This window comes from Brassica napus, unplaced genomic scaffold (genome assembly GCF_020379485.1).
Source record: "Brassica napus cultivar Da-Ae unplaced genomic scaffold, Da-Ae ScsIHWf_1603;HRSCAF=2216, whole genome shotgun sequence".
In the NCBI taxonomy this organism is placed as follows: Eukaryota; Viridiplantae; Streptophyta; class Magnoliopsida; order Brassicales; family Brassicaceae; genus Brassica; species Brassica napus.
Window position 1 is genome coordinate 1 of NW_026015019.1, and position 72,089 is coordinate 72,089.

The 72,089-nt window shown below is 42.9% G+C and overlaps 1 protein-coding gene across 1 annotated transcript; it reads left to right on the plus strand.

Moving 5' to 3' along the window:
- Window positions 1-6,853: 6,853 nt before the first annotated feature.
- Window positions 6,854-26,699, plus strand: LOC125597981. Its single transcript, XM_048772395.1, has 6 exons — window positions 6,854-7,093; window positions 10,174-10,394; window positions 10,689-11,316; window positions 11,836-11,937; window positions 12,007-12,611; window positions 26,654-26,699. The coding sequence occupies exons 1-6, from the start codon at window positions 6,854-6,856 to the stop codon at window positions 26,697-26,699; spliced, it is 1,842 nt and encodes a 613-aa protein (XP_048628352.1).
- Window positions 26,700-72,089: the final 45,390 nt, after the last annotated feature.

Genomic DNA, 72,089 nt, shown 5'->3' on the forward strand with positions numbered 1-72,089 from the left:
AGGCCAAGCACCATCGGATCAAGAGCTACTCATGGAGAGAGGGAGCAGGATCAGGGGTTTGGATTGCTGCTTACACTAGAATCCTCCCGTTCAATGATGTGATCAAGCACATGTTTGAGGATGCCGAGTCTTCCATCTATGGAGGAAGTGTTGTGCGCAGATTCAGAAGGAAGAGGGGTCACTTGGTATGTTGGAGGGAAGGAGACATGGCTCTGTCCAACAAGGCTGAAGCAATCCAAGCACACAAGGCTGCTTACCGTGGAGAGGAAAGAAGTTCCAGTGGAAACCTGTGACCATTGCAAGAAGCCGGGACACAAGAGGATCAGTGCTGGATCCTACACCCCCATTTGAAGCCGGCCAAGTTCAACAAGGAGAGAGAGGGAAGAGCTTCACCTTTCTGCAGAGACAAGTGAAGCCGGCGCATCAGGAGCTGGTTCATCCTGGTCTTGCGGGTGAAGTGAAGGAAGAGCCTTAACCTCTCACCATCAAGGAGCTGTGAAGAACATGGATCATGAGGTGATCAAGAAAGTCAGACATTGATGCCTTGATCAAAGCCCTTAAAGAGTCTGGTAACACCCTTTGGAAACACCCTTGGTTATTCCTATACTGCTCATGTGCTGCCTAGACTTGTGATAGCTTGCTAGGAAGCTTTGATAGGATGAGAACTGAACCGGATAGATATACAACCTTTGCTGCTGATAGGATGTCTAGAATGAAACCACATTGCTTGATCTCATTGATAACTTGAAACTGTAAAAGAACAACCTAGGATCATATTGCTCAAGGAATAAAACCATTGATTATTGATTCAGGTGCTTCACACCATATGATAGTGATGATAGCCTTATAAAGAACATAGAACCGGCTCATGGACATGTAATGATTGCAAATGGTGATAGAATTCCTATTAGAGGTGTAGGAGATTTAAAACTGTTTAATAAGGATTCTAAAGCTTTGTACATGCCTGAGTTTGCTTCTAATCTTTTATCTGTTAAGAGGTGTACCAATGATCTTCAATGCAATGTTATTTTCAGTCCTAATGATGTGAAATTTCAGGATATTGAAAGCAGTAAGTTGATTGGGCAAGGAGTAACCAAAGGAGACCTTTATTTACTTGAAGACCTTTCTTTCATTTCGTTCTAGTTGCTTGTTGAGTTCCGTTTTAAGTAGAGGTGCATTGTGGCATTCTAGGCTAGGACATCCACATGTTAGAGCCTTAAGCTTAATGTTACCAGTGTCATGTTTAAAAATAATGAGTGTGAAGCATGTATTTTGGGAAAGCATTGTAAGACTGTGTTCAAGAGATCTACTACTATCTATGATAAATGCTTTGATCTTGTTCATTCTGATGTATGGACTGCTCCATGCTTATCTAGAGACAATTACAAATACTTTGTCACATTCATAGATGAGATCCAAATACACCTGGATAACACTAATTAAAACAAAGGATAGGGTTCTTGATGCATTTTAAAAACTTTCAATCATATGTTTCTAACCAGTATAATGCCAAGATTAAGATTTTCAGGTCTGATAATGGTGGAGAGTATACTGGCCATGCATTCAAGAACCATCTAGCTCAACATGGGATACTTCATCAAACGAGTTGCCCTTATACACCTCAACAAAATGGAGTGGCTGAGAGGAAGAACAGACATCTTATGGAAGTGGCTAGATCAATGATGTTCCAGATGAGAGTACCAAAGAGATTCTGGAGTGATGCTGTGATCACGGCTTGCTACCTAATCAATAGGATACCAACCAAGATTCTGGAAGATAGAGCCCCTTATGTGTGAGATTTGTAGAGTTTCTCTTCTCTGGTTGTGTTTGTGTGTGTATAAACTCCAATGGAGAAAGATGAGAGCTTGCTCTAGGTGATTTAGAAAGAGAGATTGATGAGAGTGTTTACTTAAATCAGAAACAAGAGACTTTGAGAGATTAGAAGATTAAAGTATAAGAAAGGGAGAGATTAAAGAGAATCTGATTCAAGAACACTTTTTCATTTCCATGAAGTGGAGAGGGGAAATCCCCCTAACTCCCTTAAGGCTCCAAATCGCCATTTACATGCTTATTTATAAGCTCAATAGGTTTACACAATCTGAAACCTAAATCTAATGGATAATATTAACTTGAGTGAATGGATGGTGTAGATGAGATGGTCTTCTTGTAATATCTGAAGAGTTGTGAGGATAAGGTTGGCTGTTCACTTTAATTCAAACCAAGCAAGCTGGCTCCTTGCTTGTGATTGGCTCTCCTTAGGCCTCCTCCTAATCTTCCCCATGCATCTGTCCAGGTTCATGGTCGTGGCTCCCTCTCTTTACAGCAAGAGACAGCCTGTCCAAGACCAGAACTAGCCAATCACACACAAGGAAGCTCCCATTGGTTGTTTGCTTCCACAAAGCATCTTCTTGATGCCTTCTTGATGCCTTCTTGATTCCAAACGACCAGGGCCTTCTCCCAACACCCTAAGATTGCACAAAGCCTCCTTGACATGTTTCTGATCACGCCCTAAGCTTGCACATCTTGTCCCGGACTTTGCACCAATCTCAAAACATCTCAAATGGGCGAGTTGTGATCTCTCGGGTCGTACCGGTCCGTACAGATCCGTACATGGCCGTACAGCCTCGCCCTATCTTTGCACACTCGCCCATTTGCTCCTCAACACTCTTTTAAGTCTCTCCTAGACTTTGACCTTGCTTAGAACATCCATCAGATCACTTCTGGACACCTTTAGACTCCTCATCACTCTTGATAGGCAATCTCTAAAGCTCTTGCCCTATCTTTGTACAAGATCCATCTCAACTCAACACCTCTAGCTCCTTCATTCCTTCTTCTTCAAGTTAACACTCCCCCTCAAGCTTGACTTTAGCTGATCCTAAGTCAAGCTTGGAACCTTGAAGAACTTCCTCATTAAAAACCTCACCAAGGAAAACCCTTTGGGACAAACCCTTGATGAGGGAAAAAGAGTAAGTCTCCAAGGCCTAGGGATTGGCCAGTGAGTCTTTGTGCCTTACCAACAATGTAAGGAACACAAAGACTCTGGATCATGGCCCTCATGTGATGCAAGATAGAACCCACTCCTCTTGCTCATCATCAACACTTCTTGTACTTTCTTTAGACAGATCTTGGTCTCTCCCCCCTTTCTCACAACCTTCTTGTTGTGTATCAAGTGCTCGGACTACCAGATCTTCCTTGATAGATACAAGTTGAGTCTTGGCTGCTTCTTCTTCATGAGTCACCACCATGTTACTGAAACCTTCATGACCGGATGCTTCAGACTGTAGTACCAATCACCTCACTCTAGAGGCCGCATTGGTGATTGCTTTCTTCATCCTTCATTCTGCTTCATAACTGATCTGCTCCTCTTCTTGAATAACCACCAAGTACTCTCAGATCATGTAAGCTTCAACACTCCCCCCCTCAAGCTTGAGACTCTCACAGGAACAAGCTTGGATGGATAGCTTCATGATCTGTACCATTACTCCATTGCAGCACCTTCTGAACTCGCCATCTTCATGGATTGCTTGTGGAAGCTTCAGCTACCTCTTCAGCCACCTTACACTAGAAGCCGCACTGATAGAGTCTCCATCTTCTCACAGCCAAGAGTGCTCTGAACACTCTCTTGCCTAGACACGCCACTGCCTAGACCCGGATGGCTCCTTCTTCTTCAGTTGCTTGCAATGGACCTTCTGAACCTTCTTGAACAGACTGATAGCTCACTAAACTCCCCTCCTCAAGCTTGGATTGAGTATAGGTCCAAGCTTGCAAGTGAGCTTCAGTGAGACTACACACCAGTGGCGCATCACCACTCTTGTATCCACTCTCCATTGCACACACAATGGGCAAACGTCTCCTACTTTCAACTCGGATGGATGGTGAACCAAGAACACATCTTGTGAACCTGAAACATCACTCAAACTCCAGCAAAGATGAGACACAATAGTATTGGGATCACTCCTTGATTAATCATCAAGTTTCATTCCCAATATCACAAGCATTGCAAATAGATTAAACAAGTCATTTTCAGTTCTAATCTTTGCAAGCAAACTCTCTAAGCACAAGCATTTTCTTTTTCTAGATTTATGCAATCTACTTAGGCATTTTAAAGCTTCTTTACTCAGCAATTTAGACATGAATCTAATGCTTCAATGTAAGACAGCCACAAGACTATATGCAACAGCTTTAAATCAGTTTCAATACATGTATGCAAGCAGATTCAATCATCATCACAACAAGCATCACTATGAACTGGAGCTAAGCATATTATTTCAATCTCAATCACCAAAACAAGTCTCTTTAAGCATCCTGGGATAGATTCTAAATTCATTTCATTTCATTTAGCAATCTTTAACAATCCTCAGGTTTTCAATCACATCACAACACACAACCAGATCTTATCACAAGCTCATTCTCACTTAAGTTTAAAGAATCGCTTACTATCAAGGAACCAGGTTGGTCCTTGTATCACTCTCGGATGGTAAGCTCATGACTTTGAGGATATGTGAGTCTGGATCATTACCCATCTCCTTCTCCTTCAGTTCATGACTTCCTCCTTGTTTCTCATACTCAAAACCCCTCCTTTTCTCAAGCCCTCTACTCGCCATCTTCTGGATAGCTTTCTCTTCACACCAGATGAGGACAGCCTTTGGACAAGGCGCCATGGACAAGGTTCGCGAGGCCCTCTCCACACACCTTTGCTTCCAACAAGAGTCTTCATCAGGTACAGGTTGAACTGGCTGAGAGATAAGGAGTAACACGCCATGCTTCAGTCTTCTTCTTCTTGAAGTAACCAGAACCGCAAGTACATGTCTTCTAGGCTTTGATTTGAGCTGAGGTGAGAGCAAGTGATTTGCGGAAGCTACAGCTCAGGTTCTGATGAACCTGGCTCTGATACCATGTGAGATTTGTAGAGTTCTCTTCTCTGGTTGTGTTTTGTGTGTGTATAAACTCCAATGGAGAAAGATGAGAGCTTGCTCTAGGTGATTTAGAAAGAGAGATTGATGAGAGTGTTTTACTTAAATCAGAAACAAGAGACTTTGAGAGATTAGAAGATTAAAGTATAAGAAAGGGAGAGATTAAAGAGAATCTGATTCAAGAACACTTTTCATTTCCATGAAGTGGAGAGGGGAAATCCCCCTAACTCCCTTAAGGCTCCAAATCGCCATTTACATGCTTATTTATAAGCTCAATAGGTTTACACAATCTGAAACCTAAATCTAATGGATAATATTAACTTGAGTGAATGGATGGTGTAGATGAGATGGTCTTCTTGTAATATCTGAAGAGTTGTGAGGATAAGGTTGGCTGTTCACTTTAATTCAAACCAAGGCAAGCTGGCTCCTTGCTTGTGATTGGCTCTCCTTAGGCTCCTCCTAATCTCCCATGCATCTGTCCAGGTTCATGGTCGTGGCTCCCTTCTCTTTACAGCAAGAGACAGCCTGTCCAAGACGAACTAGCCAATCCAATCACACACAAGGAAGCTCCCATTGGTTGTTTGCCTCCACAAAGCATCTTCTTGATGCCTTCTTGATGCCTTCTTGATTCCAAACGACCAGGGCCTTCTCCCAACACCCCTAAGATTGCACAAAGCCCCTCTTGACATGTTCTATCACGATCACGCTGCTTGCACATCTTGTCCCCGGACTTTGCACAATCTCAAAACATCTCAAATGGGCGAGTTGTGATCTCTCGGGTCGTACCGGTCCGTACAGATCCGTACATGGCCGTACAGCCTCGCCCTATCTTTGCACACTCGCCCCATTTGCTCCTCAACACTCTTTTAAGTCTCTCCTAGACTTTGACCTTGCTTAGAACATCCATCAGATCACTCTGGACACCTTTAGACTCCTCATCACTCTTGATAGGCAATCTCTAAAGCTCTTGCCCTATCTTTGTACAAGATCCATCTCAACTCAACACCTCTAGCTCCTTCATTCCTTTCTTCAAGTTAACACTCCCCCTCAAGCTTGACTTTAGCTGATCCTAAGTCAAGCTTGGAACCTTGAAGAACTTCCTCATTAAAAACCTCACCAAGGAAAACCCTTTGGGACAAAACCTTGATGAGGGAAAAAGAGTAAAGTCTCCAAGGCCTAGGGATTGGCCAGTGAGTCTTTGTGCCTTACAACAATGTAAGGAACACAAAGACTCTGGATCATGGCCCTCATGTGATGCAAGATAGAACCCACTCCTCTTGCTCATCATCAACACTTCTTGTACTCTTCTTTTAGACAGATCTTGGTCTCTCCCCTTTCTCTCACAACTTCTTGTTGTGTATCAAGTGCTCGGACTACCAGATCTTCCTTGATAGATACAAGTTTGAGTCTTGGCTGCTTCTTCTTCTTCATGAGTCACCACCATGTTACTGAAACCTTCATGACCGGATGCTTCAGACTGTAGTACCAATCACCTCACTCTAGAGGCCGCATTGGTGATTGCTTCTTCATCCTTCATTCTGCTTCATAACTGATCTGCTCCTCTTCTTGAATAACCACCAAGTACTCTCAGATCATGTAAGCTTCAACATTATGAAGTTCTCAACAACAGCAAGCCAGTCCTAGATCACCTAAGAGTGTTTGGGTGTGTAAGCTATGTTCTTGTCCCGGGAGAGATGAGAAACAAGCTGGAAGCAAAGAGTATCAAAGCAATGCTATGATGATAGGATACTCAACCACACAGAAGGGATACAAGTGCTTTGTTTCCTGAGACAAGGAGAGTCCTTGTATCTAGAGATGTCAAGTTCTTTGAAGAAAAGAGCTACTATGAAGATAAAGATTGGAAAGAGCTGGAGGATCTTTCACAACCTTCCGATAGAGCTACAAGCTTGAGACAGATACTAGAAGGTCTTGGAATTGGAATGTCCCAGGAGTCGACAGAGGATCAGTCATCTGAAGGACAAGAAGCTGAAGAACCATCTCACCTTGATCATGAGGGAGGGAATGGAATTGAGCCGGATGAGAATCAAGATGTTGCGGATCATCCGGATCATCCTGATCAAAGTGGAGCTGAACCAAGTAATGAAGAGCTTAATGAGTTACCAGAACAAGGAGGAGTGGAAGCAACTGAAGTAGAAGCACCAGAGCAAGCACCAGTTGAGGTACCATTGAGGAGAAGCACACGGCTGAAGAGAGATGCTTCCAACTGGGTAAACACGAGAGTGTACTACAATGCCCAGGCTGTGGAGCATCCTTCTCAAGCTGTGTGTTCATTTGCCTGTTATCCAAAGGAGCATTGCGCATTCATGATGAGCCTAGATGAAAGTAGTGTACCAAGATCATATGAAGAGGCAATGCTACATCAAGATTGGAAGGAATCTGTTGGAGATGAGGCAAATGCCATGATAAAGAATGACACTTGGTTTGAAAGTGAGTTGCCAAAAGGAAAGAAGGCAGTAACCAGCAAGTGGATATTCACCATTAAGTATCTACCCGATGGAACCATTGACAGAAAGAAGACAGACTGGTGGCCAGAGGATACACTCAAACATATGGGGAAGACTACATTGATACCTTTGCCCCTGTTGCCAAGCTACATACAATAAGAATTGTATTGTCTATTGCTGTGAACCTTGAGTGGGAGCTTTGGCAGATGGATGTGAAGAATGCATTTCTTCAGGGAGAACTAGAAGATGAAGTGTACATGCATCCACCACCGGGTCTTGAACATCTTGTGAAACCAGGGAATGTATTGAGACTCAAGAAGGCAATCTATGGGTTGAAGCAATCACCTAGAGCATGGTACAACAAGCTGAGTACTACTCTGAATGGCCGTGGGTTCAAGAAGTCAGAGTTGGATCACACCCTCTTCACCCTCACTACACCTTCAGGTATCATCTGTCTACTTGTATACGTTGATGATATTATCATAACAGGTAGTGATAAGGCTGGTATAAAAGCCACAAAGGAGTATTTGAAATCTGTATTTGAAATCAAAGACTTAGGGGAAATGAAATACTTCCTTGGAATTGAGTTGTGTAGATCTAAGGAAGGATTGTTCATTTCCCAAAGGAAGTATACACTTGATCTTTTGAAAGATGCAGGTATACAAGGAGACAAGACAGCAAAGATGCCTCTTGAAGATGGATACAAGGTTCCACGTGAGGGGGAGGTTGAAGATAGCAAGGTTTTTCATGATCCAAAGCTGTACAGGAAGCTAGTAGGGAAGCTCATCTACCTTACAATCACACGACCAGACATATGCTTTGCGGTGAACCAAATAAGCCAGCATATGCAAGTCCCAAAGGATCATCACTGGCGCATGGTGGAGAGACTTCTCCTGTATCTGAATGGGACGTCAAGCCTTGGAGTGTGGATGGGATGCAACAAGAGCACTGAAGTGGTGGGATACTGTGATGCGGATTGGGCTGGAGATAGAGCAGACAGGAGATCAACCACCGGCTATTGTACATTCATTGGAGGCAACTTGGTGACTTGGAAGAGTAAGAAGCAGAAGGTGGTGTCTTGTTCAAGCGCTGAAGCTGAGTATAGAGCAATGCTGAAGCTTACCAATGAGTTGGTATGGATCAAAGGAATCTTGAAGCATTTGGAGATAGAGCAGGGAACTCCAATGACTATGCATTGTGATAATCAAGCGGCTATACACATTGCGACCAACTCAGTCTTCCATGAGAGAACCAAGCACATTGAAGTTGATTGTCACAAGGTGAGGCAGATGATTGTCTTGGGAGTGATCTTGCCATGCTACACAAGGAGTGAGGATCAACTTGCGGATGTATTCACCAAGGCTGCAAGACAAAAGACTATGGAGTCCATTCATACCAGATTGGGGCTCATAGATCTTTCCCCAAGGAGCTGATCCCCTTTGCCATGAGGTCTTTACTCTTTTTCCCTCATCAAGGTTTTGTCCCAATGGGTTTTCCTTGGTGAGGTTTTTAATGAGGAAGATCTCATGGTGGTTCCAAGCTTAACTAAGTTACTAAGTTAAGCTTGAGGGGGAGTGTTAAAATAAGTGGTTCAGTATATGGGGAGATGGCTTAAGGAGTTGAGGATGTGAGAATGTGGAGGCAAAGGGAAGGAAGGTTAGGGATCGACCAGGCCGTACAAGAGGCCGTACCGGCCGTACTGTCCGTACTGTCCGGGTCGATCCATAACTCGACCAAGCGGGAAGTTACCCGGGTGAAAGGTTTAAACGGCCATGTTGACATGAAGACATTCAGAGCATAAACAAGAAGTAGAGATCAAGAGAAGCATGCTTGATGAGGAGTTAAGTGGCGCATCCGTACAAGGGTGTACGGATATCTCTCCCTTAACCTAGCTTGGATATCAAGGCAAGTACTGGTAAGGCATTGACATGAGATCGCGTGTAAGAGCATCCTAAGTCCCTAGAGTTGTTTAATATAAAGAAGGTGACCGTTGGGAGCTAAGGAACAAAGCAAGATCACATGTGAGGTTAAGGAAGAGAGAGATTGGCGAGAGGTCACTATCACCTCACCTGTCCGAGCTCAGCTTGTCCTATTTGTCTACATTGTTTATAGTTTCTTGTTTGTCTTAGTATAGCAACTTGTAGTCTATATTAAGGATGTAACCAGACCCAAAATGAATCAAGGAAATGAGTTCCTCTTCTCTTTAGTCTTATGCGATTCTCTCTCTCTCTCTCTCTCTCGATTCTCTTCACCTTCTTCATAATTCTCATAATGACTTAAACAAATCACATATTCTTTCATGGTATCAGAGCAACCTTACTCTTGAGACCTAAACCTTTTTCTTTCTTCCGCAAATTCTCTGAGTTCTAAATTCTATTTTTGGCAAAGTTCATCTTGTTCTTGATTCTTTGTTTCCAGAATTTGCCAAAAATAGCAAAAACCATCCGAAACCTTTTCTTTTCTTTTCTCTCTTGATGGATACCTCTGAGAACACAAAGATGGTGATGATACCAGTCACACTCAAGGGTCCTAACTACCTGACATGGGCAAGACTTGCCAAAACAGCTCTCGGAGGCAGAGGTCTTTGGGAAGTTGTTGAAGAAGGCCGCCCCACCAAGAAGACTGTCCTAGGAGAGGATGGCAAAGAGGTGGTGATTGCGGATGCTGGGGAGAAGAAGAAAGGTCAGGAGGACCTCATGGTGTTGTCTATCATCCAGAATAGCCTCGCTCCTTCTCTCCAAGAGGCTTATGCCTTTTGTGAGACCTCCAAAGAGTTGTGGGACACTCTTAAGAAGGTATATGCTAATAAATCCAACATAAGCAAGGTGTATGAAGTGAAAGGAGCCATCAACTCTCTCAGTCAAGAGGACACAGACTTTGATGCTCACTTTGGGAAGTTCCGGTCCCTATGGGCCGAGCTAGAGATGCTCAGGCCAGCCACTGTCGACCCAGATGTTCTCCATGAGAGGAGAGAACAGGATAAGGTCTTTGCCTTACTACTTACCCTTAACCCAGGGTATGATGACCTAATCAGGCACATACTGAGGAACAAGGAGCTTCCCTCTCTTGATGAAGTGTGTGCGGAGATCCAAAAGGAGCACGGCTCAGTGGGTCTCTTTAAGAGAAAGGGAGAGATGGTGATGGCCAATCAAGCTGAAGGAGCCGAGAACAAACCTGCCGGAGTAGCCAACAAAGGATACTATAAGCCTGAGGATAGGAAGGTGTGGGTGTGTGACCACTGCAAGAAGAAGGGTCATGGGAAGGACAAGTGCTGGATCCTTCACCCACATCTCAAACCGGCCAAATTCAGAACTGAAGGAAGGGCCAACTACTCGGGTGACATTGGAGAAACATCCAACCGCTCTCAAGCTGTTGAGGAGAAGAAGCAGGGCCATGATGATACCATCAAGAAGTCTGACATTGAGGCTCTCATCAAAGCTCTTAAGGAGTCCGGTAACACCCTTGGAACTTCTCTTAATGCTACTTATCACACGCCTAGAGGTCTCTTTACTTCTTATCAAGTAGCTCACCAAACTGAGAGAGTTAAGCCTTTAGTTATAGACTCAGGCGCCTCTCACCATATGATAAGTGATGTTAACTTGATTAGTAACATAGAACCTGTGATAGGCAATGTGATGATAGCTAATGGTGATAAAATTCCAATTAAGGGAGTAGGAACACTTAAGCTGTTTGATAAAGACTCTAAAGCTTTCTATATGCCTACTTTTGCCTCTAACCTTCTTTCTGTAAAAAGGGCTACTACTGATCTAAATTGTAATGTCATATTTAGTCCTAATGAAGTTGTGTTTCAGGATATTGAGACTCTTAAGTTGATTGGCAAAGGTGTGACAAAGGGAGATCTCTACCTTCTTGAAGACGCCAAGACTCCTTCTTATTTATCTTCAGCTTTTAGTTCAATTCCTGTCTTAGATCATGATGTATTGTGGCATGCTAGGCTAGGCCATCCTCATTCCCGTGCACTGAACTTGTTGTTACCTGATATTTCTTTTAAAAATGATGGCTGTGAAGCTTGTATCCTTGGTAAACATTGCAAGACCGTTTTCCCTAAGTCATCTACAATCTATGAAAATTGCTTTGATCTTATACACTCTGATGTTTGGACTGCACCATGCATATCTAGGGAGAATCATAAGTATTTTGTCACATTTATAGATCAGAAATCAAAATATACTTGGCTGACTATGATTCCAACTAAAGATAGAGTGCTAGATGCTTTCATTAATTTCCAAACTTACATAACTAATCAATTCAATGTTAAGATCAAAGTGTTCAGGTCAGACAATGGGGGGGAATACACAAGTCATGGTTTCAAAAATTACCTAGCCAAGCATGGAATACTTCATCAAACGAGCTGTCCATATACACCCCAACAAAATGGAGTGGCTGAGAGGAAAAACCGGCACCTTATGGGCGTGGCCAGATCCATGATGTTTCAGACCAATGTTCCTAAGCGGTTCTGGAGTGATGCAGTCATGACAGCATGTTATCTGATCAACCGCACTCCAACCAGAATCCTTGGTGACCTCACACCATATGAGGTACTGAACAAAAGAAAACCCTCTATTGATCATTTACGTGTATTTGGTTGCTTGTGTTATGTCTTGCAGCCAGATGGACAGAGAAACAAGCTTGAACCACGAAGCACCAAGGCAGTTTTTCTTGGCTATTCCACTACCCAAAAGGGGTATAAATGCTATGTTCCAGAGGCCAGGAAGGTCTTAGTCTCCAGAGATGTGAAGTTTGTGGAATCCAGAGGATACTTTGAGAAGAAAAGTTGGGATGAGCTCAAAGATCTCTCTCAACCTTCCTCGGACAGAGCAGACACACTAAGGCGGCTTATGCAGAACTTGGGAATCAGTTTGTTTCCATCTGCTGGCACTCAGGAGACTGGAGCTGTTCCGGAGATAGTGAGAGCTCCACAAGATTCTACCACAACCCCACATCCTCATCCTGATCCTGAATGGGGGAACAACAATGATCATGAAGCTGAGAGCAATGATCCTAATGTTCATGATCCGGATGAGCAGATGCAGCAAGAGGCTGACCAAACCACTGATGTAAACTCTGGAGGAGTCGAATCAAGTGGACAAGAAGATGTACAAGAGGTGCAGCAGCTTAGGAGAAGCACAAGACAAAGGAAACCGGTTTCAAACTGGAACAACACTAGAGTATACTTCAACGCAGAGGCAATAGCTCATCCACCCAGTGCCGTGTGCTCCCTTGCTTACTATCCAGAAGAACATCAAGCCTTTGTGGGTTCATTGGATCAGGAATGGATACCAAGAACATATGCAGTGTTGAGTTGAGTTGATTATATTGGTATGGAGAGAAGAGGAGTTGAAGAGGAGAAGAGATGGAGAAGCTTAGGGGGTTTGGGTGTGAATGGTACGGACGTCCGTACAAGGCCGTACATGGCCGTACCGTCCGTACCAAAGGCCTCGACCAAAACTTACCCAACTCGACCAAGTGAAACGGTAACAAGGGAGTGTTACCTTGGGGACTTAAGGAGAAGGGATTAGACCGTTGAGTGGATAAGGGAAGAGCGTGCCAGGCTGGAACAGGCTGTAAAGAGGCAAAGCGTGTGAGCCTTACCATCCAATCATCCGGAAAGCAACCTTGACTCTACATGCTTCAATAGTGCCCATTTCGCCTCTTGTAAACCCTAATGTCTTCTATATAAATATGTAACCTCACTCATTAATAAGATCAGTCAGTTCGAGTCTCTCTAATCTCTTAGACTATGGTTTTCTCTTAGACACTAAACGGCTCTTTCTAGTCTCTTAATCTTTCACAAACTTCTCTTAATCACTTCCTAAACACTCTCTTTACTCTAATCACTCTAAAGATCTCTTAATTTCATATGGTATCAGAGCCAGGTTCATTTGAATCTGGGGTTTGATCTTTAGAGAGTTACAAGCTGAACGTCTTTGAAGCTACACGCGAGTAGTCTTGAAGGTGTTGAAGCTGTGGTTCGTTCTAGTTGAAGCTGTGCTACGTTCTGTGGGTTTGCGTGATTCTAGACTCAAGGTTGGTGTGTACAAGATCCAAGATACAAGCTTTCAAGTCAAGCAAAGATGGAACAGGGGATGAACATGAGGATGAAGGTAGCGGTTACTTTCAAAGGTAGCAACTACCTTGTGTGGTCTCGGATGGTGAAGACTGCGGTGGGAAGTAAGGGTTTGTGGGGGCACATCACAACAGGGGAGGCTCCGAAACTCATTACTCAGGGAGGAGATCAAGAAGAGGTCTCCAATGAAGCGGCTGTGGAGAAATGGCAACAAGAAGACATGCTGGTGATGACGGTTCTACACGCATCCTTGGACCCAGCTATCTTGGATGCCTACAGCTACTGTGAATCAGCCAAGGAGCTGTGGGACACGCTGAAGAAGGTGTATGGGAACATTTCCAACCTCAGCCGTGTGTTTGAAGTGAAGCTAGCGATCAACCGTCTGGCACAAGAGGACATGGAGTTCACTAAGCACTTGGGGAGGTTCAGGTCCTTATGGTCAGAGCTGGAGATGCTGAGGCCGAGCACAACTGATCCAGATCAGTTGAATGAGAGGCGCGAGCAAGACAAGGTCTTTGGTCTGCTTCTCACACTGAACCCGGCCTACACCCAGCTCATCCAGCACATGTTAAGGTCAGACAAGCTTCCGGACCTTGAGGAGGTGTGTGCACAAATCCAAAGGGAGCAGGGATCTATGGGTTTGTTTGGAGGAAAGGGGGAGCTCTCTCTTGCCAATCAAGCAGCTCATGAGGATTCAACCGAGGCTCCACAAGCAAACAAGGCGGCTCACGGGAAGTACGAGGACAGGAAGTTCAATGGCAACTGTGATCATTGCAAGAAGCATGGTCATAAGAAGAGCCAATGCTGGATACTGCACCCACACCTCAAGCCGGCCAAGTTCATGAAGGAGTGTGAGGGAAGGGCAAATGTGACTGAAGGTTCAAGTGGAGCTGGCACCAGCAAGATCAGTGAAGTGGATGGGCTTGGAGGCAATGATGGGAATGGGAAGTCTCTGGTGGCTTACACAGGCGCTTCAAGCTCCCGCAGCAATGATGACTACATCAAGAGATCAGACCTTGATGCCCTCTTCAAAATGCTAAAGGAAAACGGTAACACTTACGGTTATTCCTTTGGAGCTTCTATGATTGCATATAAGGATGATCACTTGATTAGAGAACTAGTAGAACGGTTAGAAGCTAGGAATGGGTATAGACATGCTTACATTGCTAGAACTGATAAGATGCATCCATCACTTAGTAATCTATGCCATAATGCTAAACGAGTAAGTAAACCATTGATTGTTGATTCTGGTGCATCACATCATATGATAAGTGATGAAAACTTGATTAAGGATATAGAACCTACACATGGTCATGTGATGATAGCAAATGGGGATAAGATACCCATTAGAGGAATAGGAAAGCTTAAGCTGTTTAACAAAGAATCTAGAGCTTTTTACATGCCTGAATTCACATCAAACCTATTATCAGTGAAGAAATGTACTAATTGAGAGTTTTATAGGATTTATGTGAGAGTTTAAGGAAGATTTGTGAAGAGATTAGAGAAGAACTAGGTTGAACCGTGAGAGAGAGAGAGAGATTGACAAAGAGAATAATAGAGAACTCTTTTTTCCTTGAATGATTTGTTTATGGGAACAACCCATTTATAGAATTCATACAGCAAGATGTCGACATTAAGGAAACAATAAACAAAGAAGTTAAGACAGAGGAGAGATGGGCAAAGTGGTCCTGGATAGTGACAGGTCCTAACGGGTGGGAAGACTTTGAATCCTTAACCAGACCCGTGACCTGCACTCTCAACGGTTCCCCACTTCCCTTAGGCGATTCCAAACATTCTTCTTGCCTTCTTCTCTTCTACATCAGTCACTCTTATGTCTTGCACTCCAAGTTAGGGTTGTCTTGTACGGACAGACTTGTCTAGCAAGGTAAGTTGAGTGATTGCTTGATCCGGATGTAATTGTTCCCCTCTTGCTTCTTACTTCATTCTCCTCTCTTTATTGCTTCATGTCAACACTCCCCCTCAAGCTTGACAGTGGTGATTGTCAAGCTTGGAAACCATGAAGCATTCCCTCATTAAAACCTTTACTTGGAAAAACCACTTGGGATAAAAACCAAGCAAAGGAAAAAGAGTAGAATACTCCATGGTGAGGGGATTATTGACATGGGAGGTTTATGAGTCCAAGTCTTGGAAGAATGGACTCACAAACTTTGCTACTGGCCGCCTTGGTGAAGATGTCAGCCAGCTGATCCTCACTTCTTGTATAACATGGGAGAATCACTTGCTGCTCTACTGCTTGTCTTACCTTGTGGCAGTCCACTTCTATGTGTTTTGTCCTCTCATGGAAGACTGAGTTGGATGCAATGTGTATTGCGGCTTGGTTGTCACAATGCATGGTCATGGGAGTTTTGATCTCAATTCCCAAGTCGCCTAGAAGCCCTTTTATCCAGATAAGCTCACTGGTTAGCTTCCTCATTGATCTGTACTCTGCTTCTGCACTAGAGCAAGACACTACCTTCTGTTTCTTGCTCTTCCAAGTGACCAGATTTCCTCCAATGAATGTACAATAGCCGGTGGTTGATCTTCTGTCTATTCTGTCCCCAGCCCAATCTGCATCACAGTATCCTATCACCTCAGTGTTCTTGTTGCAAGCCATCCATACACCCTGACCTGGTGCCTCTCTCAAGTATCTTAGTATCCTCTCCACCATGTTCCAGTGATGAACCTTGGGAGTTTGCATATGTTGGCTTACTTGATTAACTGCAAAGCACACATCTGGCCGAGTGATGGTTAGATAGATCAGCTTCCCAACCATCCGTCTATATTGTTTGACATCTTCAAATGGAGTATCTTCATACTCCCCCTCTCGCAATACCTTGTAACCTTCTTCAAGTGGTGTCTTGGCTTGTCTTCCTCCAAGATCTCCTGCCTCCTTTAAGATGTCCAGGGTATACTTTCTTTGGGACATGAACAATCCTTCCTTTGATCTGCACATCTCAATGCCGAGGAAGTACTTCAGTTCTCCTAGGTCTTTGATATCAAATGCGGCTTTAAGAAAGGTCTTGGTTGAACTGATCCCCTCCTTGTCACAACCAGTGATGATGATATCATCCACATAGACTAGAATCACAACAATCCCTTGCTTGCTGGTGAGAGTGAAGAGTGTGTGATCCGCTTGAGACTTCACAAAGCCTCTCCCATTCAGTGTAGTGCTCAGCTTGTGATACCAAGCTCTTGGTGATTGTTTCAAACCATATATGGCTTTTCTGAGTCTGAGTACATTCCCTGGTTTCACCATCTCTTCCATTCCCGGCGGTGGTCTCATATATACCTCATCTTCTAGTTCACCTTGCAAGAAGGCATTCTTCACATCCATTTGCCAAAGATCCCACTCTTGATTTACTGCCAATGAAAGGATAATCCGGATTGTGTGAAGCTTGGCCACTGGTGCAAAGGTGTCTAGATAGTCTTCTCCATAAACTTGTGTGTATCCTCTTGCTACCAATCTGGTCTTTTTTCTTTCTGGCTTTCCATTTGCAAGATACTTGATAGTGTGTATGAGTCTGCTGGTCACGGCTTTCTTTCCTTTTGGAAGCTCTGTCTCATACCAGGTGTTGTTCCTCTCCATGGCTCCCATTTCATCATTCACTGATTCCCTCCATTCATCATCTTCCATAGCTTCTGCATATGTTCTTGGTATCCATTCCTGATCCAATGAGCCCACAAAGGCTTGATGTTCTTCTGGATAGTGAGCTAGGGAGCACACGCCACTGGGTGGGTGAGCTACTGCCTCTGCATTGAAGTAGACTCTGGTGTTGTTCCAGTTTGAAGCCGGCTTCTTGATCCTAGTACTTCTCCTAAGTACTGGCTGATCATTTTCATTCTGAGTGCCTTCTCCACCTTCCAAGTTCTGATTCTGATCCTCCACTTCCTCCTCTTGGTCATGGTGCTCTTCTTGATCATGAACTTCCTCAGATACAGGTGGTTCACCCTGATTTCCCCCCTCAGGATCAAGGGGAGCAGCTTCTTGGATCTCAACTTCATCTGTAGTTGTCTCGGTTTGCTCTTCAGACCGGCTTGATCCTCCCACATTATCTGATCCTGCTTGTCCCGGCTCTTCCATAGGTAAGCTGACCCCAAGTCTCCTCATGACTTGTCTGAGATTGGCTGCTCTATCTGATGCGGATTGAGACAAGTTCTCCAGCTCATTCCAATCCTTGTTGTTGTAGTACCCTCTGGTTTCTACAAACTTCACATCTCTAGATACCAAGACTCTCCTAGTCTCTGGTTCATAGCACTTATAGCCCTTCTGGTTTGGTGAATACCCAATGAACATAGCTCTTGTGCTCTTAGCCTCCAGTTTGTTCCTCAGTTCTCCTGGTTTCAAAACAAAACAAAGGCACCCAAACACACGCATATGATCAATAGATGGTTTAGCTTTGTTCAATACCTCAAATGGAGAGCAGTCTTGTAGAACTCTGGTAGGAATGCGGTTGATCAGGTAGCATGCAGTTAGGACCGCATCACCCCAAAAGCTCTTTGGGACACTAGTATGGAACATCATGCTCCTAGTGACCTCCATGAGATGCCTGTTCTTCCTCTCGGCCACACCATTTTGTTGGGGAGTGTATGGACAGCTGGTTTGATGAATCACACCTTGTTTGGCTAGATGAGCTTTGAATGCATTGCTGGTGTACTCTCCTCCATTATCTGATCTCAAAATCTTAACTTTGGCATTATAATGGTTAGAGACATATGTTTCAAAGTTTATAAATGCATCTAAGACCCTATCCTTTGATTGTAAGAGAGTGATCCATGTGTACTTGGATTTCTCATCAATAAAGGTCACAAAATACTTGTGATGTTCTCTAGAAAGACATGGAGCTGTCCATACATCCGAGTGGATTAAATCAAAGCAGTGTTCATAGATTGTACTAGACTTGGGAAATACAGTTTTGCAATGTTTTCCTAAGATACAAGCTTCACAATCTTGCTGGAATGAAATACTAGGCAACATGATGTTCAAGGCACGAGAATGAGGATGTCCTAATCTAGCATGCCACATTACATCTTTAGGGAAATTAAAACTTGAATTGAAAGCAACAGATAGATCGGATGCAAGCTTAGTGTCTTCTAGCAAGTACAGGTTTCCCTTGCTCACACCTTTGCCAAGCAACCTACATGAGTCAATATCCTGAAAGTAGACATCATCAGGCGTAAATATAACATTGCAATTCAAGTCATTGGTCACCCTTTTCACAGATAATAGATTAGAAGTGAAACTAGGCATGTAGAAAGCTTTGGATTCTTTCTCAAATAATTTAAGTTCCCCTATGCCTTTAATTGGAACCTTGTTACCATCAGCTATCATAACATTTCCTACTGCAGGAGTGATATTTTTAATCAAATTTAAATCACTAATCATGTGATGAGAGGCTCCTGAGTCTATGACTAAGGGTTTAACTCTATCAGATTCATGAGCAACTTGAAACGCCGTGAATAAACTCCTAGGCAATTGATATGATGCACTAAGGGAGGAACCAAGAGTTTTACCAGACTCCTTGAGAGCTTTGATGAGTGCCTCAATGTCAGATTTCTTGATGGACTCATCCTGGTTTCCCTTGCCCTCATGAGTGCGGTAGGCCGTGGAAGCTTCTCCTACATCACCTGAGTAGTTTGCCCGACCATCAGTCTTGAACTTAGCCGGTTTGAGGTGTGGGTGAAGTATCCAGCACTTGTCCTTGCCGTGACCCTTCCTCTTGCAATGATCACACACCCACACTTTCTTTTCCTCCGGCTTGTAGTACCCTTTGTTGGCTACTCCGGCAGGTTTGCTCTCGGCTCCTTCAGCTTGATTGGCCATCACTAGCTCTCCCTTTCTCTTAAAGAGACCCACTGAGCCGTGCTCCTTCTGAATCTCAGCACACACTTCATCTAGAGATGGAAGCTCCTTGTTCCTCAGTATGTGCCTAATAAGGTCATCATACCCTGGGTTGAGAGTGAGCAGCAAGGCAAAGACCTTATCTTGCTCCCTTCTTTCATGTAGAACATCCGGATCAACTGTTGCGGGTCTGAGCATCTCTAGCTCAGCCCATAGAGACCGGAACTTCCCAAAATGAGCATCAAAGTCTGTGTCCTCTTGACTTAGAGAATTGATTGCTCCTTTTACTTCATACACCTTGCTGATGTTGGATTTGTTGGCATACACCTTCTTGAGAGTATCCCACAGCTCCTTGGAAGTTTCACAGAATGCATAAGCCTCTTGGAGAGAAGGGGCGAGGCTATTCTGGATGATAGACAACACCATGAGGTCCTCCTGACCTTTCTTCTTATCCCCAGCATCCGCAACCACCACTTCTTTGCCATCCTCTCCTAGGACAGTCTTCTTGGTGGGGCGGCCTTCTTCAACAATCTCCCAAAGACCTCTGCCTCCGAGAGCTGTTTTGGCAAGTCTTGCCCATGTCAGGTAGTTAGGACCCTTGAGAGTAACTGGTATCATTACCATCTTTGGGTTCTCGGAGGTATCCATCAAGAGAGAAAGAGAAACGAAAGTTTTGGATGAACTTTGCTACTTTTGGCAAATTCTGGAAATGAGATTGAAGAACACCTCAAGAACAGGATGAACTTTGCCAAAAATAGAAATAAAACACAGAGAGTTCGCGGAAGAAAAAGAGATTTAGGTCTCAAGAGCACAGCAGCTCTGATACCATGAGAGTTTTATAGGATTTATGTGAGAGTTTAAGGAAGATTTGTGAAGAGATTAGAGAAGAACTAGGTTGAACCGTGAGAGAGAGAGAGAGATTGACAAAGAGAATAATAGAGAACTCTTTTTCCCTTGAATGATTTGTTTATGGGAACAACCCATTTATAGAATTCATACAGCAAGATGTCGACATTAAGGAAACAATAAACAAAGAAGTTAAGACAGAGGAGAGATGGGCAAAGTGGTCCTGGATAGTGACAGGTCCTAACGGGTGGGAAGACTTTGAATCCTTAACCAGACCCGTGACCTGCACTCTCAACGGTTCCCCACTTCCCTTAGGCGATTCCAAACATTCTTCTTGCCTTCTTCTCTTCTACATCAGTCACTCTTATGTCTTGCACTCCAAGTTAGGGTTGTCTTGTACGGACAGACTTGTCTAGCAAGGTAAGTTGAGTGATTGCTTGATCCGGATGTAATTGTTCCCCTCTTGCTTCTTACTTCATTCTCCTCTCTTTATTGCTTCATGTCAACACTAATGATTTACAATGCAATGTTATCTTTAGTCCTAATGATGTGAAGTTTCAGGATATTGAGAGCAGCAGATTGATTGGGAAAGGGGTGACTAAGGGAGATCTCTATATGCTTGAAGAACTCACTTCTGTTCCTGATTATAGTTGCTCGTTTACTTCTGCTTCTTTGTTGAATAAAAATGCATTGTGGCATGCTAGAGTAGGACACCCTCATGTTAAAGCTTTGAACTTAATGGTACCAGGTGTTGTGTTTGAGAACAAGGATTGTGAAGCTTGTATTTTAGGCAAGCATTGTAGAACTGTGTTTCAAAAGTCTACTACCGTTTATGATAATTGCTTTGATCTAATTCACTCTGATGTGTGGACTGCCCCTTGCTTATCTAGAGATAGTTATAAGTACTTTGTCACATTCATTGATGAAAAATCCAAATACACCTGGTTAACCTTAATTCAGACCAAAGATAGGGTACTTGATGCATTTAGGAACTTTCAAACTTATGTAACTAACCATTATCATGCTAAGATTAAAATTTTGAGATCAGATAATGGAGGGGAGTACACGAGTCATGCATTCAAGCAACACCTATCACAACATGGGATCCTACATCAAACAAGCTGTCCTTATACTCCACAGCAAAATGGAGTAGCTGAGAGGAAGAATAGGCATCTCATGGAAGTGGCAAGGTCACTTATGTTTCAGAGTAATGTTCCAAAGAGATTTTGGAGTGATGCGGTTGCCACTGCTTGTTACCTAATAAACAGAACCCCAACCAAAGTTCTGAATGAGAAGGCTCCATTTGAAGTTCTGAACAGGTACAAGCCAGCTCTTGATTATTTGCGAGTCTTTGGGTGCCTATGCTTTGTACTCAAACCAGGAGAGATGATCAACAAGCTAGAAGCAAGGAGTACTAAGGCTGTGTTCATAGGATACTCAACTACACAGAAAGGATACAAATGCTATGATCCTATAGCAAGGAGAGTTCTTGTATCTAGAGATGTGAAGTTCTTGGAAGATAGAGGATACTATGAAGAAAAGAATCAAGAAGACCTGAAGGATTTAACATCAGACAAGGCCACCACCTTGCGGATCATTCTTGAAGGTCTTGGAATCAGTACATCCCAGGATCCAAGGAATCACGCAACTACACCTCCTGAAGTTGGTTCACCATCCCACCTGATCATGAGGGAGGAGAGGAGCATGAGGAGCCTATGCAAGAGGCCAACCAAGATGAAGGAGGAGTAGAGAATGAAGGAGAAGAGAGCATAGGCTCGGATGGTCATGGACATGATCATGGTGTGACACAAACACCTTCTCCTTCTCAAAATGAAGTGGTAGAAGAACAACAGGAAGAAGAACCGGTTGTGCAGCCACTGAGAAGGAGTACAAGGATAAGGAAGGATCCTTCCAGTTGGGTAAACACGAGAGTGTACTACAATGCCCAAGCTGTGGAGCATCCTTCTCAAGCCGTGTGCTCCTTTACTCAATATCCAGAAGCACATTGCGCTTTCATGGTAAACTTGGATGAGAATCACATCCCAAGAAGCTATGAAGAAGCAATGAAAGATAAAGAATGGAAGGAATCAGTTGGAGATGAGGCAGGAGCAATGATCAAGAATGATACATGGTATGAAAGTGAGTTACCAAAAGGGAAGAAGGCTGTGACTAGTAGATGGATATTCACAATCAAGTACAAAGCGGATGGAAAGATTGAGAGGAAGAAGTCAAGGCTAGTTGCAAGAGGTTTCACTCAAACTTATGGAGAAGACTACATAGAAACCTTTGCACCAGTAGCTAAACTCCACACAATCCGGATTGTACTGAGCTTAGCTGTGAATCTTGGATGGGGGTTATGGCAAATGGATGTGAAGAATGCGTTTCTACAAGGTGAACTTGAGGATGAAGTGTATATGCATCCACCTCCAGGCCTTGAACACTTAGTGAAGAGTGGAAATGTTTTGAGGCTGAAGAAAGCCATCTATGGGCTGAAGCAATCACCAAGAGCTTGGTACAACAAGTTGAGTACTACTCTGAATGGCCGAGGCTTCAAGAAGTCTGAACTAGATCACACCCTCTTCACACTCACGACTCCCTCAGGTATGATTGCACTTCTTGTGTATGTTGATGATATCATTATCACAGGGAGTGATAAGGAAGGTATCATAGCAACCAAGGAGTTTCTTAAATCCATGTTTGAGATTAAAGACTTGGGAGAAATGAAATACTTTCTTGGAATTGAGATATGTAGATCCAAGGAAGGTTTGTTCATGTCCCAAAGGAAGTATACACTTGATCTTTTGAAAGGTGCAGGTGCTTATGGAGGCAAGACAGCAAGGATGCCTATGGAGGATGGCTACAAAGTCCCACGAGAGGGGGAGATTGAAGACAGCAAACCTTATCAGGATCCTAAACTCTATAGAAAACTAGTTGGCAAATTGATTTATCTCACTATAACTAGACCTGACATTTGTTTTGCTGTGAATCAGGTGAGTCAACACATGCAAGTACCTAAGGAACATCATTGGCGCATGGTGGAAAGGATCTTGATGTATCTCAACGGCTCACCTGATCAAGGAGTATGGATGGGCTGCAATGGAAGCACTGAAGTGGTGGGATACTGTGATGCGGATTGGGCTGGTGATAGAGCAGACAGGAGATCAACCACAGGCTATTGCACATTCATTGGAGGCAACTTGGTGACTTGGAAGAGTAAGAAGCAGAAGGTGGTGTCTTGCTCAAGTGCAGAAGCTGAGTATAGAGCTATGCTGAAGCTCACCAACGAGTTAGTATGGATCAAAGGCATCTTGAAGCATTTGGAGATTGATCAAGCCACGCCAATGACCATGCATTGTGACAACCAAGCAGCTATCCACATAGCCTCCAACTCGGTGTTCCATGAGAGAACCAAGCACATTGAAGTTGATTGCCACAAGGTGAGGCAGATGATCATCTTAGGAGTCATCTTGCCATGCTACACAAGAAGTGAAGATCAGTTAGCGGATGTGTTCACCAAGGCTGCAAGACAGAAGACAATGGAGTCCATTCACATACGGTTGGGCCTCATTGATCTTGGGAAGAGAAGGAGCTGATCCCCTTGGCTGTGAGGTCTTTACTCTTTTTCCCTTATCAAGGTTTTATCCCAATGGGTTTTCCTTGGTAAGGTTTTTAATGAGGAAGATCTCATAGCTATCCAAGCTTAGGCTTTCACAAAGCTAAGCTTGAGGGGGAGTGTTGAGTTGAGTTGATTATATTGGTATGGAGAGAAGAGGAGTTGAAGAGGAGAAGAGATGGAGAAGCTTAGGGGGTTTGGGTGTGAATGGTACGGACGTCCGTACAAGGCCGTACATGGCCGTACCGTCCGTACCAAAGGCCTCGACCAAAACTTACCCAACTCGACCAAGTGAAACGGTAACAAGGGAGTGTTACCTTGGGGACTTAAGGAGAAGGGATTAGACCGTTGAGTGGATAAGGGAAGAGCGTGCCAGGCTGGAACAGGCTGTAAAGAGGCAAAGCGTGTGAGCCTTACCATCCAATCATCCGGAAAGCAACCTTGACTCTACATGCTTCAATAGTGCCCATTTCGCCTCTTGTAAACCCTAATGTCTTCTATATAAATATGTAACCTCACTCATTAATAAGATCAGTCAGTTCGAGTCTCTCTAATCTCTTCTTAGACTATGGTTTTCTCTTAGACACTAAACGGCTCTTTCTAGTCTCTTAATCTTTCACAAACTTCTCTTAATCACTTCCTAAACACTCTCTTTACTCTAATCACTCTAAAGATCTCTTAATCTCATATGCAGAAGCTATGGATAATGATGAATGGAGGGAATCAGTGAATGATGAAATGGGAGCTATGGAAAGAAACAACACCTGGTATGAGACAGAGCTTCCAAGAGGGAAGAAAGCCGTGACCAGTAGACTCATACACACCATCAAGTATCTTGCAAATGGTAAACCAGAAAGAAAGAAGACCAGGCTGGTGGCAAGGGGATACACACAAGTGTATGGAGAAGACTATCTAGACACCTTTGCACCAGTGGCCAAGCTTCATACAATCCGGATAGTCCTCTCACTAGCAGTGAACCTAGAGTGGGATCTTTGGCAAATGGATGTGAAGAACGCTTTCTTGCAAGGTGAACTAGAAGATGAAGTATACATGAGGCCACCTCCCGGAATGGAAGAGATGGTGAAACCAGGGAATGTTCTTAGGCTCAGAAAGGCTATCTATGGCTTAAAGCAATCACCAAGAGCCTGGTACCACAAGCTAAGTACTACACTGAATGGAAGAGGCTTTGTGAAGTCTCAAGCTGATCATACACTCTTTACTCTCACAAGCAAGCAAGGGATTGTGGTAATCCTAGTCTATGTGGATGATATTATCATCACTGGTAGTAACAAGGAGGGAATCAACTCAACCAAGACATTCCTCAAGACTGCATTTGACATCAAGGATCTAGGAGAGCTGAAGTACTTCCTCGGCATTGAGATGTGCAGAACAAAGGAAGGATTGTTTCTGTCCCAAAGAAAGTATACTTTGGACATTATAAAGGAGGCAGGAGACCTTGGAGGAAGAGTGGCCAAGACACCACTAGAAGAAGGCTACAAGGTTATGCGTGAGGGGGAGTTTGATGCAACTCCCTTTGAGGATGTCAAGAGGTATAGAAGAATGGTTGGGAAGCTTATCTATCTTACTATCACAAGGCCGGATGTGTGTTTTGCTGTGAACCAAGTGAGCCAACATATGCAAGCTCCTAAGGTACATCATTGGAACATGGTGGAAAGGATCTTGAGATACTTAAGAGAGGCGCCAGGCCAAGGAGTGTGGATGGCGTGCAACAAGAGTACTGAAGTTGTTGGGTATTGTGATGCTGATTGGGCTGGAGATCGAGTTGATAGGAGATCAACCACAGGCTATTGCACCTTTATTGGAGGAAACCTAGTCACATGGAAGAGCAAGAAGCAGAAGGTGGTCTCTTGCTCAAGTGCTGAGGCAGAGTACCGATCTATGAGGAAGCTTACTAGTGAACTCATATGGATCAAAGGACTGCTAAAGGACCTGGGCATAGAGATCTCCACGCCAATGACTATGCATTGCGACAATCAGGCAGCAATACACATTGCATCAAACTCTGTGTTCCATGAGAGGACTAAGCATATAGAAGTGGACTGTCACAAGGTGAGACAAGCAGTGGAGCAGCAAGTAATTCTTCCATGCTACACAAGAAGTGAAGATCAACTAGCTGACATATTCACCAAGGCAGCCAGCAACAAAGTTTGTGAGTCCATCCTCCCTAGGCTTGGACTCATAAACATTCCATGTCAATGATCCCCTCACCATGGAGTGTTCTACTCTTTTTCCTTTGCTTGGTTTTTATCCCAAGTGGTTTTTCCAAGTAAAGGTTTTAATGAGGGAATACTTCATGCCTTTCCAAGCTTGACACTCACCACTGTCAAGCTTGAGGGGGAGTGTTGACATGAAGACATTCAGAGCATAAACAAGAAGTAGAGATCAAGAGAAGCATGCTTGATGAGGAGTTAAGTGGCGCATCCGTACAAGGGTGTACGGATATCTCTCCCTTAACCTAGCTTGGATATCAAGGCAAGTACTGGTAAGGCATTGACATGAGATCGCGTGTAAGAGCATCCTAAGTCCCTAGAGTTGTTTAATATAAAGAAGGTGACCGTTGGGAGCTAAGGAACAAAGCAAGATCACATGTGAGGTTAAGGAAGAGAGAGATTGGCGAGAGGTCACTATCACCTCACCTGTCCGAGCTCAGCTTGTCCTATTTGTCTACATTGTTTATAGTTTCTTGTTTGTCTTAGTATAGCAACTTGTAGTCTATATTAAGGATGTAACCAGACCCAAAATGAATCAAGGAAATGAGTTCCTCTTCTCTTTAGTCTTATGCGATTCTCTCTCTCTCTCTCTCTCTCGATTCTCTTCACCTTCTTCATAATTCTCATAATGACTTAAACAAATCACATATTCTTTCAGGCCAAAGGGGTTTTACCTTAGGAGATATGACCGTTTGGATGGATAGAGTGACCGCGGCTTATCCTGACAGTCTGGCACAAGCTGTAAAGGCAAAAGGAACCGAGTCCAAGATGCCAAAAGCGTGTGACAGCTCCCATTGGTTTACATTTGAATTAAAGCAATCTTATCCTTGACCTCACATGCTTAGTGCTTCTGAATACCCTAATGTCTCTCTCTATATATTGTAAACTCTGTCTTGATTAATGGTTAACACGAGTTCATCATATTCTCTCTCTAGTTCATCATGTTTCTCTTCTACATTTCATAAATCATCTCATCTCACTTTAATCTTTCTCTAAATCTCTCAATACCTGTTCAACTCTCTAAAATCATATCCTATACAGCTTAGGATCATGGAATGGCTTGCTATCCTCAATCTCCCCCTCACGTGGAACCTTGTAACCATCCTCCATTGGCATCTTGGCTGTCTTTCCTCCATAGGCATCTGCTCCCTTCAAGAGATCAATCACATACTTCCTTTGAGACATAAACAATCCTTCCTTTGATTTGCATATCTCAATCCCGAGAAAATACTTCATTTCCCCCAATTCTTTAATCTCAAAGCTTGCCTTGAGATACTCCTTTGTAGCCTTGATGCCTTCCTTATCACTGCCTGTGATGATTATATCATCCACATACACAAGCAATACCACAATACCAGATGAGGTGGTTAGGGTAAAGAGAGTGTGATCCAATTCTGACTTTCTGAACCCTCTCCCATTCAGTGTAGTACTCAACTTGTTGTACCACGCCCTTGGAGACTGCTTGAGACCATAGATAGCTTTCCTCAACCTCAACACATTACCCTTCTTTACTAGATGTTCAAGACCTGGTGGTGGATGCATGTATACTTCATCTTCCAACTCTCCTTGAAGGAATGCATTCTTCACATCCATTTGCCACAAATCCCACTCAAGATTCACAGCAAAAGATAATACAATCCTGATAGTATGAAGTTTAGCCACAGGAGCAAAGGTCTCAACATAGTCCTCACCATATGTCTGAGTAAATCCTCTTGCCACCAACCTAGACTTGCGCCTCTCTATTCTTCCATCAGGATGAAACTTGATTGTGAACACCCATTTACTAGTCACTGCCTTCTTCCCTTTAGGCAGCTCACTCTCATACCATGTTTCATTCTTAATCATGGCTCCGGACTCATCAGCAACTGAATCTCTCCACTCCTTTAAAGCCATAGCTTCTTCATATGTCCTTGGAATATAGCTCTCATCCAAGCTTACTGTGAAGGCTGTATGCTCGTCCGGAAACTCTGCAAAGGAACACATAGCTTGAGAAGGATGCTCCACAGCCTGGGCATTGTAGTACACTCTCGTGTTTACCCAGTTGGAAGCATCTCTCTTCACCCTTGTGCTCCTCCTTAGCTCCTGAACTTGTTCTTCTTGTGGCTCTTGCCCATCTTCACTTGATTGAGCACCACTCTCATTTGACCCATCTCCTTCACTAGACTGAGTACCACTCTCATCTGAGCCAGTAGACTCTCTTTGCCCATCTCCACTAGACTGAGCACCACTCTCTACTTCTTGTGTCACCTCTTGATTATGCTGGCCTGAATCTTGATTTTGCACTTGCTCATGAGATTCAGTTCCATTCCCCGTCTCATGATCAAGAGGAGTTGTTCTTTCAGCTTCACTAGTCGGATTGGAAGACTCTCTTCTTCCAGATTCCTGATCCTGGGATAACCCTATCCCTAGCTTCTCCAACAGCACCCTCAGTGTTGTTGCTCTATCAGATGGAGCTTGAGACAAATCCTTCAGATTTTCCCACTCCTTTTCTTCATAATACCCTTTTGATTCAATAAACTTCACTTCTCTAGATACCATCACTCTCCTTGCTTCAGGATCATAGCACTTGTATCCCTTCTGAGTGATAGAGTATCCAATGAACATAGCCTTAGTGCTCTTTGCCTCCAGCTTGTTTCTCTGTTCTCCTGGACTCATGACATAGCATACACACCCAAATACCCGTAGGTGATCAATAAAAGGCTTGCTCTTATTCAGCACCTCAAATGGAGACAGATTCTTCAGTATCTTGGTTGGGACCCGGTTGATGAGATAGCAAGCAGTCTGTACAGCATCTCCCCAAAAACGTTTTGGGACATTTGCATGAAACATCATCGACCTAGCAACCTCCATCAAGTGCCTATTCTTCCTCTCAGCTACACCATTCTGCTGTGGTGTGTAGGGACAACTGGTCTGATGCACAATCCCATGCTTGGCTAGATGACTCTTGAAGGCATTGCTGATGTATTCACCTCCGTTGTCTGATCTCAGTACCTTCACAGTAGCATTGTATTGATTAGATACATATGCTTGGAAGTTCATAAACGCTTCTAGCACCTTATCTTTAGATGGAAGCAATGTGAGCCATGTATACTTAGACTTCTCATCAATGAATGTCACAAAGTATTTATGGCTGTCTCTAGACATGCATGGAGCGGTCCACACATCCGAGTGAACTAGATCAAAGCAATGCTCATAAGTAGTCTTAGATGCTGGGAAAACAGTCCTACAATGCTTTCCTAATATGCATGCTTCACAATCCAAGTGATTGAATGACATATTAGGGATTATCAGTTCAATGGCACGAGCATGAGGATGTCCTAATCTAGCATGCCAAGTAATACTATCAATCTTCTCAGCAGTACTACTCAAGCAAATAGAATCAAAGGGATTAGAGGTCTTAGCCAAGTCGAGGTGGTATAGCTGATTCTTGCTGTCTCCTCTGCCAATGACTCTCCCAGTCTTCAAATCTTGAAACTCAACTTCATCAGGTCTGAATACTACTTGACAATCAAGATCAATGGTAGCTTTCTTCACAGATAATAGATTTGAAGTGAACTGAGGCATGTAGAAGGCAGCCGTGTCCTTCTCAAACAGTTTGAGCTTTCCCACTCCTTCTATTGGGATCATAGCACCATTAGCTATCCTAACACTCCCTGTTGCAGCCTTGATCTCACTTATAAGCCTCCTATCACTGATCATATGATGACTTGCTCCAGAATCAATCACCATGGGTTTAGAAGCTCCGGATTGTATAGCATGCTTCTTGCTTGCTGCTAAGGCTTGTACATGTTCCATGAACACTCTCCATTCCTTCCTGGTGATGCGATCATCAGCTCCACTCCCTTTCTCCTGCTCTCTTAACACCCCACTGTCTTCTACTGATTCCCCCATGTAGGCTGAGTAAGAACACTCTCCCACAACTCTCTTCCTACCCTTTCCTATGTTGATATAAGCTTTGGATAGCATTCTGCACCTCCTCCTCTTCCGGAAGCCCTCACTCCTACTCCCGGTTAGCCTCCATGAGCCCTCACTCCTACTCATGGTTAGCTTCTGGAAGCTCTCACTCCTACTCCCAGTTGGCTTCCATGAGCTCTCACTCCTACTCATGGTTAGCCTCTCATCATCTCTCATTATCTCATACGCCCTTCTTATAAGCACACAGATCTCTTCCATTTCCGGAAGCTGTTCCCCTCTTAGAACCATCTCCACCAGCCACCCATATGATGACTCCATGCTCGCCAAGAGCTTCAAGACCATCTCTTGCTCTGGTGTAGCATCCCCATCCACATGGGATCTCAACCCTTGTAGTTCAACCCACAAGTGTTGTAGCTTCCTCACATGGTTATTGAACTCTTCTCTTCCTTGCTTAGCTTCACTGATCACCTTCTTGACTTCATACACTCTCCTAAGATTGATCTTGTTCTCATAAACATCTTCAATCTTCTCAAGCAGTATACTTTCTTCAAGACTAAAGCAATCTCCACTTGTTTCTCTTGCTGTCTGATCTTTCTCAGCAGCTTTACCCTTCAAAGACTCTTCCTTCTCATGGTTTCTCCAAACTCCACACCTTTTCAGAGTTGTTTTCATTTGTGAGAACCACCCCCACTCATTCCCTCTCTCTTTCTTCTCTTCACGCCTTGTTGTACCAGATTGAAGCAGCTCCATTTCCTTTAGCCTAAAGCAACAACCTTTAGCCTAGATCTTCCCCCAAATGCTTCTAATCTCACACGCCAAGCTTAACCACAAGCTAGACCCGTCTTCTGACCTTGTCAAACACCTAAAGGGACTCCCTTGAGGCTGACTCTCCAAAAGAAACACCAACAGACACAAACTTGACTTTTAAAGGATCTAGCTCTTGAAAAACTCCCAAGAACTCTCAAGAACACTCAAGAACACTCAAGGACATTTAGAAAAACGAAATCACTCTCTCCTTTTAAAGGAACCTGGCTCTGATACCATATTAGATTTTGTGATTTAAAGAGTGATTAAGTTTAATCTGAGAATTAAAGAGATTGGAGATTAAGAACAAGAGAGAGACTAGAGAGAGAGACTCAAAACTCCATTAATTAATTATGAGAGAGTTTACATCAGATATATACAAAAGGAAGAAGCATTTTCGAAATCAATCTAAGGGGATAAGATAAGCATGTGTAGTCAAAGGCCAGGCTGTTAATCCCATGGCTGAGATTGCTCACATGCTTCTACTAGTGCTAAAGCACTCTTCTCCTTTCCAGCCAGTGACAGCCTGTCCAATTCTCCTCTCTTATCCCTTCCCATACTCAGATCAAGTGTAGACAACCTAAGGTAACTCCTCCTTGCCATCCGAGTTACCCTGGTTACTATGGTAACTTCTTTAGTTACCACAGTAACAATAAATTTACTGTGGTAACTCTCCAAAGTTACTGTCTGCTCCAACTCTCTTCCTCTCTCAATATATCAACTCTTTATTCTCTCATCTCAACAGCTTCATCGTCGTTCCAGTCAAACCAGGATGAATCACTTTGTGAGAAGCTTGATTTGGATACATAAAGTGGTGGAGAATCACCAGGAAGTAGAATAAATCTCATAGGAGTTGGGATGAAGAAGTTATCCCACTTTCAAATCAGGTGATTCTAGTTTCCCAGTTTGGGAATAGCACAGCTTCATCGTTGTTCCAATCAAACCAGGATGAATCACTTTATGAGAAGCTTGATTTGGATACATAAAGTGGTGGAGAATCACCAGGAAGTTGAATAAATCTCATAGGAGTTGGGATGAAGAAGTTATCCCACTTTCAAATCAGGTGATTCTAGTTTCCCAGTTTGGGAATAGCACAGCTTCATCTTCGTTCCCATCAAACCAGGATGATTCACTTTGTGAGAAGCTTGATTTAGATACATAAAGTTGTGGAGAATCACCAGGAAGTTGAATAAATCTCATAGGACTTGGCGAAAAGAAGTTATCCCACTTTCAAATCAGGTGATTCCAGTTTCCCAGTTTGGGAATAGGACAGCTTCTTTGTCCTTCCAATCAAACCAGGATGAATCACTTTGTGAGAAGGTTGATTTGGATACATAAAGTGGTGGAGAATCACCAGGATGTTGAATAAATCTCATAGGAGTTGGGATGAAGAAGTTATCCCAATTTCAAATCAGGTGATTCCAGTTTCCCAGTTTGGGAATAGCACAGCTTCTTCGTCGTTCCAATCAAACCAGGATGAATCACTTTGTGAGAAGCTTGATTTGGATACATAAAGTGGTGGAGAATGACCAGGAAGTTGAATAAATCTCATAGGAGTTGGCGAAAAAAAGTTATCCCACTTTCAAATCAGGTGATTCCAGTTTCCCAGTTTGGGAATAGCACAGCTTCTTCGTCGTTCCAATCAAACCAGGATGAACCTCTTTGTAAGAAGCTTGATTTGGATACATAAAATGGTGGAGAAACACCAGGAAGTTGAATAAATCTCATAGGAGTTTGGATGAAGAAGTTATCCCACTTTCTAATCAGGTGATTCCAGTTTCCCAGTTTGGGAATATGACAGCTTCTTCGTCGTTCCAGTCAAACCAGGATGAATCACTCTGTAAGAAGCTTGATTTGGATACATAAAGTGGTGGAGAATCACCAGGAAGTTGAATAAATCTCATAGGAGTTGGGATGAAGAAGTTATCCCACGTTCAAATCAGGTGATTCCAGTTTCCCAGTTTGGGAATAGCACAGCTTCATCTTCGTTCCCATCAAACCAGGATGATTCACTTTGTGAGAAGCTTGATTTAGATACATAAAGTTGTGGAGAATCACCAGGAGGTTGAATAAATCTCATAGGACTTGGCGAAAAGAAGTTATCCCACTTTCAAATCAGGTGATTCCAGTTTCCCAGTTTGGGAATAGGACAGCTTCTTTGTCCTTCCAATCAAACCAGGATGAATCACTTTGTGAGAAGCTTGATTTGAATACATAAAGTGGTGGAGAATCACCAGGAAGTTGAATAAATCTCATAGGAGTTGGCGTGAAGAAGTTATCCCACTTTCAAATCAGGTGATTCCAGTTTCCCAGTTTGGGAATAGCACAGCTTCATCGTCGTTCCAGTCAAACCAGGATGAATCACTTTGTGAGAAGCTTGATTTGGATACAAATAGTGGTGGAGAATGACCAGGAAGTTGAATAAATCTCATAGGAGTTGGGATGAAGAAGTTATCCCAATTTCAAATCAGGTGATTCCAGTTTCCCAGTTTGGGAATAGCACAGCTTCTTCGTCGTTCCAATCAAACCAGGATGAATCACTTTGTGAGAAGCTTGATTTGAATACATAAAGTGGTGGAGAATCACCAGGAAGTTGAATAAATCTCATAGGAGTTGGCGTGAAGAAGTTATCCCACTTTCAAATCAGGTGATTCCAGTTTCCCAGTTTGGGAATAGCACAGCTTCATCGTCGTTCCAGTAAAACCAGGATGAATCACTTTGTGAGAAGCTTGATTTGGATACAAAAAGTGGTGGAGAATGACCAGGAAATTGAATAAATCTCATAGGAGTTGGGATGAAGAAGTTATCCCAATTTCAAATCAGGTGATTCCAGTTTCCCAGTTTGGGAATAGCACAGCTTCTTCGTCGTTCCAATCAAACCAGGATGAATCACTTTGTGAGAAGCTTGATTTGGATACATAAAGTGGTGTAGAATCACCAGGAAGTTGAATAAATCTCATAGGAGTTGGCATGAAGAAGTTACCCCACTTTCAAATCAGGTGATTCCAGTTTTCCAGTTTGGGAATAGCACAGCTTCATCGTCGTTCCAGTCAAACCAGGATGAATCACTTTGTGAGAAGCTTGATTTGGATACATAAAGTGGTGGAGAATGACCAGGAAGTTGAATAAATCTCATAGGAGTTGGCGAAAAAAGTTATCCCACTTTCAAATCAGGTGATTCCAGTTTCCCAGTTTGGGAATAGCACAGCTTCTTCGTCGTTCCAATCAAACCAGGATGAATCTCTTTGTAAGAAGCTTGATTTGGATACATAAAGGTGTGGAGAATCACCAGGAAGTTGAATAAATCTCTTAGGAGTTGGGATGAAGAAGTTATCCTACTTTCAAATAAGGTGATTCCAGTTTCCCAGTTTGGGAATAGCACAGCTTCTTCGTCGTTCCAATCAAACCAGGATGAATCTCTTTGTAAGAAGCTTGATTTGGATACATAAAGTGGTGGAGAATCACCAGGAAGTAGAATAAATCTCATAGGAGTTGGGATGAAGAAGTTATTGTTGAGATGAGAGAATAAAGAGTTGATATATTGAGAGAGGGAGAGAGTTGGAGTAGACAGTAACTTTGGAGTTTTACTATGGTAACTTTAGTTTAACCACAGTAACAACTTGGGAAGTTATCTGATGGCATGAGAAGGTAACTTAGTGAAGGGAAGAGAGTAAACTCGACCAAAGAGGATAAGGAAGGATAAGGGAGCCTTTGACAGCCTGTATGATGCTGGAAAGGAGAGGATGCTTTTCTACTAGTGCAAGCATGTGAGAAAGCACAGCCAAGTGATTCAAAAGGAGTTCCAGCCTGTCCTTTGACTACACATGCTTATTATGATTTTTAGTAATGTTTAGAGTAATCTGAGTATTTAGGAAAGATTAGAATGGATTTGGAGAAGATAAGAGTCTAGAAAGAGTTTAAGAGATTACTAAGAGATCATGGAGACTAAAGACTAAGAGAAAGACTCAAATGAATTGCTTAATCTTATTAATGAGTGAGGTTACATATTTATATGAAGACATAAGTAGGGTTTTCGTAAACAAGAGGATAAGGTAAGCATGTGGAGTCAATGACCATTTCAAAACCATCCAATGATGTGAGCTGCGCGTGTGAGCCTTCCTTAGCTGGCTCATGCCTTTTGCTTTTGCTTTTCCAGCTGTGCCAGCCTGTCCAAGACTCCCTTATCCTTTCAACGGTCTGATCCATCCCACAAAGGCTAAGGTAACTTCTCCTCTTTCACTTAAGTAACTCGGATAACTTATGGTAAGGTTTGGTTGAGCTTTGGTCGATCCTATCTTGTACGGACTGTACGGCCATGTACGGCCTTGTACGGACTGGCTGATCTCAAAGCTCCCAAACCTTCCTATCCTTTCTCCTCTTCATTCTACTTAACCCTCATCTTCATTCTTCACTTAACACTCCTCATTTCTACACTCCCCCTCAAGCTTAGCTTTGTGAAAGTCTAAGCTTGGACAGCCATGAGATCTTCCTCATTAAAAACCTCACTAAGGAAAACCCATTGGGACAAAACCTTAATGAGGGAAAAAGAGTAAAGATCTCACAGCTAAGGGGATCAGCTCCTTCTCTTCCCAAGATCTATGAGTCCCAATCTGATGTGAATGGACTCCATAGTCTTTTGTCTCGCAGCCTTGGTGAACACATCAGCCAACTGATCTTCACTTCTTGTGTAGCAAGGTAAGATCACTCCAAGCACAATCATCTGTCTTACTTTGTGGCAATCAACCTCAATGTGCTTGGTTCTCTCATGGAACACCGAGTTGGATGCAATGTGAATGGCAGCTTGATTGTCACAATGCATTGTCATTGGAGTGGCTTGTTCAATCTCCAAGTGCTTCAAGATGCCTTTGATCCACACCAACTCGTTTGTCAGCTTCAGCATGGCTCTATACTCAGCTTCAGCACTTGAACATGACACCACCTTCTGCTTCTTGCTCTTCCAAGTCACCAAGTTGCCTCCAATGAATGTGCAATAGCCGGTAGTTGATCTCCTGTCAGCTCTATCTCCTGCCCAATCAGCATCACAATAGCCCACCACTTCTGTGCTTCCATTGCACCCCATCCAAACTCCTTGATCCGGCGAGCCATTCAGATACATCAGCAGCCTCTCCACCATACGCCAATGATGTTCCTTGGGAAGCTGCATATGTTGACTCACCTGATTTACAGCAAAGCATATATCAGGCCTTGTGATGGTAAGATAAATCAATTTGCCAACAAGTTTTCTATAGAGTTTAGGATCATGAAATGGCTTGCTGTCTTCAATCTCCCCCTCTCTTGGTACTTTGTAGCCATCCTCCATTGGCATCCTTGCTGTCTTGCCTCCATAAGCACCTGCACCTTTCAAAAGATCAAGTGTATACTTCCTTTGGGACATGAACAATCCTTCCTTGGATCTACAAATCTCAATTCCAAGGAAGTATTTCATTTCTCCCAAGTCTTTTATCTCAAACATAGACTTTAGAAACTCCTTGGTTGCTTTAATACCTTCCTTATCACTCCCTGTGATAATGATATCATCCACATACACAAGGAGAGCAACCATACCTGAGGGAGTAGTGAGGGTAAAGAGAGTGTGGTCTAGTTCTGACTTCTTAAAGCCTCGGCCGTTTAGAGTTGTGCTCAACTTGTTGTACCAAGCTCTTGGTGATTGCTTCAACCCATAGATAGCCTTCTTCAGCCTCAGTACATTCCCTCTCTTCACTAGATGTTCAAGACCTGGTGGAGGATATGAGGTTTTCAGAATACCAGTACTTGAGTGATGTAAGAACAGATGAGAGAGTTGTGTATGAAGAATAGAAAAGAGATTAAGAGAATCAAAGAGAGTATGGGTGAAGTCTAAGAGATTAATGGAGAGTATAAGAGACTGAGAGACTTAGAAACGAGATTAGGAGACTTAGTAGCCAGAGAATAAGATTCAAGAACAAGTTTATGAAGAAGAGAGACTCTCTCAGCTTACATCACCAAATCGCATACAAGAGGCTTTTATATGCCTTTACATGTCACAAAGACTTAACCTAAATCCTAAGGACAAGAATACAAGATAGATTGAATGGCTAGGATGAGAGAAGAATGGTCTTTGATGTTCTGGTGATAGCTGGCGACTTTAGACTGAATGGAGAGCTCAGATCGCTTCATTTGAATGAAGGGAGGAGATTGGTCTTGCTGTAAAGGTAAAGCACCTTTACCTTTCCAGCTTTGCACATACAGCTCACTCTGATCCCTTTGGTATATTCCCTTTCCCTCTCATACTTCAACGGTCACTATAGGAAAGGATAGAATCAGAGTAAACCGCCCTCACATTGCACATCTTGATTTGGGCTGAACCGGATGACTTGGGCGTGTGGAGTGGCCGTACGGTTGATGGTACGGACCTCCTGTCCGTACCACTATCCCTAACTATGCACATTGCCTTATCTCCTTCTTGACTGATCCCAAACACCTTCATGATTCACCCTAGACCGTACAAGGCCGTACTGAACGCCCTATCTTTGCACCACACTTCCATCTTCTCTCTAACTCCTTCACAGCCTTCACATGATCAGTCTAAGTCTTTCCTAGACTTAACTTCACAAGATAACTACTTCAGAACACCTCTGAAGCTTCATTGAACTCTTCTGGACATCTTCTAGAGCTTGCCCTATTGTTGTACAAGCTCTATCTTCTCTTCAGTTCAACACTCCCCCTCAAGCTTGACTTTAGGAGATCCTAAGCCAAGCTTGGAACTCTGAAGAGTCTCCCTCATTAAAAACCTTACAAGGAAAACCCATTGGGACAAAACCTTGCAAGGGAAAAAGAGTAGAGCTCTCCAAAGCCTAGGGATTGGCCAGTGAACTCTTGTGACTTAGAACCAGTGTGGTTGGACACAAGAAGTTCTGGATCACGGCCTAAACTGGTGCAGCAACTCCACAAGACTTTGCGCACTCAACAACTCAGCTTCACCTCTTCATGGAACTGGTTTGAGGTCTCCCCCTCTCAACTGACTTCACAGCCTTCTTAGAGAAGCTAGGACACGACCAGATCATCTTCACAACACTAGTGAGGCTGATCAACACTTCACACACGGCTTGCCCTCTTCATAGAACTGGTTTGGATCTCCCCCTCTCAACCGACTTCACAGCCTTCTTAGAGAAGCTAGGAAATGACCAGGTTCTTCTTTGATGAGGCTTAAGGACTTGTACCTGATACATTATCCCAAAGGTGCATCAGTACTTATCAAGAAACATCACACAATCCATTCAATCATTTTAAGTATCATTTCTAGACTTTAGAATTGAAATGATGAATGTATTGAATTGAATTGAGCTTAGGACACTTCCCTTTTGTTTAGATGAGTTCCCACTCGGCCATTGCACCATCTCCATGGCATCACCAGCTTCTTGGAAAGGCAGAATGGATTCATCAGCTTCTCATCAATCACTTCACCATAGAAGCCGCTTTGATCAGTTCACCTTCACCCTTAGACTGCCTAGAATAACTCCGGCTGATGATCCTTTGTAGGAGCCTTTGCAAAGACTTGTTACTGACCATGGATCATATGCATTAAGACTCCCCCTCAAGCTTAGAACCGAGACTAGAAGGTGCTAAGCTTGTGATGATCATATGCATCCCCATGGTCTTATAACTATCAGTCTTTCATGATAGCTTTCTTCTTGTGAGTTAACTCTCTTCCTTATCTAGGAACTAGGGTGTTTGAATCACCATAGAGAGACTCACAAGACACACTTCTCATTGCATAATGACCCATGCTACACTTCCTGTAGTCTTTGGACTGGATATGTCCAATGGTATTATGCAATGGCCATCTCTCATTGCATAATCAATCACACTACACTTCCTGTAGATTATGGACTAACATGTCCTAGTGATGATATGCAATGGCACAAGACCTTTGTCTCTACATTCTTGGCTGTTGGCGAGTTACATGTATCACTTTCCTTGTGTACCTAACACCACCACAACTCAATGCAAGATCAGATCATCCCATTGGGATCAAACCAAGATAATTCATCCTGTTTGATCACCAATGCCACAGCAATATATAAACCTTGAAACAAGCCAATCAATCAAGGCAAGAACAAGCAGATTTCAATCTCTAAAATGACAATGCAAGCTTTACCAATACATTGACAATTTAGGCTAGTTTTTAAATGCATCAATTCATGAATGCACAATTCTAAAGCATTAACTATATGAATGCAACAGGTTCAATCCATGAGACATATTAAAGCTATGCACAACAGTTTCAATCAAAACCAATGATGCAAGCAACTTAGACAACTTCTAATTGATGCTAGACTTTCATTGATGGATTAAACATAGGCATTAGCATCAGTACACACTCGGATTGAACTTAGACAATATGAGACATGCTTATGTATGCAAAACAGCTTTTCAAACATGATGCAAGCAGTAGAGACATTCTACTCAATTCTACAACACATTCATGATGATTCAAGCTATGGCAACACACAAGACAAGAGATTCTGGGACTCTAGACACCACTCACAGCACAATAAATAAAGACACAAGCTCTTATTAAGGGTTAGGAGGTTTGCTTACAAACAAGAGATCCGAGCTGATCTCTTGAACCTCCATGGGCACGGTTCACTTGAACTTGGCAGGTTTGAGGCTTGGATTCAGTATCCAACACCTCTCCTTGGTGTGCCCATCCCTCTTGCAATGCTCACACTTCAGGCCTCTCCTATCCCCCTTCTTGTAAGGCGCCTTGTTGGGCTGAGAGCTTCTTTCAGCTTGAGAAGCAAAGGAGAGTGTTTCCTTTGTTCCAAACAACCCAATTGATCCCTCCTCCTTTTGGACTTGGGAACACACTTCTTCAAGTGTTGGGAGCTTCTCAGACCTCAAGATATGTTGAATCAAGGCGCTGTAGGCAGGGCTGAGGGTGAGTAATAGGCCAAACACCTTGTCTTGCTCCCTTCTTTCAATCAACACCTCCGGATCAACAGATTGGGGTCTAAGCATCTCTAGCTCAGACCAAAGGGCTCTGAACTTGCCTAGATGCGCAGTGAACTCCTCATCTTCTTGGGATAGGATGTTGATGGACTTCTTGATCTCAAATACTCGGCTGATGTTGGAGATGTTCCCATATATCTTGTTAAGTGTACTCCAAAGGTCTTTAGCACTCTCACAGTATGAGTATGCTTCAAGGATGGATGGAGACAGTGAGCTATGGAGAATGGATAAGACCTTGAGGTCTTCTTGTTCCCACTTCTCCTCAGATACAGATTTGGAACCGGATTCACCATCTGCTGAGCTTTCATTTGAACCGGCAGCCTTGGAGAGCTTTGGAGCATCCGTGAGACAATGGCTCCATAAGCCTCTCCCTCCTAGAGCTGTCTTCACCAGGCGTGACCAGAGAAGGTAGTTGGGACCATTGAGAGTAACAGCAATGACAATGGTTCTTTTGGACTCCATGTTGAAGCTGGATGAACAAGACTGTCAAAGAACTCTTCAAGGCAGAAGCTTGGGACAAGGTGAGCTGAATCTTCAAGGGCGTGAGCTTGGGAGCTTGTGGATGTAGCGGAAGTCTTCACCAGGAGTCTGAGCAACCTGGTTCTGATACCATATGAGGTTTTCAGAATACCAGTACTTGAGTGATGTAAGAACAGATGAGAGAGTTGTGTATGAAGAATAGAAAAGAGATTAAGAGAATCAAAGAGAGTATGGGTGAAGTCTAAGAGATTAATGGAGAGTATAAGAGACTGAGAGACTTAGAAACGAGATTAGGAGACTTAGTAGCCAGAGAATAAGATTCAAGAACAAGTTTATGAAGAAGAGAGACTCTCTCAGCTTACATCACCAAATCGCATACAAGAGGCTTTTATATGCCTTTACATGTCACAAAGACTTAACCTAAATCCTAAGGACAAGAATACAAGATAGATTGAATGGCTAGGATGAGAGAAGAATGGTCTTTGATGTTCTGGTGATAGCTGGCGACTTTAGACTGAATGGAGAGCTCAGATCGCTTCATTTGAATGAAGGGAGGAGATTGGTCTTGCTGTAAAGGTAAAGCACCTTTACCTTTCCAGCTTTGCACATACAGCTCACTCTGATCCCTTTGGTATATTCCCTTTCCCTCTCATACTTCAACGGTCACTATAGGAAAGGATAGAATCAGAGTAAACCGCCCTCACATTGCACATCTTGATTTGGGCTGAACCGGATGACTTGGGCGTGTGGAGTGGCCGTACGGTTGATGGTACGGACCTCCTGTCCGTACCACTATCCCTAACTATGCACATTGCCTTATCTCCTTCTTGACTGATCCCAAACACCTTCATGATTCACCCTAGACCGTACAAGGCCGTACTGAACGCCCTATCTTTGCACCACACTTCCATCTTCTCTCTAACTCCTTCACAGCCTTCACATGATCAGTCTAAGTCTTTCCTAGACTTAACTTCACAAGATAACTACTTCAGAACACCTCTGAAGCTTCATTGAACTCTTCTGGACATCTTCTAGAGCTTGCCCTATTGTTGTACAAGCTCTATCTTCTCTTCAGTTCAACAGAGGATACATGTAGACTTCATCCTCAAGTTCTCCTTGTAAGAATGCATTCTTCACATCCATTTGCCACAATCCCCATCCAAGGTTAACCGCCAAGCTTAGTACAATTCTAATGGTATGTAACTTGGCTACTGGTGCAAATGTCTCAATGTAATCCTCTCCATATGTCTGAGTGAACCCTCTTGCTACTAATCTAGTCTTCTTCCTCTCAATCTGCCCATCAGCCTTGTATTTAATTGTGAAGATCCATCTACTAGATACTGCCTTCTTCCCTTTTGGTAGTTCACTCTCATACCATGTATCATTCTTTATCATAGCTCCTGCCTCAGCTCCTACTGATTCCTTCCATTCCTTATCCTCCATTGCCTCTTCATAGCTTCTTGGAATGTGATTCTCATCTAAGTTTACCATGAATGCACAATGTGCTTCTGGATATTGAGCAAAAGAACACACGGCCTGAGTAGGATGCTTCACAGCTTGGGCATTGTAGTACACTCTTGTGTTTACCCAACTGGAAGGATCCTTTCTCAGCCTTGTACTCCTTCTCAACACTGGCCCTTCTTGCGCCGGCAACTCCATGTCTTGTACTTCTTCTTGTGTACTAGTTTCAGATGTTTCTTCTCTTGGCTGACTTGCTTCAGCTCCTTCATCCCTTAGCTGACTTGATTCAGCTCCTTCTTGTTGATCATTTGACTCCACAGCTTGATCATGAGAATCAGAACTCTCTTCATGACTTTGAGTTTGAGTTTCTGTTCCATTCCCCCCCTCATGCTCAAGATTGGACGTCTGATGATCCGGTATTGGTGTAGTGCCTCTCACTTCTTGCTGTTCTTGATCCATCTTGATTCCAAGTCCTTCTAGTATTATCCTCAAGGTTGCAGCTCTATCCGAAGTGAGATCTTTCAAGTCTTCTTGAATCTGCTCCTCATAATATCCTTTTTCTTCCACAAACTTCACTTCTCTAGATACTAACACTCTCCTTGTGTTAGGATCATAGCACTTGTATCCTTTCTGACTTGATGAGTATCCAATAAACATTGCCTTGGAGCTCCTAGCTTCAAGCTTGTTTCTTAATTCTCCCGGTACCATCACAAAACACAAACACCCAAAGATCTTCATATGTTCCAATGAGGGCTTGTACTGGTTCAATACCTCAAATGGTGATAACCCTTGCAGAATCAGAGTTGGTGTTCTGTTGATGAGATAACAAGCTGTAGTGACCGCATCACTCCAGAACTTCTTAGGGACATTGGATTGAAACATCATGGACCTGGCCACTTCCATCAGATGCCTATTCTTTCTCTCAGCCACACCATTCTGTTGTGGAGTATAGGGACAGCTTGTCTGATGTAGAATTCCATGCTGAGATAGGTGGAGCTTGAATGCTTGTCCCGTGTACTCTCCTCCATTATCTGACCTGAAAATCTTTATCTTGGCATTATAATGGTTAGTCACATAGGATTGAAAGTTCTTAAATGCATCAAGTACCCTATCTTTGGTTGGAATTAAAGTTAACCAGGTGTATTTGGATTTTTCATCAATGAAAGTTACATAATACTTTTGATTGTCTCTAGATAAGCAAGGAGCAGTCCAAACATCAGAATGAATCAAATCAAAACACTTCTCATAAACAGTAGTTGATTTAGTAAAGACAGTCTTACAATGCTTGCCTAAAATGCAAGCTTCACAATCATTATTCTCAAAGGAAACACCTGGCAACATCAGTTTTAAAGCCTTATTATGAGGGTGTCCTAATCTAGCATGCCACAATGCATTTTTACTTAAACTAGAACCAGAAACAGAAGTAAACGAGCAGCTATAACTAGAAACAGGAGCAAGATCTTCAAGTAAATACAATTCTCCTTTAGTCACTCCCTTTCCAATCATCTTGCTGCTTTTAATATCCTGAAACTTCACATCATTAGGACTGAATATGACATTGCATTGCAAATCAGTAGCACATTTCTTAACAGATAACAGGTTTGAAGTAAATTCAGGCATATAAAAGGCTTTAGTTTCCTTATCAAACAGTTTAAGACTTCCTATTCCTCTAATAGGTATCTTATCTCCATTGGCTATCATCACATTACCATTCATTGGTACAATGTTTTTAATCAAACTAGTGTCACTTATCATATGATGAGATGCACCAGAATCCACTACCAATGGCTTAATGGTATGTGAACTAGCAATATGAGCAAGGATACTAGATGGTTTGAATGCATGATCATTTCTAGCAAAACTAGCCGTTCTAGATTGGTTTATCATATCTATCACACTTTCATGCATCCTATCAGTTCTAGTTAGATTCTCATCACTCTCTATTGCCCTAGCACCAAAGGAATACCCAAAAGTGTTACCATTCTCCTTGAAGAGCTTAATGAGAGCATCCAGGTCGGATTTCCTCAGATACTCTTGATCATGGTTCCCACGGTTGCTTGGGGCTCCAGTGTAGGCTACAAGAGACTTCCCATCACCTGCTTCACGTCCATCTATCTCCTTCCCTTTGCTGGTACCTGCTCCACTTGCGCTTGCTCCATCTGAGACATTAGCCCTTGCCTCTCTGTCCTTCATAAACTTTGCCGGCTTGAGATGGGGATGGAGTATCCAGCATTGGCTCTTCTTGTGGCCATGCTTCTTGCAGTGATCACAGTTCCCATTGAACCTCCTCTCATCATACTTCCCATGCGCAGCCTTGTGTGCTTGTGGAGCTTCCCCTCCTTCCTCTTGAGTTGCTTGATTCACAAGAGATAGCTCTCCTTTCTTCCCAAACAACCCAATGGAGCCTTGTTCCTTCTGAATCCTTGCACACACTTCTTCAAGATCAGGTAGTGTGTCCTCTCTAAGCAAGTGTTGGATGAGCCCATTGTAAGCCGGATTCATGGTGAGGAGTAGCCCAAAGACCTTGTCTTGCTCTCTCCTTTTGTTGAGCTCTTCTGCGTCTGTAGTGCTTGGCCTTAACATCTCCAGCTCGGACCAGAGTGTTCTGAACCTCCCTAGATGCTTGGTGAACTCCATATCCTCTTGTACCAAGTTGTTTATAGCCTGCTTCACCTCAAACACACGGCTCAGGTTTGATGTATTCCCATACACCTTCTTCAAAGTATCCCACAGCTCTTTAGCAGATTCACAGTAGCTGTATGCATCTAGAATCGCCGGCTCAAGTGAAGCATGCAGCACTGACATCACCAACATGTCCTCCTGATGCCACTTCTCTTCCGCTTTGCTTGCGGCTTCTCCTTCAGTTTCTCCTTGGGTGATGAGCTTTGGAGCTTCTCCTGGCGTGATGTGCTTCCAAAGCCCTTTGCTTCCCACCGTGGTTCTCACCATCCGAGACCACACCAAGTAGTTGGTTCCCTTGAAGCAAACCGCTACCTTCATGTTCATGTTCATACCACTCTCCATGATGAACTAAGGCTTCTCTAGACTTCACAAACTGGATCTTGAGTTAGAAGACTTGTAAGAACACACACTGCCTCGGTCTTCAACCTCACAGCTTCAACAACACACTAAAAACTCGTCTTTGAACTCGGACAATACCCAGAACCTCCCAAGAACACAAGAACCCCAACCAAACTCTTTAAAGGTTCTATCTTGAAACCTCAAAGAGTCAACCACGAACTCAGGTTCTCACGAACCTGGCTCTGATACCATATGATTTTTAGTAATGTTTAGAGTAATCTGAGTATTTAGGAAAGATTAGAATGGATTTGGAGAAGATAAGAGTCTAGAAAGAGTTTAAGAGATTACTAAGAGATCATGGAGACTAAAGACTAAGAGAAAGACTCAAATGAATTGCTTAATCTTATTAATGAGTGAGGTTACATATTTATATGAAGACATAAGTAGGGTTTTCGTAAACAAGAGGATAAGGTAAGCATGTGGAGTCAATGACCATTTCAAAACCATCCAATGATGTGAGCTGCGCGTGTGAGCCTTCCTTAGCTGGCTCATGCCTTTTGCTTTTGCTTTTCCAGCTGTGCCAGCCTGTCCAAGACTCCCTTATCCTTTCAACGGTCTGATCCATCCCACAAAGGCTAAGGTAACTTCTCCTCTTTCACTTAAGTAACTCGGATAACTTATGGTAAGGTTTGGTTGAGCTTTGGTCGATCCTATCTTGTACGGACTGTACGGCCATGTACGGCCTTGTACGGACTGGCTGATCTCAAAGCTCCCAAACCTTCCTATCCTTTCTCCTCTTCATTCTACTTAACCCTCATCTTCATTCTTCACTTAACACTCCTCATTTCTACACTTATACATTTCGAAATTCCTTGTTGCTCTCTCTTTATATACTTGTAAACCCTCATCAGTATTAATTAATGGAGTTTTGAGTCTCTCTCTCTAGTCTCTCTCTTGTTCTTAATCTCTAATCTCTTTAATTCTCAGATTAAACTTAATCACTCTTTAAATCACAAAATCTAATATGGTATCAGAGCCAGGTTCCTTTAAAAGGAGAGAGTGATTTCGTTTTCTAAATGTCCTTGAGTGTTCTTGAGTGTTCTTGAGAGTTCTTGAGAGTTTGTCAAGAGCTAGATCCTTTAAAAGTCAAGTTGGTGTCTGTTGGTGTTTCTTTTGGAGAGTCAGCCTCAAGGGAGTCCCTTTAGGTGTTTGACAAGGTCAGAAGAGGGGTCTAGTTTGTGGTTAAGCTTGGCGTGTGAGATTAGAAGCATTTGGGGGAAGATCTAGGCTAAAGGTTGTTGCTTTAGGCTAAAGGTTGTTGCTTTAGGCTAAAGGAAATGGAGCTGCTTCAATCTGGTACAACAAGGCGTGAAGAGAAGAAAGAGAGAGGGAATGAGTGGGGGTGGTTCTCACAAATGAAAACAACTCTGAAAAGGTGTGGAGTTTGGAGAAACCATGAGAAGGAAGAGTCTTTGAAGGGTAAAGCTGCTGAGAAAGATCAGACAGCAAGAGAAACAAGTGGAGATTGCTTTAGTCTTGAAGAAAGTATACTGCTTGAGAAGATTGAAGATGTTTATGAGAACAAGATCAATCTTAGGAGAGTGTGTGAAGTCAAGAAGGTGATCAGTGAAGCTAAGCAAGGAAGAGAAGAGTTCAATAACCATGTGAGGAAGCTACAACACTTGTGGGTTGAACTACAAGGGTTGAGATCCCATGTGGATGGGGATGCTACACCAGAGCAAGAGATGGTCTTGAAGCTCTTGGCGAGCATGGAGTCATCATATGGGTGGCTGGTGGAGATGGTTCTAAGAGGGGAACAGCTTCCGGAAATGGAAGAGATCTGTGTGCTTATAAGAAGGGCGTATGAGATAATGAGAGATGATGAGAGGCTAACCATGAGTAGGAGTGAGAGCTCATGGAAGCCAAATGGGAGTAGGAGTGAGAGCTTCCAGAAGCTAACCATGAGTAGGAGTGAGGGCTCATGGAGGCTAACCGGGAGTAGGAGTGAGGGCTTCCGGAAGAGGAGGAGGTGCAGAATGCTATCCAAAGCTTATGTCAACATAGGAAAGGGTAGGAAGAGAGTTGTGGGAGAGTGTTCTTACTCAGCCTACATGGGGGAATCAGTAGAAGACAGTGGGGTGTTAAGAGAGCAGGAGAAAGGGAGTGGAGCTGATGATCGCATCACCAGGAAGGAATGGAGAGTGTTCATGGAACATGTACAAGCCTTAGCAGCAAGCAAGAAGCATGCTATACAATCCGGAGCTTCTAAACCCATGGTGATTGATTCTGGAGCAAGTCATCATATGATCAGTGATAGGAGGCTTATAAGTGAGATCAAGGCTGCAACAGGGAGTGTTAGGATAGCTAATGGTGCTATGATCCCAATAGAAGGAGTGGGAAAGCTCAGACTGTTTGAGAAGGACACGGCTGCCTTCTACATGCCTCAGTTCACTTCAAATCTATTATCTGTGAAGAAAGCTACCATTGATCTTGATTGTCAAGTAGTATTCAGACCTGATGAAGTTGAGTTTCAAGATTTGAAGACTGGGAGAGTCATTGGCAGAGGAGACAGCAAGAATCAGCTATACCACCTCGACTTGGCTAAGACCTCTAATCCCTTTGATTCTATTTGCTTGAGTAGTACTGCTGAGAAGATTGATAGTATTACTTGGCATGCTAGATTAGGACATCCTCATGCTCGTGCCATTGAATTGATAATCCCTAATATGTCATTCAATCACTTGGATTGTGAAGCATGCATATTAGGAAAGCATTGTAGGACTGTTTTCCCAACATCTAAGACTACTTATGAGCATTGCTTTGATCTAGTTCACTCGGATGTGTGGACCGCTCCATGCATGTCTAGAGACAGCCATAAATACTTTGTAACATTCATTGATGAGAAGTCTAAGTATACATGGCTCACATTGCTTCCATCTAAAGATAAGGTGCTAGAAGCGTTTATGAACTTCCAAGCATATGTATCTAATCAATACAATGCTACTGTGAAGGTACTGAGATCAGACAATGGAGGTGAATACATCAGCAATGCCTTCAAGAGTCATCTAGCCAAGCATGGGATTGTGCATCAGACCAGTTGTCCCTACACACCACAGCAGAATGGTGTAGCTGAGAGGAAGAATAGGCACTTGATGGAGGTTGCTAGGTCGATGATGTTTCATGCAAATGTCCCAAAACGTTTTTGGGGAGATGCTGTACAGACTGCTTGCTATCTCATCAACCGGATCCCAACCAAGATACTGAAGAATCTGTCTCCATTTGAGGTGCTGAATAAGAGCAAGCCTTTTATTGATCACCTACGGGTATTTGGGTGTGTATGCTATGTCATGAGTCCAGGAGAACAGAGAAACAAGCTGGAGGCAAAGAGCACTAAGGCTATGTTCATTGGATACTCTATCACTCAGAAGGGATACAAGTGCTATGATCCTGAAGCAAGGAGAGTGATGGTATCTAGAGAAGTGAAGTTTATTGAATCAAAAGGGTATTATGAAGAAAAGGAGTGGGAAAATCTGAAGGATTTGTCTCAAGCTCCATCTGATAGAGCAACAACACTGAGGGTGCTGTTGGAGAAGCTAGGGATAGGGTTATCCCAGGATCAGGAATCTGGAAGAAGAGAGTCTTCCAATCCGACTAGTGAAGCTGAAAGAACAACTCCTCTTGATCATGAGAGGGGGAATGGAACTGAATCTCATGAGCAAGTGCATAATCAAGATTCAGGCCAGCATAATCAAGAGGTGACACAGGAAGTAGAGAGTGGTGCTCAGTCTAGTGGAGATGGGCAAAGAGAGTCTAATGGCTCAGATGAGAGTGGTACTCAGTCTAGTGGAGATTGGGAAGTGGATCCTGATGGGTCAAATGAGAGTGGTGCTCAATCAAGTGAAGATGGGCAAGAGCCACAAGAAGAACAAGTTCAGGAGCTGAGGAGGAGCACAAGGGTGAAGAGAGATGCTTCCAACTGGGTAAACACGAGAGTGTACTACAATGCCCAGGCTGTGGAGCATCCTTCTCAAGCTATGTGTTCCTTTGCAGAGTTTCCAGACGAGCATATAGCCTTCACAGTAAGCTTGGATGAGAGCTATATTCCAAGGACATATGAAGAAGCTATGGCTTTAAAGGAGTGGAGAGATTCAGTTGCTGATGAGTCCGGAGCCATGATTAAGAATGAAACATGGTATGAGAGTGAGCTGCCTAAAGGGAAGAAGGCAGTGACTAGTAAATGGGTGTTCACAATCAAGTTTCATCCTGATGGAAGAATAGAGAGGCGCAAGTCTAGGTTGGTGGCAAGAGGATTTACTCAGACATATGGTGAGGACTATGTTGAGACCTTTGCTCCTGTGGCTAAACTTCATACTATCAGGATTGTATTATCTTTAGCTGTGAATCTTGAGTGGGATTTGTGGCAAATGGATGTGAAGAATGCATTCCTTCAAGGAGAGTTGGAAGATGAAGTATACATGCATCCACCACCAGGTCTTGAACATCTAGTAAAGAAGGGTAATGTGTTGAGGTTGAGGAAAGCTATCTATGGTCTCAAGCAGTCTCCAAGGGCGTGGTACAACAAGTTGAGTACTACACTGAATGGGAGAGGGTTCAGAAAGTCAGAATTGGATCACACTCTCTTTACCCTAACCACCTCATCTGGTATTGTGGTATTACTTGTGTATGTGGATGATATCATCATCACAGGCAGTGATAAGGAAGGCATCAAGGCTACAAAGGAGTATCTCAAGGCAAGCTTTGAGATTAAAGACTTGGGGGAAATGAAGTATTTTCTTGGGATTGAGATATGCAGATCAAAGGAAGGATTGTTCATGTCTCAAAGGAAGTATGTGATTGATCTATTGAAGGGAGCAGATGCCTATGGAGGAAAGACAGCCAAGATGCCAATGGAGGATGGGTACAAGGTTCCACGTGAGGGGGAGATTGAGGATAGCAAGCCATTCCATGATCCTAAGCTGTATAGGAAGCTAGTGGGGAAGTTGATTTATCTTACCATTACTAGACCTGATGTATGCTTTGCGGTGAATCAAGTCAGTCAACACATGCAAGTTCCTAAGGAGCACCACTGGCGGATGGTGGAAAGGATCTTGATGTATCTGAATGGAACTACTGGTCTTGGAGTATGGATGGGATGTAACAAGAGTACTGAGGTTGTAGGCTACTGTGATGCGGATTGGGCTGGTGATAGAGCAGATAGAAGATCAACCACAGGCTATTGTACATTCATTGGTGGTAACTTGGTCACTTGGAAGAGTAAGAAGCAGAAGGTAGTGTCTTGTTCCAGTGCTGAGGCCGAGTATAGAGCAATGCTGAAGCTTACAAATGAGCTAGTGTGGATAAAAGGGATTTTGAAGCATCTGGAGATTATTCAAGCAACGCCAATGACAATGCATTGTGATAATCAAGCAGCTATCCACATTGCATCTAACTCTGTGTTCCATGAGAGAACAAAGCACATTGAGGTTGATTGTCACAAGGTGAGGCAGATGATGATTCTTGGGGTGATTCTACCTTGTTATACTCGGAGTGAGGATCAGTTAGCAGATGTGTTCACAAAGGCAGCAAGGCAAAGGACAATGGAGTCCATACACATCAGGTTAGGACTCATTGATCTCTCGCCTAAGGGCTAGTCTATACACTCTCCTGATCATGTGATCTCTACTCTTTTTCCTCATTAAGGTTTTGTCCCAATGGGTTTTCCTTAATGAGGTTTTAATGAGGGAGATCTCATGGTCCTTCCAAGCTTGACTTGTTCCACATGGTCAAGCTTGAGGGGGAGTGTTGAGATGAGAGAATAAAGAGTTGATATATTGAGAGAGGGAGAGAGTTGGAGTAGACAGTAACTTTGGAGTTTTACTGTGGTAACTTTAGTTTAACCACAGTAACAACTTGGGAAGTTATCTGATGGCATGAGAAGGTAACTTAGTGAAGGGAAGAGAGTAAACTCGACCAAAGAGGATAAGGAAGGATAAGGGAGCCTTTGACAGCCTGTATGATGCTGGAAAGGAGAGGATGCTTTTCTACTAGTGCAAGCATGTGAGAAAGCACAGCCAAGTGATTCAAAAGGAGTTCCAGCCTGTCCTTTGACTACACATGCTTATACATTTCGAAATTCCTTGTTGCTCTCTCTTTATATACTTGTAAACCCTCATCAGTATTAATTAATGGAGTTTTGAGTCTCTCTCTCTAGTCTCTCTCTTGTTCTTAATCTCTAATCTCTTTAATTCTCAGATTAAACTTAATCACTCTTTAAATCACAAAATCTAATAGTTATCCTACTTTCAAATCAGGTGATTCCAGTTTCCCAGTTTGGGAATAGCACAGCTTCTTCGTCGTTCCAATGAAACCAGGTGAAACTCTTTGTAAGAAGCTTGATTTGGATACATAAAGTGGTGGAGAATGACCAGGATGTTGAATAAATCTCATAGGAGTTGGGATGAAGAAGTTATCCCACTTTCAAATCAGGTGATTCCAGTTTCCCAGTTTGGGAATAGCACAGCTTCATCGTCGTTCCAGTCAAACCAGGATGAATCACTTTGTGAGAAGCTTGATTTGGATACATAAAGTGGTGGAGAATCACCAGGAAGTAGAATAAATCTCATAGGAGTTGGGATGAAGAAGTTATCCCACTTTCAAATCAGGTGATTCTAGTTTCCCAGTTTGGGAATAGCACAGCTTCATCGTTGTTCCAATCAAACCAGGATGAATCACTTTGTGAGAAGCTTGATTTGGATACATAAAGTGGTGGAGAATCACCAGGAAGTTGAATAAATCTCATAGGAGTTGGGATGAAGAAGTTATCCCACTTTCAAATCAGGTGATTCCAGTTTCCCAGTTTGGGAATAGCACAGCTTCTTCGTCGTTCCAATCAAACCAGGATGAATCACTTTGTGAGAAGCTTGATTTGAATACATAAAGTGGTGGAGAATCACCAGGAAGTTGAATAAATCTCATAGGAGTTGGCGTGAAGAAGTTATCCCACTTTCAAATCAGGTGATTCCAGTTTCCCAGTTTGGGAATAGCACAGCTTCATCGTCGTTCCAGTCAAACCAGGATGAATCACTTTGTGAGAAGCTTGATTTGGATACAAAAAGTGGTGGAGAATGACCAGGAAATTGAATAAATCTCATAGGAGTTGGGATGAAGAAGTTATCCCAATTTCAAATCAGGTGATTCCAGTTTCCCAGTTTGGGAATAGCACAGCTTCTTCGTCGTTCCAATCAAACCAGGATGAATCACTTTGTGAGAAGCTTGATTTGGATACATAAAGTGGTGGAGAATCACCAGGAAGTTGAATAAATCTCATAGGAGTTGGCATGAAGAAGTTACCCCACTTTCAAATCAGGTGATTCCAGTTTCCCTGTTTGGGAATAGCACAGCTTCATCTTCGTTCCCATCAAACCAGGATGATTCACTTTGTGAGAAGCTTGATTTAGATACATAAAGTTGTGGAGAATCACCAGGAAGTTGAATAAATCTCATAGGACTTGGCGAAAAGAAGTTATCCCACTTTCAAATCAGGTGATTCCAGTTTCCCAGTTTGGGAATAGGACAGCTTCTTTGTCCTTCCAATCAAACCAGGATGAATCACTTTGTGAGAAGCTTGATTTGAATACATAAAGTGGTGGAGAATCACCAGGAAGTTGAATAAATCTCATAGGAGTTGGCGTGAAGAAGTTATCCCACTTTCAAATCAGGTGATTCCAGTTTCCCAGTTTGGGAATAGCACAGCTTCATCGTCGTTCCAGTCAAACCAGGATGAATCACTTTGTGAGAAGCTTGATTTGGATACAAAAAGTGGTGGAGAATGACCAGGAAGTTGAATAAATCTCATAGGAGTTGGGATGAAGAAGTTATCCCAATTTCAAATCAGGTGATTCCAGTTTCCCAGTTTGGGAATAGCACAGCTTCTTCGTCGTTCCAATCAAACCAGGATGAATCACTTTGTGAGAAGCTTGATTTGAATACATAAAGTGGTGGAGAATCACCAGGAAGTTGAATAAATCTCATAGGAGTTGGCGTGAAGAAGTTATCCCACTTTCAAATCAGGTGATTCCAGTTTCCCAGTTTGGGAATAGCACCGCTTCATCGTCGTTCCAGTCAAACCAGGATGAATCACTTTGTGAGAAGCTTGATTTGGATACAAAAAGTGGTGGAGAATGACCAGGAAATTGAATAAATCTCATAGGAGTTGGGATGAAGAAGTTATCCCAATTTCAAATCAGGTGATTCCAGTTTCCCAGTTTGGGAATAGCACAGCTTCTTCGTCGTTCCAATCAAACCAGGATGAATCACTTTGTGAGAAGCTTGATTTGGATACATAAAGTGGTGGAGAATCACCAGGAAGTTGAATAAATCTCATAGGAGTTGGCATGAAGAAGTTACCCCACTTTCAAATCAGGTGATTCCAGTTTTCCAGTTTGGGAATAGCACAGCTTCATCGTCGTTCCAGTCAAACCAGGATGAATCACTTTGTGAGAAGCTTGATTTGGATACATAAAGTGGTGGAGAATGACCAGGAAGTTGAATAAATCTCATAGGAGTTGGCGAAAAAAGTTATCCCACTTTCAAATCAGGTGATTCCAGTTTCCCAGTTTGGGAATAGCACAGCTTCTTCGTCGTTCCAATCAAACCAGGATGAATCTCTTTGTAAGAAGCTTGATTTGGATACATAAAGGTGTGGAGAATCACCAGGAAGTTGAATAAATCTCTTAGGAGTTGGGATGAAGAAGTTATCCTACTTTCAAATAAGGTGATTCCAGTTTCCCAGTTTGGGAATAGCACAGCTTCTTCGTCGTTCCAATCAAACCAGGATGAATCTCTTTGTAAGAAGCTTGATTTGGATACATAAAGTGGTGGAGAATCACCAGGAAGTAGAATAAATCTCATAGGAGTTGGGATGAAGAAGTTATCCTACTTTCAAATCAGGTGATTCCAGTTTCCCAGTTTGGGAATAGCACAGCTTCTTCGTCGTTCCAATGAAACCAGGTGAAACTCTTTGTAAGAAGCTTGATTTGGATACATAAAGTGGTGGAGAATGACCAGGATGTTTAATAAATCTCATAGGAGTTGGGATGAAGAAGTTATCCCACTTTCAAATCAGGTGATTCCAGTTTCCCAGTTTGGGAATAGCACAGCTTCATCGTCGTTCCAGTCAAACCAGGATGAATCACTTTGTGAGAAGCTTGATTTGGATACATAAAGTGGTGGAGAATCACCAGGAAGTAGAATAAATCTCATAGGAGTTGGGATGAAGAAGTTATCCCACTTTCAAATCAGGTGATTCTAGTTTCCCAGTTTGGGAATAGCACAGCTTCATCGTTGTTCCAATCAAACCAGGATGAATCACTTTGTGAGAAGCTTGGTTTGGATACATAAAGTGGTGGAGAATCACCAGGAAGTTGAATAAATCTCATAGGAGTTGGCATGAAGAAGTTACCCCACTTTCAAATCTGGTGATTCCAGTTTCCCAGTTTGGGAATAGCACAGCTTCATCGTCGTTCCAGTCAAACCAGGATGAATCACTTTGTGAGAAGCTTGATTTGGATACATAAAGTGGTGGAGAATGACCAGGAAGTTGAATAAATCTCATAGGAGTTGGCGAAAAGAAGTTATCCCACTTTCAAATCAGGTGATTCCAGTTTCCCAGTTTGGGAATAGGACAGCTTCTCTGTCGTTCCAATCAAACCAGGATGAATCACTTTGTGAGAAGCTTGATTTGGATACATAAAGTGGTGGAGAATCACCAGGAAGTTGAATAAATCTCATAGGAGTTGGCATGAAGAAGTTACCCCACTTTCAAATCAGGTGATTCCAGTTTCCCAGTTTGGGAATAGCACAGCTTCTTCGTCGTTCCAATGAAACCAGGATGAAACTCTTTGTAAGAAGCTTGATTTGGATACATAAAGTGGTGGAGAATGACCAGGATGTTGAATAAATCTCATAGGAGTTGGGATGAAGAAGTTATCCCACTTTCAAATCAGGTGATTCCAGTTTCCCAGTTTGGGAATAGCACAGCTATCACTTTTGAGTGATGTAAAAGATAATCTGAGTTTAGGTAAGAATAGAGAAGAGATTAGAGTAGATTTAAGAGATTAAGAGACTAATGGAGAATCATTGTGAAAAGTATAGAGAGATTGATTTGTTTAGAACTGTCTAACTTTCATTAATGAGATTAGGATACATTATATAGTGTGAGAGAGACTCTAGGGTTTCGACTACAAGCATGTAGAGTCAAAGGATAAGATAAGAATGCATTTGAACTATCCAATAGGAGTGACCGCGTGTGTGAGGCATCTTTGCTTTATGCCTTCTCCTTTCCAGCTAGAGACAGGCTGTCACACGCTCCTTCTTCCTTTGGTAACGGTCTGATCCTTCAGGTGAGTGATCAGTGCTTCTTCTTATCACGGTAAGTCACTCAAGTAACTCTTGACTTAACCGCAGCTGAGGTAAGTGTGTACGGCCAAGTAGTACGGCCTTGTACGGCCTTGCCTTGTACGGACACACCTTACCCAACCTTCTCCATTCCTCCTAAGCTCCTTCTTAACCTCTCAAGACTTCTCTTCAACACTCCCCCTCAAGCTTAGCTTTGTGAAAGTCTAAGCTTGGACAGCTATGAGATCTTCCTCATTAAAAACCTCACCAAGGAAAACCCATTGGGATAAAACCTTGATGAGGGAAAAAGAGTAAAGACCTCACAGCCAAAGGGGATCAGCTCCTTCTCTTCCCAAGATCAATGAGGCCCAACCTGATGTGAATGGACTCCATTGTCTTCTGTCTCGCAGCCTTAGTGAACACATCAGCCAACTGGTCTTCACTTCTTGTGTAGCATGGCAGGATGACTCCTAAGATGATCATCTGCCTCACCTTGTGACAATCCACTTCAATGTGCTTGGTCCTCTCATGGAACACCGAGTTGGAGGCAATGTGGATGGCAGCTTGGTTATCACAATGCATTGTCATTGGCGTGGCTTGATCAATCTCCAAGTGCTTCAAGATACCTTTGATCCACACCAGCTCGTTGGTAAGCTTCAGCATAGCTCTATACTCAGCCTCTGCACTTGAGCAAGACACCACCTTCTGCTTCTTACTCTTCCAAGTAACCAAGTTGCCTCCAATGAATGTGCAATAGCCTGTGGTTGATCTCCTGTCTGCTCTATCACCAGCCCAATCCGCATCACAGTATCCAACCACTTCAGTGCTCCCATTGCAGCCCATCCAAACTCCTTGATCAGGTGAGCCGTTGAGATACATCAAGATTCTCTCCACCATGCGCCAGTGATGCTCTTTAGGCACTTGCATGTGTTGACTCACCTGATTCACAGCAAAACAGATGTCAGGTCTAGTTATGGTAAGGTAAATCAATTTACCAACTAGTTTTCTATAGAGTTTAGGATCCTGATAAGGTTTGCTGTCTTCAATCTCCCCCTCTCGTGGGACTTTGTAGCCATCCTCCATAGGCATCCTTGCTGTCTTGCCTCCATAAGCACCTGCACCTTTCAAAAGATCAAGTGTATACTTCCTTTGGGACATGAACAAACCTTCCTTGGATCTACATATCTCAATTCCAAGAAAGTATTTCATTTCTCCCAAGTCTTTAATCTCAAACATGGATTTAAGGAACTCCTTGGTTGCTATGATACCCTCCTTATCACTTCCTGTGATAATGATATCATCAACATACACAAGGAGTGCAATCATACCTGAGGGAGTAGTGAGAGTGAAGAGGGTGTGGTCTAGTTCAGACTTCTTGAAACCTCGGCCATTCAGAGTAGTACTCAGCTTGTTGTACCAAGCTCTTGGTGATTGCTTCAGTCCATAGATAGCTTTCTTCAGTCTCAACACATTCCCTCTCTTCACTAAGTGTTCCAAGCCTGGAGGTGGATGCATATACACTTCATCCTCCAGCTCTCCTTGTAGAAATGCATTCTTCACATCCATTTGCCATAAGCCCCATCCAAGGTTCACAGCTAAGCTTAATACAATCCGGATTGTGTGTAGTTTAGCTACTGGCGCAAAGGTCTCAATGTAATCTTCTCCATAAGTTTGAGTGAAACCTCTTGCAACCAGTCTTGACTTCTTCCTCTCAACTGTTCCATCAGCCTTATACTTGATTGTGAAGATCCATCTACTAGTCACAGCCTTCTTCCCTTTTGGTAACTCACTCTCATACCATGTATCATTCTTGATCATAGCTCCTGCCTCAGCTCCAACTGATTCCTTCCATTCCTTATCCATTACTGCCTCTTCATAGCTTCTTGGAATGTAGTTCTCATCCAAGTTTACCATAAAGGCACAATGCTCTTCAGGGTATTGAGCAAAGGAGCACACAGCTTGAGAGGGATGCTCCACAGCTTGGGCATTGTAGTACACTCGCGTGTTTACCCAAGAGGAAGGATCCTTCCTCAGCCTTGTGCTTCTTCTCAATACAGGTTGTTCTTGTTCTTGAACCGGTTCATCTTGTGTACTCGGTTCTTGAACTCCACTCTGATGATGTTCTTCATCTTCTTGGCTTTGCTCACCTTGATTGTGTGAGACTGAAACACTCTCTTCTTCTTCTTCACTCAAGCCGGCTCCATCCTGACCATCTTCTTGAGTTTCAGATTCCCTTCCCCCCTCACGATCAAGGTGAGGTGACTGATTAGCTCCAACAGGGGCCGGAGAACTCTCATGTTGGTTCCTACTCCCCACATTTGGATCCTGGTTCATCGTGATACCTAGACCTTCCAAAATCAGTCTTAAAGCGCCTGCCTTATCTGATGTTAAATCCTTTAGCTCCTCTTGATTCTTTTCTTCATAGTATCCTCTTGCTTCTATGAACTTCACATCTCTAGAGACTAGGACTCTTCTAGTTGCTGGATCATAGCACTTGTATCCCTTTTGTGTTGTTGAGTAGCCAATGAACATAGCCTTAGTGCTCCTTGCATCTAACTTGTTTCTCAACTCTCCTGGTACCAACACAAAGCATAAACATCCAAATACTCTCAAGTAATCCACTGATGGCTTGTGCTTGTTTAGAACTTCAAATGGTGCTTGATCCTTCAACACCTTTGTGGGAATCCTGTTGATCAAATAACAAGCAGTAGCCACAGCATCACTCCAAAATCTCTTTGGAACGTTTGCTTGGAACATCAGTGACCTAGCAACCTCCATCAAGTGTCGGTTCTTCCTCTCAGCTACCCCATTCTGTTGTGGAGTATAGGGACAGCTTGTTTGATGCAAGATCCCATGATGCTCTAGATGACTCTTGAACGCATAGCTTGTGTACTCCCCTCCATTATCTGATCTAAAAATTTTGATCTTGGCATTATAATGGTTAGTCACATAAGCTTGAAAGTTCTTAAATGCATCTATCACTCTATCTTTTGATGGGATTAAAGTTAACCAGGTGTATTTAGATTTTTCATCAATGAATGTGACAAAGTACTTATGATTGTCTCTAGATATGCAAGGTGCAGTCCACACATCAGAATGAATAAGATCAAAGCACTTATCATAAACACTAGTAGAGTTTGGAAATACAGTTTTACAATGCTTGCCTAAAATGCATGCTTCACAATCCTTATTCTCAAATAAAACACCTGGTAACATCAAGTTCAAAGCTCTACCATGAGGATGTCCTAATCTAGCATGCCACAGAGCATTTTTATTTAAACTAGAAGCAGTAGTAAACGAGCAATTGTAATTGGAAACAGGATCAAGTTCTTCAAGCAAATACAACTCTCCTTTAGTGATTCCTTTTCCAATCAAGTGGCTGCTCTGTTGAACTGAAGAGAAGATAGAGCTTGTACAACAATAGGGCAAGCTCTAGAAGATGTCCAGAAGAGTTCAATGAAGCTTCAGAGGTGTTCTGAAGTAGTTATCTTGTGAAGTTAAGTCTAGGAAAGACTTAGACTGATCATGTGAAGGCTGTGAAGGAGTTAGAGAGAAGATGGAAGTGTGGTGCAAAGATAGGGCGTTCAGTACGGCCTTGTACGGTCTAGGGTGAATCATGAAGGTGTTTGGGATCAGTCAAGAAGGAGATAAGGCAATGTGCATAGTTAGGGATAGTGGTACGGACAGGAGGTCCGTACCATCAACCGTACGGCCACTCCACACGCCCAAGTCATCCGGTTCAGCCCAAATCAAGATGTGCAATGTGAGGGCGGTTTACTCTGATTCTATCCTTTCCTATAGTGACCGTTGAAGTATGAGAGGGAAAGGGAATATACCAAAGGGATCAGAGTGAGCTGTATGTGCAAAGCTGGAAAGGTAAAGGTGCTTTACCTTTACAGCAAGACCAATCTCCTCCCTTCATTCAAATGAAGCGATCTGAGCTCTCCATTCAGTCTAAAGTCGCCAGCTATCACCAGAACATCAAAGACCATTCTTCTCTCATCCTAGCCATTCAATCTATCTTGTATTCTTGTCCTTAGGATTTAGGTTAAGTCTTTGTGACATGTAAAGGCATATAAAAGCCTCTTGTATGCGATTTGGTGATGAAAGCTGAGAGAGTCTCTCTTCTTCATAAACTTGTTCTTATTCTCTGGTTACTAAGTCTCTTAATCTTGTCACTAAGTCTCTCTAATCTCTCATACACGTTCCTAGTCTCTCAGTCTCTCCCATACTCTCTTTGATTCTCTTAAACTCATTTCTATTCTTCATACTTCATCATACAACAATCTCTCATCTGTTCTTACATCACTCAAGCACTGGTACTCTGAAAACCTCATATGGTATCAGAGCCAGGTTGCTCAGACTCCTGGTGAAGACTTCCGCAACAAACACAAGCTCCAGCTCACGCCAGTTCAGCTCAGTTCACTCAGCCCCCAAGCGCCAGCCTTTGAAGAAGTTCCTTGACAGTTTTGCTCTTTCCAGTCTCAAGATGGAGTCCAAAAGAGCCATTGTCATCCCAGTCACTCTCAAAGGCCCCAACTACCTTCTCTGGTCACGCCTAGCCAAGAAAGCCATAGGAGGAAAGGGTTTATGGAGCCATTGCATCTCAGATGCTCCAAACCACTCCAAAGGTGTCGCCACACAAGCTGAAGGTGAAGCAAGTTCCAAACCGGTCTCTGAAGACAGATGGCTACAAGAAGACCTTACTGTCCTCTCCATACTCCACAGCTCCTTGGATCCATCCATTCTTGAAGCCTACTCCTACTGTGAGAGTGCTAAAGAGCTTTGGAGTACACTTAAGAAGATCTATGGGAACCTGTCCAACCTCAGCCGAGTCTTTGAGATCAAGAAGGCCATCAACAACATGTCCCAAGAAGAAGAGGAGTTCACTACTCATCTAGGAAGGTTCAGAGCCCTTTGGTCTGAGCTAGAGATGCTTAGACCTCAATCAGTTGAGCCGGACGTGTTGAATGAAAGAAGGGAGCAAGATAAAGTGTTTGGGCTGCTCCTAACTCTCAGTCCCGCCTTCAGCGACCTCACCAAACATCTACTGAGGTCTGAGAAGCTACCTACCCTTGAAGAAGTGTGTGCTCAAGTCCAAAAGGAGGAGGGCTCACACGGATTGTTCGGAGCAAAGGAACCTCTTACCTTTGCTTCACACGCTGAAGGAAGCTCTCAGTCCATGAAGCCAGTGTACAAGAAGGGGGATAGAAGAGGCCTGAAGTGTGAGCATTGCAAGAGGGATGGGCACACCAAGGAGAGGTGTTGGATACTGAATCCAAGCCTCAAACCTGCCAAGTTCAAGTGAACCGTGCCCATGGAGGTTCAAGAGATCAGCTCGGATCTCTTGTTTGTAAGCAAACCTCCTAACCCTTAATAAGAGCTTGTGTCTTTATTTATTGTGCTGTGAGTGGTGTCTAGAGTCCCAGAATCTCTTGTCTTGTGTGTTGCCATAGCTTGAATCATCATGAATGTGTTGTAGAATTGAGTAGAATGTCTCTACTGCTTGCATCATGTTTGAAAAGCTGTTTTGCATACATAAGCATGTCTCATATTGTCTAAGTTCAATCCGAGTGTGTACTGATGCTAATGCCTATGTTTAATCCATCAATGAAAGTCTAGCATCAATTAGAAGTTGTCTAAGTTGCTTGCATCATTGGTTTTGATTGAAACTGTTGTGCATAGCTTTAATATGTCTCATGGATTGAACCTGTTGCATTCATATAGTTAATGCTTTAGAATTGTGCATTCATGAATTGATGCATTTAAAAACTAGCCTAAATTGTCAATGTATTGGTAAAGCTTGCATTGTCATTTTAGAGATTGAAATCTGCTTGTTCTTGCCTTGATTGATTGGCTTGTTTCAAGGTTTATATATTGCTGTGGCATTGGTGATCAAACAGGATGAATTATCTTGGTTTGATCCCAATGGGATGATCTGATCTTGCATTGAGTTGTGGTGGTGTTAGGTACACAAGGAAAGTGATACATGTAACTCGCCAACAGCCAAGAATGTAGAGACAAAGGTCTTGTGCCATTGCATATCATCACTAGGACATGTTAGTCCATAATCTACAGGAAGTGTAGTGTGATTGATTATGCAATGAGAGATGGCCGTTGCATAATACCATTGGACATATCCAGTCCAAAGACTACAGGAAGTGTAGCATGGGTCATTATGCAATGAGAAGTGTGTCTTGTGAGTCTCTCTATGGTGATTCAAACACCCTAGTTCCTAGATAAGGAAGAGAGTTAACTCACAAGAAGAAAGCTATCATGAAAGACTGATAGTTATAAGACCATGGGGATGCATATGATCATCACAAGCTTAGCACCTTCTAGTCTCGGTTCTAAGCTTGAGGGGGAGTCTTAATGCATATGATCCATGGTCAGTAACAAGTCTTTGCAAAGGCTCCTACAAAGGATCATCAGCCGGAGTTATTCTAGGCAGTCTAAGGGTGAAGGTGAACTGATCAAAGCGGCTTCTATGGTGAAGTGATTGATGAGAAGCTGATGAATCCATTCTGCCTTTCCAAGAAGCTGGTGATGCCATGGAGATGGTGCAATGGCCGAGTGGGAACTCATCTAAACAAAAGGGAAGTGTCCTAAGCTCAATTCAATTCAATACATTCATCATTTCAATTCTAAAGTCTAGAAATGATACTTAAAATGATTGAATGGATTGTGTGATGTTTCTTGATAAGTACTGATGCACCTTTGGGATAATGTATCAGGTACAAGTCCTTAAGCCTCATCAAAGAAGAACCTGGTCATTTCCTAGCTTCTCTAAGAAGGCTGTGAAGTCGGTTGAGAGGGGGAGATCCAAACCAGTTCTATGAAGAGGGCAAGCCGTGTGTGAAGTGTTGATCAGCCTCACTAGTGTTGTGAAGATGATCTGGTCGTGTCCTAGCTTCTCTAAGAAGGCTATGAAGTCAGTTGAGAGGGGGAGACCTCAAACCAGTTCCATGAAGAGGTGAAGCTGAGTTGTTGAGTGCGCAAAGTCTTGTGGAGTTGCTGCACCAGTTTAGGCCGTGATCCAGAACTTCTTGTGTCCAACCACACTGGTTCTAAGTCACAAGAGTTCACTGGCCAATCCCTAGGCTTTGGAGAGCTCTACTCTTTTTCCCTTGCAAGGTTTTGTCCCAATGGGTTTTCCTTGTAAGGTTTTTAATGAGGGAGACTCTTCAGAGTTCCAAGCTTGGCTTAGGATCTCCTAAAGTCAAGCTTGAGGGGGAGTGTTGAACTGAAGAGAAGATAGAGCTTGTACAACAATAGGGCAAGCTCTAGAAGATGTCCAGAAGAGTTCAATGAAGCTTCAGAGGTGTTCTGAAGTAGTTATCTTGTGAAGTTAAGTCTAGGAAAGACTTAGACTGATCATGTGAAGGCTGTGAAGGAGTTAGAGAGAAGATGGAAGTGTGGTGCAAAGATAGGGCGTTCAGTACGGCCTTGTACGGTCTAGGGTGAATCATGAAGGTGTTTGGGATCAGTCAAGAAGGAGATAAGGCAATGTGCATAGTTAGGGATAGTGGTACGGACAGGAGGTCCGTACCATCAACCGTACGGCCACTCCACACGCCCAAGTCATCCGGTTCAGCCCAAATCAAGATGTGCAATGTGAGGGCGGTTTACTCTGATTCTATCCTTTCCTATAGTGACCGTTGAAGTATGAGAGGGAAAGGGAATATACCAAAGGGATCAGAGTGAGCTGTATGTGCAAAGCTGGAAAGGTAAAGGTGCTTTACCTTTACAGCAAGACCAATCTCCTCCCTTCATTCAAATGAAGCGATCTGAGCTCTCCATTCAGTCTAAAGTCGCCAGCTATCACCAGAACATCAAAGACCATTCTTCTCTCATCCTAGCCATTCAATCTATCTTGTATTCTTGTCCTTAGGATTTAGGTTAAGTCTTTGTGACATGTAAAGGCATATAAAAGCCTCTTGTATGCGATTTGGTGATGAAAGCTGAGAGAGTCTCTCTTCTTCATAAACTTGTTCTTATTCTCTGGTTACTAAGTCTCTTAATCTTGTCACTAAGTCTCTCTAATCTCTCATACACGTTCCTAGTCTCTCAGTCTCTCCCATACTCTCTTTGATTCTCTTAAACTCATTTCTATTCTTCATACTTCATCATACAACAATCTCTCATCTGTTCTTACATCACTCAAGCACTGGTACTCTGAAAACCTCATATGCTCTCAATATCCTGAAACTTTACATCATTAGGACTGAATATAACATTGCAATTCAAATCAGTTGTGCATTTCTTAACAGATAGCAAGTTAGATGTAAATTCAGGCATATAGAAAGCTCTAGTGTTCTTATCAAACAACTTCAAGTTTCCTATTCCTCTAATAGGGATCTTGTCTCCATTTGCAATCATAACATGTCCACTAGTTGGTTCTATATCCTTAATCAGATTTGTATCACTAATCATGTGATGAGATGCACCAGAATCAACAATTAATGGCTTAGTTATATTGCTAGCATTATGACAAAGGTTCAAAGGTGATCTAAATGCATTTAGTTCATGATTCATCCTAGCATTTCTAGCAAAGGTGTACTCATGTCTAGCCTGTTCATTGCATTTAACTCTATCCATCCTAGCAATATCAATAACACAAGGAGACGTTTCTATAGTCTTAGCTATCATGGATGCACCAAAGGAGTACCCATGAGTGTTACCATTCTCCTTGAGCATTTTGATGAGAGCATCCATCTCGGATCTCCTGATGAAGTCTTGATCATTGCCACGGGTGTTAGGAACTCCTGAGTATGTCACCAGTGCCTTGCCATCACCCTCACGCCCCTCTCCTTCAGCTCCACGGCTAGATGATCCGGCTCCACTTGTTCCCTCAGACGCATGAGCTCTTGCCTCCCTGTCCTTCATGAACTTCGCCGGCTTCAGATGAGGATGTAGTATCCAGCACTGGCTCTTCTTGTGTCCATGCTTCTTGCAGTGATCACAATTGCCATTGAACTTCCTGTCTTCATACTTGCCGTGTGCTGCTCTGTTGGCTTGTGGTATCTCCTCATGATCAGTTTGCGCAGCATTGGCTAGAGACAAGTCTCCTTTACCACCAAACAAGCCAATGGAGCCTTGCTCCTTTTGTATCTTAGCACACGCATCCTCCAAGTCAGGAAGCTTATCCGCCCTCAACATATGCTGAATCAATCCACTGTAGCTTGGATTCATTGTCAGCAACAACCCAAAGACCTTGTCTTGCTCTCTTCTTTCATTCAGCAGCTCCGGATCAGTTGTGCTCGGCCTCAGCATCTCCAGCTCTGACCAGAGTGTCCGGAACCTCCCCAAATGCTTAGTGAACTCCATGTCCTCCTGAGTTAGATCATTCAAAGCTTTCTTCACTTCAAAGACCCGGCTGAGGTTAGAGGTGTTTCCATACACCTTCTTCAATGTTTCCCACAGCTCCTTGGCTGTCTCACAATAGCTGTAAGCATCTAGAATGGCTGGCTCCAACGAGCTATGAAGAGCAGACATCACCATCATGTCCTCTTGTTGCCACTTCTCAGCTTCAGCTTCCGAGACACTCTCCTTGTCTCCTCCTTGAGTAATGAGCTTTGGAGTCTCACCAGATGTGATGTGCTTCCATAAACCCTTACTTCCCACAGCAGTCTTCACCATCCTAGACCATACTAGGTAGTTACTTCCTTTGAAAGTCACAGCAACCTTCATCTTGGAACCACTCTCCATCTTAAGCAGTTTCACTTCAATAACTTGTAAAAGACTTGATCTTGAGACTCAGAACTACAACACCAGCTCAAACCCTTCCGTGCCTTGTCTTTACTCTTCAAAGAACCCTCAAAAAGCTTGATAAGACTGCCGGAATGAAGATGTAGCTCTCGGGATGCAGCTTCTTCCAAGAACACTCACACCACTCTCACTTGATCTCTCAAAGTTTCAAGTTTGAATCTTCAAGAGAAAAACGCCAAGAACTCAGATTGAAATCAACCTGGCTCTGATACCATATCACTTTTGAGTGATGTAAAAGATAATCTGAGTTTAGGTAAGAATAGAGAAGAGATTAGAGTAGATTTAAGAGATTAAGAGACTAATGGAGAATCATTGTGAAAAGTATAGAGAGATTGATTTGTTTAGAACTGTCTAACTTTCATTAATGAGATTAGGATACATTATATAGTGTGAGAGAGACTCTAGGGTTTCGACTACAAGCATGTAGAGTCAAAGGATAAGATAAGAATGCATTTGAACTATCCAATAGGAGTGACCGCGTGTGTGAGGCATCTTTGCTTTATGCCTTCTCCTTTCCAGCTAGAGACAGGCTGTCACACGCTCCTTCTTCCTTTGGTAACGGTCTGATCCTTCAGGTGAGTGATCAGTGCTTCTTCTTATCACGGTAAGTCACTCAAGTAACTCTTGACTTAACCGCAGCTGAGGTAAGTGTGTACGGCCAAGTAGTACGGCCTTGTACGGCCTTGCCTTGTACGGACACACCTTACCCAACCTTCTCCATTCCTCCTAAGCTCCTTCTTAACCTCTCAAGACTTCTCTTCAACAACAGCTTCTTCATCATTCCAATCAAACCAGGATGAATCTGATGTGATCATGGACCAACTATCTAATGGAGATGATGAGGATCTGGATAAGCCGACTGATGGAGATGTTCTAGCCTTGCCTAAAGGACCTATGACTCGATCAAGATCAAGGAAGCTCACGCAAGTTATTGGAGGATTGGTTAAGAGGTCATGGAAGCAAGAGGAATGTCTTGGTAGAAGCTTGATCAACCAAGACACACTTATCACCATTCAAGCAACTTCACCATCAAGCTGATCATCAACTAAGCAAGCAAACTATGTGTGCTCTTTTTCCCTATCTTTGGTTTTGTCCCAATGGGTTTTCCAAAGATAGGTTTTTAACGAGGCCATAGATTTGTTTCTCAAATCTCTTAGTTGATGATCTCGATCCAACCTTATCCCGGATCAACCTTATGTTATAATAAGTCTTTCATTTCATGTTTTATTTTCAAACTTGTCATTTGTTTCTATTTTCAAGAGAGCGTGTGCCTTTACTCTCTTGATAGTTTTCGAGAAGCTTGGAGTCTGTTCCAACTTCTCTTATATATAAGTGTACTTTGAACCCCTTATCAATAATCAATTATCTTTTATCATAAACCTTTTCTTTGTTCTCTCTACTGCTTGTCCGCGAGTTGTTGAGTGATCTTGTTGGTGTGTAATATCCAGCAACCCAAGAGTGTCTATCTCGGTGTGTCATATCCGATCTAGTCACTTAGGAGTATCAAGGAGCCTTTCCGCAGCCTCTTGTGTCACCAATCGATCCACAACCTTGTAGAACTTGAGTCTTTGATTCGTTCTAGCAAGGATCTATCCCATACTATCCAGAGAAGCAATCTAGGGACGTATTATGTGGTATCAGAGCATCTCTGGTTAGGGAAGTACTCGTTTCTCTTTTGTTTCGATTTAACCTGTTCATCTTCTTGATCAGTTTTTAGATCGATCCGTTTTGTTTCAACTGATCTGTTCTTTGTTTCGCAATATCCATTGATTGATCTGTGATCCGTGGTCGTTTGAGTGTGTGATCTAATCATTTTGTGTCGATCTAATTGTTAAGAGTTTGAGATTGATAGATCTAGGTTTCGCGTTTTTAGATCCGATTGTTATCGATTCATATTCTAGATTTGATCTTTTGTTTGAATCTAATTGATCGTGTGATCTGTTTTAAATCACCTATAACAACTAGATCTACTTGTGTGTCGTCGAAATCTGATTAACAAACCTACCTTGATCGCGTTTCTATTGTGATTTTCAAGTTGTCGATTTGAATCCTTCTTTGCTTGATAATCAAGTTTTCTTTTACCGCCAGTTATTTTCAGTTTAAAATCTCTTGATCATCTACTGATTACGATCAGTTTATTGGAACTATTTACTGGTTGAGTGTTGTTATTGATTCTAGGTACCAATGGGGAAAGAATCAGAAGAAGAAGCCGAGCTAGTAAGGAAGAACAAGATGCTGAGAGATCAAATGACCGAACAAATGAATCAGACCATGATCTCTACTATGGCTGATATGCTCAAGGCTAGCATGAAGGAATTACGTGAGGAGATGAGACAAGAGTTGAGGCAAGCTACTGGCCAGGGACATAGCAATGAGTCTAGAAGAAACCGGCCTACTCCAGTACGGCAAGAGCATGCGGGTTCACAAGAGACCGACAACTACTACTCGCGCAATAGAACTGAGCACAACCCAACTGAGCGCAGTAGTTCATCTTCTGAACTGAGCAGAGGAAGATCAAGGCGTGAACATGATGGAAGGGGGTCACGCAAAGACAAGCTTTCAGGACTTAAGCTTAAGATTCCACCCTTCCATGGCAAGGTGGATCCAGATGCCTACTTGGAGTGGGAAAAGAAGATCGAGCTTGTCTTCAATTGTCAACACTACTCCAATGCCCAAAGGATCAAGATTGCAGCAACTGAATTCTATGATTATGCGTTGAGTTGGTGGGATCAACTTGTAACTACTAGACGGCTTAACCAAGTGAATCCGGTTGATTCATGGCACGAGATGAAGTCACTCATGCGCAAACGGTTTGTTCCAAGTCACTATCACCGCGACCTACATCAAAAGCTGCGAAGACTTACCCAAGGAACACGAACTGTTGAAGAATACTATCAAGACATGGAGTTGCTGATGTTGAGAGCTAGTATCTTGGAGGATAGAGAAGCCACTATGGCAAGGTTTCTTGGAGGGCTTAACCGTGAGATACAAGACAATGTGGAGATGCAACACTATGTGGAAATAGAAGAGATGTTGCACAAAGCTATTCTAGTGGAGCAGCAGCTCAAGAGGAAGGGTAACTCACGCAGCTATGGATCATCTAAGTTCCACCACTCTAAAGAAGAGAAAACATCCTATCTGAAGGATAGCAAGCCTCAGCAGAAAGAAGAGACTAAGCCGAGCAGCATATACAGCAAAGACAAAGGCAAAGCTGAAATTACTAGTTCAAGAACTAGAGATGTTAAGTGCTTCAAATGTCAAGGGCGTGGGCATTATGCTAATGAGTGCACCAACAAAAAGGTTATGATTCTTCTTGAGAATGGAGAGTATGAATCAGAGGAAGAGAAGTTTGGTTCTGATCATGAGGAGTCTGAAGAAGAAAGTGAAGTAGAACCCGTGAAAGGAAGATTGTTGGTGACAAGAAGGCTCTTGAACGTGCAAGCCAAGAATGGAGAGTTTGAGCAGCGAGAGAATCTATTCTACACAAGGTGTATGGTTCAGGGAAAGGTGTGCAGTCTCATTATTGATGGAGGAAGTTGTGTCAATGTAGCCAGTGAGACTATGGTGAAGAAATTGGGTTTGAAAATTCAGAAACACCCAAGACCCTACAGATTGCAGTGGCTCAATGAGGAGGGCGAGATGAAAGTTTCTACTCAAGTACTGGTTCCTATAGCCATTGGTAGATATGAAGATGAAGTCTTGTGTGATGTGTTGCCAATGGAAGCCAGTCATATACTCCTTGGAAGACCCTGGCAGTAAGATAGACGTGTGAATCATGATGGCTTCACCAACAAACATTCTTTTGAATTCAACGGAAAGAAGACTGTGCTGGTGCCTTTGTCTCCTAAAGAGGTTCATGAAGATCAAATCCAGCTTCAGAAAAAGAAAGCGAAAGAGATTGATCTCAAACCTGATCATGACAAGCATCACAGCCTCTATGCCAAACAGGGAGATATCAAAAGAATTCTCTACTCTCAAAATTCTATTATCTTGCTTATGTTTAAAGAGACTCTTCTAACCATTACTGATCACACACCGGATCATCCGAGTGAACTAGTTTCTCTTTTACAGGAGTATGCAGATGTGTTTCCAGAAGATAGCCCCATTGGATTGCCTCCAGTGCGTGGGATTGAGCACCAAATAGACTTTGTACCTGGTTCTACACTGCCCAACCGTCCAGCATACAGGACCAATCCAGTTGAAACCAAAGAACTGCAGAAACAAGTAGAGGAGCTGATGGAGAAGGGTCATATCCGAGAAAGTTTGAGTCCTTGTGCAGTTCCAGTGCTCCTTGTGCCAAAGAAAGATGGGAGCTGGCGCATGTGTGTTGATTGTAGAGCAATCAACAACATAACAGTGAAGTATCGCCACCCTATTCCTAGATTAGATGATATGCTTGATGAATTGCATGGTTCTTGCATCTTTTCTAAGATAGACTTGAAAAGTGGATATCATCAGGTTAGGATGAAAGAAGGAGATGAGTGGAAAACTGCATTTAAAACTAAACATGGCTTGTATGAATGGTTAGTTATGCCATTTGGATTAACCAATGCGCCTAGTACATTCATGAGATTGATGAATCATATTCTTAGGTCTTTCATAGGCATCTTTGTTGTTGTGTATTTTGATGATATCTTAGTTTACAGCAAATGCTTAGAAGATCATATAGAACATCTTAGGGCTGTTTTGGATGTTTTGAGAAAGGAAAAGCTATATGCCAATCTAAAGAAGTGCACTTTTTGCACAGATAACTTGGTCTTTCTAGGTTTTGTTGTAAGTGCAGATGGTGTAAAAGTGGATCAGGAAAAGATCAAAGCAATACAAGAGTGGCCGAGTCCAACTACAGTGGGAGAAGTAAGGAGTTTTCATGGACTGGCAGGTTTCTATAGGCGCTTTGTGAAGGATTTCAGCACTCTAGCAGCTCCCCTAACTGAGATAATCAAGAAGGATGTAGGATTCAAGTGGGGAGAAGCTCAGGAAGCCGCATTCCAACTCCTTAAAGAGAAGCTTACTCAATCTCCTCTTCTCATACTTCCTGATTTTTCTAAAACATTTGAAATAGAATGTGATGCCTCAGGAATTGGAATTGGTGCTGTGTATACACTTTTGTGTATTAGAGTATGATTCAAACAATCAGATGATCAGATTAGAGAGATTAAGAGATTTTAGTGAGAGAATAAAGAGAGAGACTCAAAACTCCAGTAGATTGATTAATGAGAGAGTTTACAACACATATAGATTAGAGATACATCAATTCGTCCAGGTTCACTCTAGCTAGGATAAGAAGCATGTGTAGTCAAAGATGCTTGATTTAAACTAGCCAATAAGGTTCCTCACATGCTTGGGCATCTTGCTTTAGCTTTCCAGCTGGTGCCAGCCTGTCTAAAGCTCTCTAGCCTTGACCAGACCTTATCCAAACTCCTCCTTGCTTATCCAGACTCCTCCTGGCGTGTTTCACTCTTCAGATGGATGCAAGGTAACTACCCAAGTCTTTTAACTCAGTTACCACAGTAACAATAAAGTTACTGTGGTAAATCTCCAAAGTTACTGCCTGCTCCAAATCCCTTCCTCTATCCATGTATCAACTCTTCATCTCCTCATCTCAACACTCCCCCTCAAGCTTGACCATGTAGAACAAGTCAAGCTTGGAAACCATGAAGACCTCCCTCATTAAAAACCTCACCAAGGAAAACCCAATGGGATAAAACCTTGATGAGGGAAAAAGAGTGGAGACTCCATGGTTAAGGGGATCAGCTCCTAGGAGTAAGATCAATGAGTCCAAGTCTTGATAGTATGGACTCCATTGTCTTTACTCTCGCTGCCTTAGTAAACACATCTGCAAGCTGATCTTCACTTCTTGTATAACATGGCAATATCACTCCAAGTATAATCATCTGCCTCACCTTGTGACAATCAACTTCTATATGCTTCGTCCTCTCATGAAAGACTGAGTTAGAAGCAATGTGGATAGCTGCTTGATTGTCACAATGCATTGTCATAGGAGTACTCTGCTCAATCTCCAAATGCTTCAAGATCCCCTTGATCCACACCAACTCGTTTGTCAGCTTCAACATGGCTCTATACTCAGCTTCAGCACTTGAACAGGAGATAACCTTCTGCTTCTTACTCTTCCAAGTGACCAAGTTCCCTCCAATGAATGTACAATACCCAGTAGTTGATCTCCTGTCCACTCTATCTCCTGCCCAATCAGCATCACAATATCCAACCACTTCTGTACTGCCATTACAACCCATCCAAACTCCTTGACCAGACGTGCCACTCAAATACCTCAGTATCCTATCAACCATCTTCCAATGATGAACCTTTGGTGCCTGCATATGCTGGCTCACTTGATTCACTGCAAAGCATATATCAGGTCTTGTAATCGTCAAGTAGATCAGCTTTCCAACCATCCTCCTATACAGCTTAGCATCCTCAAACAACTGGTTCTCTTCAACCTCCCCCTCACGCAAGACCTTATACCCCTCCTCAAGAGGTGTCTTAGCTATCTTTCCTCCAAGCACATCAGCTTCCTTCAGCATATCCATTGCATACTTCCTTTGAGACATGAACAAACCCTCCTTTGATCTGCATATCTCAATCCCCAAGAAATACTTCATCTCTCCCAAGTCTTTGATATCAAATACTGACCTGAGAAACTCTTTAGTGGCTTTAATCCCAGCCTTATCACTCCCTGTGATAATCAAATCATCCACATACACTAGAATCACAATGATCCCTGATGGCCCGACCAGTGTGAAGAGTGTGTGATCTAGTTCAGACTTCCTGAACCCTCTCCCATTGAGTGTTGTACTCAGCTTCCTGTACCAGGCTCTAGGAGACTGCTTCAACCCATATATAGCTTTCTTCAATCTCAAAACATTTCCTGGCTTCACTAGATGCTCAAGACCAGGAGGAGGAAGCATATATACCTCATCTTCTAGCTCACCTTGCAGGAAAGCATTCTTCACATCCATCTGCCACAAATCCCACTCCAAGTTTGTTGCAATGGATAACACAATTCGAATTGTGTGAAGCTTGGCCACTGGTGCAAAAGTATCAATGTAATCTTCTCCATAAGTCTGTGTAAATCCTCTTGCAACCAGCCTGGTCTTGTGCCTATCTATCTCCCCATTTGCAAGATATTTGATGGTGAAGATCCATCTGCTTGAAACTGCCTTCTTCCCTCTAGGTAATTCACTCTCATACCAAGTGTCATTCCTGATCATTGCATCCCTTTCATCTCCTACTGAATCTCT

Bases quoted from the DNA above. Each gene is read 5' to 3' on its own strand.
- LOC125597981 (XM_048772395.1), top strand. From the start codon at position 6,854: ATGTCCCAGGAGTCGACAGAGGATCAGTCATCTGAAGGACAAGAAGCT. The intron at 7,094-10,173 runs GTACCATTGAGG...ACTCTTAAGAAG, and splicing joins CAGAGCAAGCACCAGTTGAG to GTATATGCTAATAAATCCAA. The intron at 11,317-11,835 runs GTATTGTGGCAT...ATGATGTTTCAG, and splicing joins TTCCTGTCTTAGATCATGAT to ACCAATGTTCCTAAGCGGTT.